Source organism: Equus asinus, unplaced genomic scaffold (genome assembly GCF_041296235.1).
Source record: "Equus asinus isolate D_3611 breed Donkey unplaced genomic scaffold, EquAss-T2T_v2 contig_803, whole genome shotgun sequence".
NCBI classification, from domain to species: Eukaryota; Metazoa; Chordata; class Mammalia; order Perissodactyla; family Equidae; genus Equus; species Equus asinus.
The window spans coordinates 1,789,552-1,861,640 of NW_027225520.1; the positions used below are offsets into that span (position 1 = coordinate 1,789,552).

The 72,089-nt window shown below is 41.0% G+C and overlaps 1 pseudogene; it reads right to left on the reverse strand.

The window, feature by feature from the left end:
• Positions 1-18,183: 18,183 nt before the first annotated feature.
• LOC139044370 (sodium/hydrogen exchanger 9B2-like) lies at positions 18,184-60,281 on the reverse strand (annotated as a pseudogene).
• Between the last annotated feature and the right edge of the window lie 11,808 nt (positions 60,282-72,089).

Here is a 72,089-nt window from a genome sequence, read left to right on the forward strand (position 1 = left end):
CTGGGGTGAAGGCAGCGGGGACAGGGCCTGTAGCTGGCACGGGGAGCAGCCTCTCCCAGTGGGTCCTTGAGCCAGTCACTGCCCCTCTGGGGGCCTCCGTCTCCTCCTCTGGGAAGTGGAGGGAACTGATCAGTGGTGCAGACCTCCCAGCGAGGTGCTACCATCCAAGGGAGGACAGGAACGCAAGGAGATTTGTGCCGGCTCCTCCTCGAGAGGTGAGGGGAGAGCAGTGATGACACACAGATGACTCTGAGTGCTCAGGAGACTCCTGGAAGCAGGTGACATTCTCCTCACACTTTTCAGCTGAGGAAAGAGGGCCAGGGAGGCCTGGGCAGGCCCAAGGTCACACAGGGCTGAGTCCTGGAGCTGGGACTGGTCTAGAATCAGAGCACCCTGGAGGTGGGAGCAGCAGAGGCAGCAGGGGACTGGAGCCGATGGCCAGGGTCTGAGATCAGGGGCCTTGGGGGACATGCGGAGGGGAGTATGGGCGCACTGACCCTGTCCTCGGCCCCGACAGGAGGCGACCTCCGTGTTAAAGACTGCAGAGAGGGCCCGCCAAGGAGCCCAGGAGAGGCAGCGGCAGCAGGTGAGGGTGACTGTGGGGGAGGGGCCTAGGAGTCAGAGGAGAGGGGGCTCCCCCTCCCAGCTAGAGACCTCCCTCAGGAGAGGGGCCTTCCTCCTCAGGCGAATCTGCTGTGGCTGCCAAGCATGACGGGCCTGCAGTGGCAGTGAGCAGGAGGAGGCCTGGAAGGGCTGGCAGCAGGGCAGATTTGGGGTGGGGAAGGGCAGGGGCCACTGCCCCTGGGAGGGGCCAACAGCCAGCCCTGGGACTTGACTGATGGAGTTTGGTGTTCCTGGCGGGGAGCGGGGGAGGGAATTGTGTGTGTTGGGGTGTCCCGAGGATCCTAGGCTGCTCTGTGTGGGAGCGTGGGGTGGGCAGGAGGCTGGGCTGAGGGGTTTCAGGGGAAGGTTCATGGGGGCACCTGAGAGCGGGAGCTCATCACCATGCCCATCCCGATGGCGGCACAGGGTGTCGTCCCCTCCCTGGTGACGTTCTTCCATTCCCTGGAGCTGCTGGACGTTACGATGGAGGATTATGTGGAGGTGAGTGAGCCCGGAGGTGGGTCCGGGGGCTCAGGCTCCTGAGGGTGGGGAGGAGAGAGTCCTGTCCTGAGCCCTGAGCTCTCTGCGTTTGGCAAAGGTCCTCTCAGCAGGGCCTCCAGCCTCGTGTGGGAGTTGGGGTGTCAGGCCCATCTCCCCAGTGGGTGATGCAGGCTCTGCATAAGCCACCGTCCAGGTTCCCTGGGCTGCTGAGGCTCAGAGCTGCCTGACTGTGTGGCCGCAGGAGGTGGTGTCTGAGCTGGATTCAGCGTCTCCCTCTGGCCCTGCCAGTGAGGGAAGAGAAGTCGGGCCCCTCCCAGTCAGGAAGCACATCAGACGCTGAGCTGTCCCTTCCTGCCTGAGGCCTGAGTCTCCCCACGTGTCATCAGAGAGGGTTGGGTCACAAGGTCTGTTGCCTCAGTTGCTCTGCGCCCCCTGCTCTGGAGCCCAGAGACTGGCCCAGGTCCAAGTCCGGGCTCTGGATGGGCCTGCCCACTGGCAGTAGTGCAACATTGCAAGAGGTGTGGACGGGGGCTAGTGCTGGCCCCAGGGGGCTGTTTCTGATGGACTGCGGCTGTCTGCTTTCCAGGGCAATGTGCTCAACTGTCGGAAATGGAATGAGGTAAGCGGCTGCGGCCTCCCGGTGGGGAGGGTGGGGGTTGGAAATCAGAGACCCCCCCCGCAGTGGGCAGGACCCCCTCTGGCCCAATCCCCAGGGTGGAACATTTATTTGCCCACTTCGATATACAGAGCTAGGGATCCTATGGCATTGGCGGGTGGGGGAAGGGCTGGCATCAAAGACTCCTTCCTGGAGGAGGAGCTATTTTGGGCCAAGTGTGAGAGCAGGCAAGCTCTGACTGGAATCGCAGGGAGGGAGGGCTCCCAAGTGGGCAAAGGCCCCAGACTGGCCCCTTGCCCCCTTCCTCACCCCCTCCACGAGCCCTGCAGGGTCCCCCACTCAGGCCCTGTGGGCATCCTGTGCTTGCTCTGTCCTAGCAATTCAAACTGATGGACGAGATCGAGCTGCTCCAGGAGGCTGCAAATCTGTACACCGTGCAGCCCGACGAGCACTTTGGGGCCTGGTTCCAGGCCGTGGAGCCCCTGAGCAAGGAGGAGAGGTGAGTCGGGTCAGGAGTTGGGGGAGGGCAGGGCAGCCTCTCTCTGCTGACCAGCTCCAGAGCCCATGGCCGTTGCTCCATGGTCAGCCCCTGATCTGACTGCATGGCGACCCCTGGGGCCCTTCGACCCCAGCTGCTGGCAGGCTCCAGGACGCACATGTGATGTGTGGCTCCTGAGAGCTCCCAGCTCCGCTCTGTCCCGTAGCTACAGCCTGTCCTGCCAGCTGGAGCCCCGATACCACTGGGTCAGAAAGATTCGACTCTTCTTCAAAGGCAAGAAGAACCGCTCAGTCCAGAGTGAGTGTCCAGACCGGCAGTGGCTGAAACCATGGGCTCAGGAAACATTCAGGCTGAGCGTGGGCCTGGGGAGGCAGACAGCTGGCCCTGGGTTCCAGCTCCACTGCTGAGCAGTCCCGTCCTGGGCGATTGCACTCACGTTTCTGGGACTGGTTTCCTCCTCTGTGAAGTGGGTGACGCTAAATATCAGCCCCTGTGTCAGGGACAGATGGGGTGCTGTTGGCTGACTGAGCACTGAGCACAGGGCTGGAGCACAGAGCGCAGTGGGGGCCGGGATGCGGTGTGCACTGTGGTTCCAGGGCAGGCCGCTCAGGAAATGCCTCTCTTTCTCCAGACACCAGACCCCCAACCAAGGGCCCAGTGGTGGTGGTCGATGACCCTCCTGAGACCAGCTGAGCTACAGCGGGGACACAGCGTTGATACTCAGGGTGCACAGGGCCACCTCCCCTGATTCTGATGAGGAGAACTTTGTGATCCATTTCTTGGGGTCCCCTGTTGGCCACGAGGGAAGGCACCAACCCCTCTTCCCCCTCCCCCCTTTTGCCCAGCACCTATTTCCCTATTTGGCGGGGCCATATTTTGTTGTCAATGGTAAATGCTCCGTTTGAGTATTATATTAAATTGTTGCTTCTTTCTAATCCTGGGAGTGGAGGTGTGAGTCTTTCGCTCGCAGCGCTCATGGAAACCAGATCCAGAAACTCACATTCCTCCTCGAATTTAGAAATCTCCCAGAGTGAGCGGCTCAGTTTATGTGGAGAAGGGAGAAGTGCCAGTCCCCTCCCTGGCTACTGAAGGACGTGCCCAAGTGCCCCTCCCGCCGAGAACAGGATCATTGCAGTGTGGTTCACCCTGTCCAGGAGCAGAGAGGGCCCCTCCGACCTCTTGGGACTAAGCGGTTGGAGGCGTTTTCTCAGGCAGAGCCACAACCACTAAGCTGGGCGTGTCTGTCAAACTAGCACGTGCCTGTCCCTAGCACACGTCCTGCCCAGGACAGTGGCTGCCTTTCGACACTCTGCCGGAAGAGGGAACATTTTCCCGGTTTCTCTTGCACACAGATTAGGACCTTGTTTTCTGATTCAGTCTCCGCAATGGCTTCAGCTCTAAGTGGGGAAAATACCGTCAAAAGCTCAAAACGTGCACATAGGGAGGACGAGGCCAGAGGAAGGTCCTGTGGACATGGACCATGGGCAGGCAGGACTCTTCCTTCTCGGGCCCACTAGGGGCTCCCTGTTCACCTCTGACCTAGACTGGATCCCCCTGGGCTTCTGGTCCCTGACTCCGAATACCATTTCCTGCTTGTTGCCTATCCAAGGGGAAAGCTGTGGGATGCAGCTTTTAGGGCCTCAGCCAGGTCTCCCTCCAGAAACCTAGTGCTCCCAACAATCTGTTCCAGAAAATATAACCAGAGACAACACTTTCCAACTCATCTTATGAGCCCAGCAGTACCCTAAAAGCAAAACTAGAGTTTAAAAGTAGGGAAAACTTGAGAACAGCAAGTCTCAGAAATGAGCAATTACTGTCTTCTACAAATATTAGAAAACTGAAGCCAACAATGTAAAACAATCATACACCAGGACAAAGAGGAAATTTATTCAGGTATGCAAGGTTGTATCAGCATTCCAAAATCAAATCAATGTGCATCAATTCTGTGTTTGTGAGGCTGTATTCCTTTGAAGTCTTTGGAACTGTTGCTGTCTTTCAGACAAGTCTGAGTTTACATCAAAGGTCATCAACTAAAAACAACTACAGTATAAATCTTTTAACAAATGAATTTGAGAGTCATACCCACAAACAGAATATTCTTTATAAAGAGCATTCAAACTAGATCTATTTTTTCTTTTTTAAGATAATGACTAGCTGGCATTATTGTTCAATCAGAAAAATACAACTCTGGGCAAAACTACTATTCCAATTCAAATAGACTTTGCTACTGTTAAAATTCCTATAGTATTTGGTGTTTGTTCTCAATAATCAGATATTATCTTGAATTTATATTCTTTTCAAGTGCCTAGATCTTGTTTCCACAATAAAATGGCATTCCACGGTTCAGAGTATGCTTTATATTATTCTCTTTCCCTTAGCACCAAACACATTGGTTTTTCTCACCTATAGAACAGTTGCCAACAACTTACCCAGAATCTGTTTTCCACAACATGGCACAAACTATCTTGTCAGCTTTCTCTTGAGTTCTCTGGACCCTGCATTTCAGTCAATTAAACTGTTACATGTTCTCCCACGCATTATTTGTTTTCTTTTATTTGCTCAGAATACCTTCCCACCGCATCTCTTCTTTGTAAATGATATCTGTCTATCGCTTGAGGGTCACTCCAAGGAAAGCTTCCTGCAGGTGTACCACCAAACTGGCAGTCGTCTTCCCCTTTGGAATTCTTATATCATTTTGTCACTTGCTCTGTCTTCCTTCTCCCTCTGCTTGTCCCTTCTTGGTCTTCTTTACAGGCTTCTTTTCCTCTGTCCATTCCTCAATGCGCACTGAAATGTTAGACTTCCTCGGCATTCTGCCCTATGCCGTCTTCTCTTCTTGCTCTCCATACATTTCTTAAGCAATGTATTTCACTCCTGTGGCTCTAATGGTGACCAGTATGCTAATGAGCCTGGCCTAGAGAAGCTCTCTTGAGATTCTGACTAGCATATTTAACTATTCATTGGATATCTCTACCTGATTGTCTTTACAAGTATCTTAAGCTCAACATACGCACAACTGAATTCAAGACCTTTCCCCACCAAACCTATTCCTTCTTCAGAGAATTTCCTGTCTTAGAGATTGGAGCCACCATCTACCTAGTTGCTCAAACTAGAAACCGAGGAGTCATTCCTTCTATGGACTACCCCTCCTTGCTGACATCCACTGAGTTACTCGATCATGTTAAATCAGGCTCCTAAATATTTAAAAACTTTGTCCATCTCTCTCCATATAAATTGCCGTTATTTCAGTCCAGGCCATAAGCACCTTTCCCCCAAAACACCATAAGGGCCTCCAGTCTTGGTCCTCCCCAGTGGAATTTCCACAATCCAGAGTAATCTTCTAAAATGTAGGGCAATTATGAGAACTTCCTGCTTAATATTCATCAATGGCTTCCCATAGAAGAAAAATGTCCAAATTCCTTAAACATAGCTTACAGAGCCCTCTGTAATAAGGGCTAACCTTGTCCCTGCCTATCTCTTCATTCTTCACTTGACATTCTAAACTTCAGGCATATGAAATTTCAGTTCTTCAAACTTGCCATGCATCACATCTCTGAGACTTTACATTCTGTATGCTGCCTTCTAACCCCACACCCCTGCTTTTTGCTCAGCAAACTCTATGTCAGTGTAAGAAGTCCTTCTTGTGGAAGCTCTCTTCACTTTGCATTCTTTTTTTTTTTTTTGGGGGGGTGAGGAAGATTGGCCCTGAGCCAATATCTGTTGCCAATCTTCCTCTTTTTGCTTGAAGAAGATTGCCACTGAGCTAACATCTGTGCCAGTCTTCCTGTATTTTGTATCTGGGATGCTGCCACACCATGGTTTGATGAGCAGTGTATAGGTCCATGCCTGGGATCCGAACTTGTGAACCCCAGGCCACCGAAGGGGAGTGTGCAAACTTAAGCATTATGCCACCTGGCCGGCCCCCAGGATGCATCCTTATCATAGCATCTACCCCTTCTCACAGCATCCACCTTACTACTGTAATTGCTTGTTTAACTATTATCATTCTTTTATTTGACAAATATTCACTGAGAGTCCGCTATGTCACTGGTACTGCATTCTCCTCTGCATATAGAATTTAGTCAATTCAGGGTATTGTGTAAGCACATAAGGTATGTGGGAGACGGTCCAAGAAATGTCTCTTAATGACTTGCATTTCCATCTATTTCCCTACCAGTTTAAATTTCATAATCATTTCCGAGTTCTTTGAATTACCTAACACAGTGGATGGTAGATAAATATCTAATCTCATTAACTGTTGGATTTTAAACATATACAAACAATTTTTGCATTGTAAGAGGACTGCACCCAGCCATTACTTTCTACCTAGCAGAGTTTTTCTTTGATATCACTTTGGATATAATGGAGTGTAAACACTTAGGCAAACTTCTGCAGTGAAAAACGTGAGCCTCAGTATCAGAACAGTGTAATAATGCTGCCGCTTACTAGGCTGTGCCCATGGCCAAGAGCCTTAACCCCTCTGAGCCTCAGTTTCCTCATCTGAAAAAGTTAGTTACAAAGTCAAATGAGATATGAGAAAATAAAAGCATAGCACAAAATGTAAAGGGCTATCCAAATGCCATTATTACGATTGTTATTAGAGTGAACACAGATCAGGCCTCCCTGTCACTGGTCATCCCAGCTCTACAGGCAACGAGATTTCCAAATCTCATCCTTCACCTTCCCTTTATCATTTAAGAGGTAGGCTTCTGTACTTTAATAAACACATATTGATGGAAATGGTTAAAAAAAAAACACCCCACAACACCAGGAAAACCAAGCCAAAAAATTTAACAAGTAAATATTAAAGGGACAAGAGAGACAGAAGCACCAGCCTATGAAGTCTAGAATTTGGATATATGGACCAAAAAAAATCAGGCCACAATTACTTTTTTATTTTTATATTAACTAGAAGGGTAAGTGGCACAAAAGAGTAATGATCTGAATCACTTCTCAGTAAAATGGTAACCCACTGAGCTGCAAAGTCAGGAGATTGGGTTCAAGAACTAGTTTAGCTACGAACCTAACCAGTAATCCCCAGGCAGTCTACCCACCCCACACTCTGGTCTTTCAGCTCCTGATCTCCTTGGCTCCTATCATCTTTTTTTCCACCCTATCTCAGCCACACACTCAGAAGGCCACAAATATCAAATGGCCACTCCATCGAGCCCAGCGATGCTACCATGCTCCTCTAGTATTACTATATACTGAATGTTTGTGTCTTCTCAAAATCCTTAGGCTGAAATCCTAACCCCCAACGTGATGGTGTTAGAAGGTGGGGCCTTTGGGAGGTGATTATGTGATGAGGGCAGAGCCCTCACGAATGGGATTAAGGCTCTTATTAAAAGAGACCCTGAGAGCTCCCTTGCCCCTTTTGGCCATCCATGGACCAGGAATTGGGCCCTCAGCAGACAGCAAATAGGCTGGCACCTTGATCTTGGACTTCCTAGCCTTTAGAACTGTGAGAAATAAATTTCTGTTGTTTAGGGGCCAGCCCCAGGGTTGAGTGGTTCGGTTCGTGTGCTCCACTTCAGTGGCCTGGGGTTTGCCAGTTTGGATCCGGGGTGTGGACCTATGATCAGGCCGTGCTGTGGCAGCATCCCACATAGAAGAACTAGAATGACCTACGACTAGCATATACAACTATGTCCTGGGGCTGTGGGGAGGAAAAAAGATAAAAGGAGGAAGACTGGCAACAGATGTTAGCTCAGGACCAATCTTCCTCACCAAAAAAGTATACTTAGAGAAAAAAAAATTCTTAAATTTCTGTTGTTTTATAAGCCTATGGTATTTTTATAACAGCGTCCCAGACTAAGACAAGTATGATTGCCTTCTGTCCTCCCAATGATTATTTTCTACTTTCCCTTTGCCCCTTAAACTGCCTACCCAAACATCCCTAGTCTCCTCTTACTGATCATGCTCATAATTCATTGAGAAAAAGTGAATCAATATCAGGCAGAAACTCTCTCACCTTCTAATCACTGAATCTACCCATCCACCTGCATCTCTACTTATACTCATTACCTTTCTTCCTATTACTGTAAATTTTATGTTCATATTTCTAAGCCAATACTTCATACAAGTTCTTTGGATCCTATTCCTTCTTGTTTCCTCAAAGACTTTACTCCTCTAATATACACATTCTCTGTTATACTATAATTTTTCCCCCTCTCTACTGGATCGTTCCCATCAGCCTTTTTATCCCCATCTTTAAGACCCTAATTTGACCCCACATATTCCTCTGTTACCTTCGTTTCTCAACTCTTCATAGTAAAGTATCTTGAGAAGTCTGTGCTATGTCCATTTCTTCACGTCACGTTTCGTCTTCATTGTGCTTGTCAGAGCACATCACCATATGTTGCCAAAATCCAATGGTCAGATCTCTTTATTTACGTGACTCTTCAGCATGTTTCAATACCATTGGCCATGCTTTGTTGTCTTGGCTTTTAAGTCATCATACTCTTCAGGTTTTCTTCACCAGATACTCCTTCTCCATCTCCTTTGGTTGCTTCTTTTCCTCGGCGTTACCTCTGATCATTGGAATACTCTACAAACACACTTTCTCTAGGTAGTTTTTCCTACATGCTGATGACTCTCAACTTTTATCTTTCGTCCCTTACACAGAACTCGACTCCCAAATTACTTTAGATTTCTAATAAGCACATCAAACTTAAGGTGAGCAAAACAAGAATATACCCCCCCCCCACACACACACACACACTATTTCTTCCCTAGTCTTTTCCATTTGGTAAAGGGCACAACCATCCACTCAAGCTCAAGATGAAAATCAGGAGCTCCCCTTTTTTTTCTCACCTCTATATTTAAAACATCATCAAGTCTGTAGGCTCTGCCTCCAAATCTATCTCACAGCCATCTACTTCCTACCACTTTAGCCCAAGCTACTGTCCTTCCTTCCCTCCTGGATTACTGCAAGTGTCTTCTGCTACTAATCTGCTCCCCATCCCTATCACCCATTCACATGACAGGTGGAACAAACCTTTTCATAAAGTAATCAGATTACTCCCTTCCGAAACACTCTGTACTAGTTTCTCATCACACTTTACATACATTCCAAATGTATACCATGGGTATATTGCCATGGCTGATTCAGAGCACTACCTGATTTCGCCCCTCCCTATCTCTTCATGCTTATCCTGTACCGCTGTCTCTACATTCCAGCTACAGCGGTCTTTATGATGTTCCTTGAAAGAGTCAAGCTCTTTCATACCTTACGGCTTTTGCAATTGAAGTTCCCTTTACCTGAAATCCTCTGGCCCCAAATATTTCTGTGGCTGGCTTTTTTTAAAGATTTTTTAATTTTTTCCTTTTTCTCCCCAAAGCCCCCCGGTACATAGTTGTGTATTCTTCGTTGTGGGTTCTTCTAGTTGTGGCATGTGGGACGCTGCCTCAGCGTGGTCTGATGAGCAGTGCCATGTCCACGCCCAGGATTCGAACTAACGAAACACTGGGCCGCCTGCTGCGGAGTGCGCGAACTTAACCACTCGGCCACGGGGCCAGCCCCTGTGGCTGGCTTTTTTATATCACTGAGGCCAGCACAAATGTCAGCTCCTCAGAGAGGCCTTCCCTAACCAATCAATCTAAAGTAACCCCTCCCCTAGTCTTTCTCACTTCACACGGTTTTACTTCTTCACTGCACTCACCATTATCAACACTTCCTTGTTCATATATTACCTGTTTATTTTCTATCTTTGTTCACCAGAATTTAACCTCCATGAGAACAGGAATCTTACCAGTCTTCCTTACCGTTGTATTCACAACGCTTGGCAAAGCAGTAGATTCCTTAAAAAGATGTGACATATGCCCATCTCTGAGCAAGTCACTCAACTTCTCTGACTCATATTTGTGGGGCTACTATTGCTAGACTTAGCTCTGGGTGTCGGGATTACAAAGGTGAATAAGGCATGGCTCCTTGAGAATCTTATCCATTTATCTCTTCAACAAATATATACTGAATGCATATTTTACTATGTTCCAGGTCCTGTTCAATGTCATTATGTAGTTCCCTCTTCAGTAAAATGGAGTTTTGTTAACTAACTCTATCTCACAGAGTGTATAAACAGGATGAGTATGAAAATTATGCACAAAAAGAGGACTGCTATCAAAATGTTACCTTATATATTACTATCCCTGCACCTGCCTCTTTCTTTTTGTCTGGTAATGGGCAGGAGCTTATGACAAGAGAGAATCAACTGACAGAAACACAAGTATAAATTCTGGTACTCATAGAAAGTAACAAATATGAATAGCATTTCATAGGTTTTCATAATGTGCCAAACGACTAAGACGTTTGGCGCATTAATGTTTTAGATGTGATAGTAATCTGTTAATTTTCTGCATTTGTATTGCACAAATAACAGTTCTATTTACCTCCCTGCGAAAAACCAGGGAGTAGGGTGTGGCCTCCCTCAGTGCCACCGGGCCAATCGCCCTCTCCATCACTGCGTCTGATCTGTCACAGACTACAGGGCACACTTGGAGGGCGTCAGGGGCCTGGCGTGGGCCTGCAGAGCTCTTGGGCGGCCTCCTAAATGATGCGCCTGACACACGGTGCATGTGCAACAGCTGTCCCATCCTCTAAACGCACTGAGCTACAGCGCGGTCCACTGTGAGAAAGCCAACACCGGGAGCGGGGCAGGGTGAAGGAGCACGGAGGAGCGCTCTCCCTGCATCAGCAGCCAATCCTGGGCCACGTCTCCAGTCACAGGCGCGCGTGAAGGCTCCTGTGCAGGTATTCACTATTTGTACAACAGGCTGCGCTGAATAAAATGGATTGTGCGGTCTGGACTGACAGACCCGCTTTTTTCTTACTTGTGAGTACCTGTAAGACGAGAGAGAGGAGGCAGCGAACAGGAGCAGCGATGCGAGGGACGCGAGGGCGTGAAGGACCGAGTCGGGGGAGAGGAGGGGTCCGCGGCTGTGCCCCGCGTCGTGGGGAGAAGACGGGCGCTCCCTCGAATGGAGGGGGAGCGGCGTTCCCGCGGCCGCCGGAAGGGACCAGCGCGGGGGACGAGGCGCTGGTGCCCCGGGGCCTGGAAAGGGGCAGTGTCGAGAAAAATGGACCCTACCTACAATTCCTTTAGCATCCCCCGCCGCCCCAGGAGCGGCCCTGGCACCCAGCAACCGCCGCGGAGACCGCGCGCCGCTCTGGCAGAAGCCGCCAGGAGCGGACCTCTGCGAGGGTCACGGGGCCAGGCTGAAGGCCGCGGGCGCGGCGGGGGCGGCGGGGCGGGGCGGGGCGGGTGGCGGCGGCGGGGCGGGGGCGGGGCCTGAGCGGGCGGGCCGGCCTGCGGGGCAGGGGGCAGGGGGCAGGGGTCGGGGGTCGGGGGTCGGGGGCGGGGCCTGAGGGTGCAGGCCGGTGGGGGCGGGGCGGGGCTGGCGGCGGCGGCGCCTTCCAGTGGCTTGGCGGCCACCTCGGCCTGCGGAGGCGTGGGTTCCAGGATCACCTGGGACCGCCTGATGTGTTTTCAGTCTTTTCTGACTATTGACCTACTGGGTTATACAAGTCCAGGGACAGAGTTGACGTCACAGAGCCCGTTAGCCAAAAAACAGCGCCAGGGGCTGCACGTGCCAGAAGTAATTTATCAAAACTCAGATCGTATTTCCCCTTAAATCAGCTTAAGTATAGTGCAATCGTAAAAGGGCATAGTCTGTGGGGTCATGACCGTCAGGGTTCAAAGTTCAGCGCTGCCACTTTTTAGCTATGGGACCACCGGCAATTACATGATCTCTTTGAGCTTCGGTTTTCTCACTGTAAAGGATGTGGTGGTGAGAATAAATGAATTGATACCTGGCAAGTGTCTGGAATAGGGCTTGGTACAAAGTAAACACAATATCCTGTTATCAGTATAGAACCTTTGGCTTTTCCCCCTCACAAAATAACCTTCATAGGAAACAAATGAAAGCAGAACTGCTCTGGTTGAAGGTGGGCCCAGAAGCCTTGATTTCTCAATCCCAAAGGTTGTCTATAAGGTTCCTCTAATGGAATCTCCAAGCTTCCTAAAATATAGACAAAAACAACTATTATGGGAGAATATCCAAACTTCTTAGAAGGACAAACTGCTCTTTTGTATCTAATTTTTCTTGTGATAATCCGAACTTTTCCTCCTGCAGACAGTACTCCTTTTTGCCTCTGTGTTTTTTCTAGTTTGTCTATCGGCAGTGTTCTCTTTCTCCTTTTCCTATTTATCACTTAAGATCTGATTCAGATTACAACTCTTTCTTGGGTGACAATGAGAAATTCTCTTTTCATTGTAACCCCCTCCCACCTTCAGCATGGTGTAGACATCTCAGCAAAGATGGAAAGTTATTTTCCTCCTTGTTTTAGAAGAGTAGACAAAGTCTTTTGTGCTTATAGGGTTAAACGCTTTGTTCTCATGGTAGGGAAAGGGAAAGCAGGTAGATCCCCAAGGATACTGGGAGGAAGGACCTTTGAGAGAAGTCCGATGACCTCCAGGGCACGGCTCTGTGCCTCAGATGCAGTGGACTGCTGGAGGTGAAGTGCTTCCGGGTCCATCTAAAGAAGAGAAGGGCACATCAACAAATGGCGTTTTGGAATTCTCACCAGGTCAGAGGGCTCAGGCCAGATTTGAGTTAGTCAACTAACACTTGTGATGTTACTTGCTCCCAAAATGGCATGAAGCAATTCCCACCTGCTACGGAGAACTACAGAAATTATTCATATAGAAATACGTTCAGAAATGTTTAAAAAATAATGTCCTTCATTTATTTAAGGACAATGTGATGAACATCTAATAATGGATTAAACAACATCTAAAGAAACATCTGATATTTTTTCTCGTAAAAAATTAACAGCAACTTAAAAATAATTAAATTGTTTATATTAGCATCAATGCCACTGAAAGCAAAAAACTTCTGAGGAACAAGGAGAACCTTATTCATGACAGCAGTTTTCAATAAATTTAATATGATGAAAATAGTTTTTTTTTTTAAAGATTGGCACCTGAGCTAACAACTGTTGCCGATCTTTTTTTTTTTTTTCCCCTGCTTTATCTCCCCAAATCCCCCCTGGTACATAGGTGTATATCTTAGTTGCAGGTCCTTCTAGTTGTGGAGTTTGAGACGCCGCCTCAATGTGGCCTGACGAGCAGTGCCATGTCTGCGCCCAGGATCCAAACCAGCGAAACCCTGGGCCACCGCAGCAGAGCACGCAAACTTAACCACTCAGCCACGGGGCCGGCCCCAAAAATAGTTTTTAAAATATCTTCTATATAAATGGTTCTGTACTTCTGAAAGCACTTCAATAAAAATAGAAATTTGGCTAATGATATATTTGGTATGAATTAAGTGCCAATCTTCTCTTCCAGTCTTACCTCTCACTAATTCTATCAACCTTAAGTGTCAATCATTTACTATATCCTAAGCTTTACTGTTTTTAAACTTTGCTAATATACTGGCCCTCCACCTACTTAATCCTTTCTTCACCTTACTCCCTAATATTAACCCACCAATGCAAACCATAGCCACCCTTGAAGGTCCAATTCAAGTGTCATCTCCTTTAAGAAGTTCCCCTCACTCAGACTCTGAATCCTTCCTTTGGATTACAGCTATTTGTACATATTTTATTTTCTTGTAAGGTTCTTGGAGGCAAGTATCATGTCTCATTCATATTTGTATTCCCCACAGGGTCAATCTCCCAACTAGAATACAAGTTCCACCAAACAGAGCCCTTGACTATCATGTTCATCACTGTATTCCCCAGCAACCATAATGCCTGGCACATAGTAGGCATGTTATGAGAATATTTCGAGTGAGTGAATGAATGGATTTTAAAACATAAGCTCCATGAAGGCAGGGATTTGTCTGTTTTATTCATTGCAAAGTGAATATTTGAATATTACCAGGTGAATAAATGATTTTTTTGGAAAGCTTAGCATTCATTATAGACAACAAAAATTCTTCAATCTATATATCTTCACGGAACTCAAATATAAAGTATTTATGTTACCTTTCACCCAACTAATTCAGTGGATGATATATCTTTCTGAAAATAAGACACCTCCCAAAACTGTAAGAGCAAAATTTAAAAAAATCATAAAATGGGTGTTTACATTAAGAGTAGTTTCAGTTTTCTTCTTTGCACTTTTCTGTGTTCTAAATTTTCTGCAATGGAAATATATTATTTTGTAATCAGAAAAAAATAATATTATTTTTAAAGAATGTAATGGATGAGATCATTTGCAAATCTATGGCTGAGGAAATTTTGAGGACACTCAAATCTCATCAGGGTTATTTGGAGTTAATACTTAAAGAGCTGAAACTTAGTCTGCTTAAAAAAAAAAAGAGCTTCTCAGAGGGAAGATGGATGACACCAGCCCTAGGAGAAAAGGGCACTGAAGAACAAGAATTTATTCTGTTTATCTAGCACCATCCTTGGAACTCTGACACCCCTGCTGTGGACTGAATTGTGTCGCAGCAAATTCTAACCTCCAGTGTGATGGTATTTAGAGGTAGGGCCTTTGGGAGGTGACTAGGTTTAGACGAGTCTTGAGGGTGGGGCTCTCATGATGGGATTAGTGTCTTATAAGAAGAGACCAGAGAGGCTGCACACTCTGCCCCAAACCCCTCTATTTCCCCACCATGTGAGGACACAGGGAGAGGAGGCTATCGGCAAGCCAGGAAGAGAGCCCTCATCAGAGCTTAATCGTGCTGGCACCCTCCTGTTGGACTTCAAGTGTCTAGAACTGTGAGAAAGTCAACGTCTGCTGTTTAAGCCCCTCCGTCTATGGTGTTTTGCTGTAGTAGCCCGCGCTGACTGAGACAGATGAAGCAGTCTAAGATCTGAACTCTTAAGTGGCAAGGAGTTTTCTGATACTGGAAGAGGATCTCCTGATTTGGTCAACAAACATTTATTAAATGCCTACTGTGTTCCATGCCCTGTGCAAAGTGCTGAGGATTCAAAGATGACCAAGGCAAGGCTCCCACCCCTAAGGGGCTGATTTAATAGGAGACAAACCTGTAAAAAAAAAAAAAAACTGAAAAAAGGTTCTAAGTCCTCTGACAGAAGTGTGTGTAGGGTACATACAGCCTTCTTTCAGGCACCCAGAGGTTAAAGTAACCCTTTCTATCTGTGGTTGGGGTGGAGTAAATTAGCTTGGTGGGAGTCAACACTCTGTATCAAGTTAACTCTGAGTTCACCAACCAAGTCAAGAGCTGTGACTTAGGATGTGGTGATGAACCTGAGACTTCACACGGTGAGCCCTGCAGAGGCCAGTACTGGACAGAGTCACAGAGATTTAGACAGTGGCCATCCACCGAGGAGAGGGAGGAAAGAGCTTGCTGCCTGCTGTGCAAAATGGAACACGCTATCGGCAGGGGCTTAGTGGGCTCTTCAACTATTTCTTCACACTGAAGTTCCATTTCTGATACTTCTTTGGGGACTTGGATATTTATAATAACATTCTCATTTACTTATACTAACTGTACTTTGTATAAGTTAGTAAGTATTCAAAGCCTGGTACTTAAACTACTGGTGAAGGTGGGAACGAGCGCTAACTGCTGCGCCCTTCGGTCTCACGTGCCCTTTGCTGTCCAGGTCCTCATCGTCCCCCATGTCCCAGCCGAGGCCACCCCCTGGATTAGCTGGGGGCTCCTGCTGCGAGCTCCCTAGCACTCCTGTACTTCTTGCCTCACAGCACTTATCACACCATTCTTCAATCTCTTGTTTAATTGTCTCTCTCTTCTATCAGACTGTCAGATCCTTAAGGACACGAACAATATTAGTCTTAATAATGTGCCTGGGTCACCAAAGCCCTTTAGTAAGTATTTGTTGAATGGATCTAGTTTCAGAGTCTGTGAAAGTGGAGGACCAGACGAGCATTCGGTTTATGGTACCACCAAGGGGCACCTAACCAACGAAGTGCAGTTTGAAACATCTGTCTGAACTTTGGCATGAATTAACCCAGTCCAAACTGACAGCACAAACACTAAGGGAATATATTACCATGGAGTAACCAGTGTCAGGCTGACATAAAAATTAAGCCTGTTAAGGCTTCATATTGTGTTAGCTTAATAAGAATTAAGCTAGTTTTGGACAGGGGTGAAAGTCATGGTGGCAGTGGCTGGAATGGTAGTCTAATGACGAGAGGAGTGGACAGGCTATATGCAGATCAGCTTGGTGGGATCAGAAGATTCTAATTCATTCATTTAATACGTATTTAATATCTCCTTCAAGATTAGCTTCAACTTCAAATTCTAGATTAAAGAGTTTAGATGGGAAGTGATAAGTAATAAACGCTTCAGGTATACAGCATGATAAAAGGTGTAAACTGTATTTAAACATGATTATTCTAGCAACTAGGCAGGAGTTGACCTAGACTAAAGAGAAACTTACGGGTGATACACAAAAGCCAAGATGGTCTGTTGAATAAGTGGGATAAAATATGACCTATGCAGATAAGCCTTTCTTCTAATATCATCTCTGTTGTCATGTCACAACGTCTGAAATTCCTGCCACAGAAGTCAGTTTTTTGGTCAAAGGTACTATCTTTAGAAAGCCCTTGTTAACATGCAAGAACATGCTACTAAGTGATGGTAACACCCAATACAATGGTACCTCTGACTCCCAAATCTGATCTTTCCATCTTCATAGGAATGTGAATGTTTATTGACAGACACTTCTCAGCTTCCTCATAGCTGGGTGTGGTTATCACCAATAGAAGGTAAGAGAAGAGATGTGTCTAACTTCCTCACAACTTTCTTAAAAATAAATTGCTTGCCTTGGACTTTCTTTTTTCCTTCTTCCTGAAGGCTAGAAAGGAGACATGGGAGAGATCTACTTCCAACCTGTGTCCTAAGCTAGGGCGTGGCGGAACATCAAGACAGAAGGACACAAATCGGGGCTGGCCTGGTGACGCAGCGGTTAAGTTCGCACATTCCACTTTGGCAGCCCCAGGGTTCGCTGGTTCGGATCCTGGGTGCGGACATGGCACCACTTGGCAAGCCATGCTGTGGCAGGCGTCCCACATATAAAGTAGAGGAAGATGGGCACAGATGTTAGCTCAGGGCCAGCCTTCCTCAGCAAAAAGAGTAGGATTGGCAGCAGATGTTAGCTAATCTTCCTCCGAAAAAAAAAAGGACACAAATCTCAGTAGACCTCATGAGCAGAGTAACCCTGTCAGCATCGACCAGGCAGCCAGTTTCATGAGAGGTAAATAAATTTCCATTTTCTTTTAAGTACTGTATTTCTTGTTTCTTCATTATAGCAGCTTAACTTACCCTGATTAATATGATATTCTTGAGAGTGGCATAGATTTGAAAATTGGCTCTCTGTCACCTAGAGAACAGGAAGAGCCTGAAGACGTGGGTCACAAGAAACAACTAAGAAAGGGCTAGACCAGGGCACGTCTTAGCGGGAGGCAAACTCAGAGGGGCCACTGAAGTGGGGGACTCTGTGGAGCCAGGCAGGAAGTTGAATGAGGGCTTTTGTCATCCAAATAGGTGCAAGAGGAAGAGCCAATGAAGATACTTTGTGTACATAAAAATTTTGGTGGGGCCAATCAGTTACAATACTTCACAGAAAGGTAGTAAGAGGGGCAGAAATGGAGAAGAGGCAGATTAACAGGGAAAGCGAGGGGAGAAACTGATGAGAGATTACAATGTATTTAAAAAGAAAAGAGGATCCAAAAACAACTCAAGGCATGAGAGGCTAGGTGGCCACGCATCATAAAACTGTGGCGGCAACAGTCACTCAGAGCGAGCTGTTGGCCAGCAGAACGCCACACCGAACTCGGTCTTTCCCCTGTTAATCTGATATCGTGGTAGTACATTAAAGAGTATTTCTCCCCACACAGATTAAGATAATGATGGAGTGTTTGAAGCAAAAAGAAGAAGATAGAGAAATCAGGCTAGAAATGTAGAACATTACCACCTACATGGAAAGGGTAATGGCTGAAAATGCTGTTTAAAGAAATAACCACACTTTAAGTTCTGTTACATTTTAAGCTTAAATATTATATATTTCAATATCTATCTTGATAAAAGCAGCCTCTGGTACAGCTTTCTAATCATATATTTAGCATTCTCTCTTTTCACCTCTAAACTTCTTCAGAGGGCTCTCCTCGAACTTCTCCATCATTATTTTGATGTGCAGCTTTCTGGAGAAGCCTGGGGCCCAGCAAACCAATGAGGAGACTTCCAATTGGGGCTGTGATGAGGATGGACAAAAATGCCACTGTCAACACATCCATTCCATATTCTTCTAATTGTTTCTCTCCATGTGACCTTGCTGTGTCCAAGGCCACGGATCCTATTGCAGCCTGTAAAAGTTTAATGGTAAAGTTGGACACAGGCATATAAGACAGGCACATAGAAAAAAGGTGAATTATTTTATCATTTGCAAAAACAAACTGCTTGTTCTTTTGTTCAACTAAGAAAGTTCTTTCTTTCAAAGTGTACTGCAATTGGTTTTGGTATTCTGAAAATTCTCCTGCCCTGGCATGGGGAAGGGATGGTGATTCATATGTACTTAGTTGCAGAAGGCAGGGTTACAAAAATATCAGGCAAATATATTTCAAAACACAAGGTAAATACAGCCTCATGATATAATTGACTATAAGACGATTCTGTATACTAAATTCCTTATGAGTAAAGAAAGTCACTGGTCATCTCACTCTTTTATCTTCAGGAATCTGGAATTAAAAAAGAACAAGATGAAAAAGTGCAGTGAGCCCTGTGGCCGAGTGGTTAAGTTTGCATATTCCACTTCAGCGGCTGAGAGTTTTGCTAGTTTGGGGGTGGACATGGTACCGCTCATCAGGCCATGCTGAGGCGGCGTCCCACATAGCGCAACCAGAGGCACTCACAACTAGAATGCACAACTGTGTACTGAGGGGCTTTGGGGAGAAGAAGAAGAAGAAAAAAGAAGATTGGCAGCAGATGTTAGCTCAGATACCAATCTTTTAAAAAAAGTTTAGTGATACTTACTGGAAGATGGCAAAGTTTTAAATGAAAAAACATAAGAATATGTATTGCTATAGAGCTAAACTAATTGTTAAACATAAAGAAACCTGAAAGTGGTAGGCACTGTCAAAACTTGAAGGTAATCTTATTAGGTATTTGGTGAACTCTTTGCCTTAGGTCTTGGTGAAATGTTTTATTTAAAATTTGTCTACTGGGAAGTATTATGAAAACCTTCATTTTCTTTTAGAGGCAAAATGCCATATTAGTGCACTTGGGAAAATAATATATTAATCAATCTGGTTATTCCCTTATTCCACAAAACACAACAATGTTGTCCTCTAGGACAATGAATCAGAAGAGAGAATGCTGGTGTGGATGAGACACAATGGCAGAGACTACTAATTGCCCACAAATATCTGAATGCCCCTTTTCCCTTCTAAACTAGAACTCCTGAGTGTTAGCTGGTCACATTGCTGTCCAAACCAAGACTTTTTTTCATCCTTCTTTGCAACTAGATGAAGCTATATATCTAAGTTCTGGCCACTGAGAGGTGAGCAGAAGTGATAAATGCTACTTTTGGATTGTTCCCTGAAGAGAAATGGACACTTGCACATCATTCTTTTTCCCCTTCCCCCTGATGAGAAATGGTGAACTGATGGAAGGCACATGCTGAGGACAGTGTCACCCTGCCAGCTCTGGAGTGTCCATGCTGGACTGCTGGTGGGAGAGAAGGAAAAATCTATCTCACTTAGTCCCTGTATGTGAGGGCTCTTTGTTATTTCAGGTTCCTTGTACCATAACTAATTCAACATTTCAAGAATTCTTGGCAAGAACTGCACTCATTACAATGTATATTTCTCTTTCAGTTCTCCGTTGTGTGTGTATGTTTTGAGGTTTGTAGGTATGCTGATTTAAAATATATTGTGATTTAAAATATATTTCTTACAGCAGGTCATGGACCAAAAAGTTTGAAGAACACTAATATGGAAAAAAACATACAAGAAAGTCTTGTTTCTTAGGCAGTGGCAAAAGAAGAAAAAAGAAAATTCCATACAATACTTGCTTCACAGTACATACATTATTCACCACATCCAAGATAATTTCTCCTTATTATAAATTTGCTTTGACAGCAGGAAAGTGCTGTCTTTCAAATTTTAACCTTTAGAAACAAATCTTTCAAACCAAAGCTACTAGAGTAATTATTTTGATAGTTACCTAATAAAGTTACCAGAAGTAGTGTAGAAGCTGGAGACACTGAGGGAGAAACTATTCCACTTATTGTACCATATAAACCTCACAGTATTCTTAGCCATTATGTCCCAGACATCTTTCAAAGTCTGATGAAAAAAAAACTTCTCTGGGATAATGCCCAAACCTATAGCCACACCAAATCTGGCATATAGTTACAGAGCATACACAACCCTCAAAGTTTCCTAAATTAAAAATATCTGATTTTCATCTCATGAAATAGAAATTTACATATTTAAATAATTGCAAAATAATCAAGGATGCAACAGTTAGATCTTGTTTGCTATAATTAGTCTGAAAATATACAATACAATCAGGGCTATTTGCAACAAATGATAATCTATACAGTTCTAATTTAATTAGCAATTATAGGTATTCTACCAAATGCATGGTCAATAATTTCAAGCACCTGTTAGTGCCTTGTTAGAGTGCACAAATTTTGGGTCATGTGATTGAGACAACTGACAGGAAGTACAGCTAGTTTGAAAAATTTAATATTAACTAATAATCTAGGAAATCAATAAAGCATTTTCTGAGTTGTTTCTCAATAAATCTTTCTCCATTATATATAAAGACCGAGGTTGAGCATAACTGATCATCAATCATATTGACAGTGAAGTATTTCCAAACACTAACATGGGCCGCGCTATTTCTGTTTCACTCTCTTCTTAGAAGACATCAAAACGAAAAATCTCTAGGTGATTCAGAGAGCTCTGACTGATGAAAATTCAAACTCTTCCCTCCCTCTACTACTGCTTTCTAGTAACATAGGGATTTATTGGATTTTCAGTTGTACCCTGGAGATCTAAAGAAATTTAAATGAGCCATCATATTAAAGGAATCAGCATACCAAAAATAAAACTTTTAGAGTAGATTAGTAAAAATTCTTTTCATAAATCAAACTTTAGTTACTTTTGTTCACCAAATTTGGACAAGCCCTCTTATTCAAAATTTTAAGGGATCATATTGAAATAGGAGTTAAGATCCATCATTACCTGGACTGTGGCCTTTGGAAGCCATGCAAATGAAATAAATATCTTTTCCTTTATGTTAAAACCAGCAAAACACACCATCAGAAATGTAGTCAAAATTCGTATCAGTACTGCAATACCCAGGGTGGCAACACAAAGGCCTGTAAGAAATACTCAATTTTTAGACATAACGAAATACTGGGGAAGAAATGGAATCTCCTGATTATTGATTCAAAATTCTATCAACAGAAATAATCTAAAAACATTAAAAAATTAAAAAGACAAAAATGATTAGGCATAATTTGTCAAAACATCAATATTAAGGATCAATCAGACCATTTGTTTAAAAGAAGGTATTTGCCCTAAATTAAAGCCAGAAATTAACTAAATATATTTGAATTTCCACAAAGGAGATTTGAATGTTATTTATCTTATGCTTTATAGCAAGAACCACACTTTTTCCCATGTGTTTATTTAACAAGAATTTATTAAACTATAACTACGCATAACAGAATTTGGACTAGGTTCTGATACCCAAACACGCATAACGTACAGACTTTGCCTCCATGAACTCCAAAGTCAGAGGAAGACAGAAACATAAAGAACCAAAAGGTGAGTGCAGTGTAAATATACCGGTAAGAGGGCGCAGAAGAGAAAAAACTTAATATTTTCATCAAAGTGGTTGAGAATTCTTTACAGAGGATAAGACCAGAGGTGATATTCAAAATATTTATCAGCAAGTATGGAGGCAATCAGGCAGTCAGAAGAGAGCTGGCTGGGCACTGACCAGTCAGAATAGACACTGGCTTCTACACCTGTTTCCCCATACTGGTGTGTGCACTGACTGCCCATCACCCTGGCTGATGTGTACAGCTACTTCGTTCAGTCCTTCAGAATCCTTTGCTGATAAAGGTAAGTTCATTCTGATTTGCAAAATAAGAGATTGTGACTAGGGCAAGGCAAGCTACCGGACCTGAGAAAGGCAAAGCTAAGGTGAGTACTAGGTAATAGGGTGGTTTTTGAAAAAGTAACATTTGTTGAGTGCTTGCTCTGTGCTAGGTTCTGTATTAAGCTTTAAATGCATCTCTTTACTTAGTCTTTACAACCTGTGGAGTAATTATTCTCACTTTACAGTTGAAAAAAAATGAAGATCAGAAAGGATAAATAACTTTCTCAAGTTCAAGAGGCTGGTAAAACACCAGACAGACATTGCTTGATGCTCTATTGTGAATCTGCAACATGGTTTCTTTATGAAAAGGTTCTGTGGCTCTTTATTGGAGGGTATTTTTCCCAGCGTGGTAGATTTTCAAAAGTATTTGTTGCCTTAAGTACAAGATACAAAAGGGACGATCCCATTCCCAGGAGGGAGCAGTCTGGGGAGGATGATGAGGAAGCCTTGGACACACTGAGCCTCAAGTTTTGTGGGATTTACAAGTGGTGATGTCCAAGCAGCAACTGGCTATGTTGAATTCGAGATAAAGATTTTGCAATTACATAGTTTATAATCGAAGCCACTGAGTGTAGCTGAGCTCAGAGAAATGATACCCAGCGTGAAGTGTAGAAATCTTTTGAAAGAACTTGGAGGAAGAGCAGCACTTAAGCCATATATAGTGTAAAGGAAGACTCAGAGGGCACTGGAAAATGTAAAAATTCAACGTAAAAAGTGTTGTAAAGAGGTCAATAGCGTCCAATGCTGCTGAGAGATCAAGTCAAGTCAAGACTAACACGTATTTCGTGTATCCAGCAATACGACCGTGGTGAGGGCGGGGCTGGTTGTGGAATGGGGCAGAAGCTGGGCTGAAATGTTCTGAGGGAGGGCATGAGAGTTGAAATGGAAAAGGGGGACACAGTTACCTCTTTAGAAAAGTTTGAAAAGAGGAAGAGAGAGAGAGAGTGGTAGGTGAGGGGGGAAGTGAAATGAAGAAGGGATATATATATATATATGTATATATATTTATTCAAATTTTGACTGTGGTAAAATACACGTAAAATTTACCATCTTAACAATTTTTAAGTGTACAGTTCAGCAGCATTAAGTTAAACACTCACATTTTTGTGCAACCAATCTCCAGAACATTTTCATCTTGCAAAGCTGAAACTCTACACCCATTAAACAGCAAGTCCCCATTTCCCCGCCTAAACCCTGGCAGCCACCGCTCTCCTTTCTGTCCTTATGAATTTGACTCCTCTGGATGCCTCACAGGAGTGGGATCATGCGGGATTTGTCTTTCTGTAACTGGCTTATCTTACCCAGTGTAATGTCCTCAGGTTCATCTATGTTGTCACATGCGTCAGAATAGAAAGATACTATTTTAAGATAGGAGAGATTAAAATCTGTTTCAATTCTGCAGAAGAGAAAGCTGTGACAAGGATATCTGAAGATGTGTCAGAAAAAGGGGAGACTCTGTGTGAGATCTAGAAGGAGGTGGCAGGGATGGGATCCCTAGTATGGACGGAATAATACTGTGATGCAAGAAAAGAAGGAAATAATGAGTACAGGTCTTTCTTGATGTACGATGGGGTTACATCCTGATAAACCAATCATAAGTTGAAAGTCAACTTTAAGTCAAAATATTGTAAGTCAAAAATACACTTTGGGCTGGCCTGGTGGCATAGTGGTTAAGTTCGCACCTGCCGCTTCAGCAGCCCAGGGTTCCCAGGCTTGGATCCCAGGTGTGGACCTAGCACCGCTCTCAAGTCATGCCGTGGCGGTATCCCACATACAAATTAGAAGAAGACTGGCACAGGTGTTAGCTCAGCGACAATCTTCCTCAAGCAAAAAGAGGAAGATTGGCAACAGATGTTAGCTCAGGGCCAATCTTCCTCACCAAAAGAAAGAAAGAAAGAAAGAAAAAGAAAAAAATGCATTTAATACACCTAACCTACCAAATATCATACCTTAGCCTAGCCTACCTTAAATGTACTAGGAACACTTACATTAGCCTACAGTTAGGCAATCATCCAATACAAAGCCTATTTGATAATAAAATGTTCACTATCTTATGTAATTTCTTGAATACTTACTGAAACTGAGAAACAGAAAGGGTAGAAGTGTATGGGTCGTTTGCCCTCATGATCCTGTGGTGACTAGAGCTGCAGCTCACTGGCGGCTGCCCAGCATCTCGAGAAAGGATCATATGGCATATCGCTAGCCGGGGAAAAGATCAAAATTCAAAATTCGAAGTATGGTTTCTAATGACTGCATATCACTTTCATACCATGGTAAAGTCAAAAAATCCTAAGTCAAACCATCGTCAGTCGGGGACCATCTGTATACGTGTACAAATTAATTTTTGAGTATGGTACTAAAAGTCAACAGTTTTAATATGATGGCTTTTGAATGTATGAATGAATAAAAGAATGAATGAACAAACATTTCTATCCCATGGATACATATTATAGAACTGCCTAATTATCTTTAAAATTCTGGCCCTTGATCAGGACAAGCCTAGATGAACATTCTTATCGTTGGAAAAAAATTTTAAGGCCTGCATTTTCTTGATAGTAGTTAAGAGCGACACTTTTCTTTACAAGCAACAATATTGAAGGCATAAAATTTACTGTCTTAGATTGACAAACATTCTTTTCTAACCAACTGCTTAAAAGATCAGTATTAACTTTTTATATAATTGTGACAATGGGAACCACCAAATATAAACCTACTACAGATACTACAACTGAATATAAAAAGTTGATTTTAGCAAAAACACTACTTTGAAATTCTCACCCACAGTTTCTGGTCTGAGAGATGCAATAGATACCTCTGCTCCAATCAGTCCAAAGAGAAGGGGCTGGAAGATATCCCAGGCCACTGCAGTAATCTTTTCAACCTCTGCCTAAAAGAAACACACATACACATACAGGGATTTTTATTATGTGAAGTTAGAAGATCTAAGAATTTTACTAATTTGAAATCTGAGTCAATTTGACCTGAGATAGGCTTTATCTATGTGGCATCTATAAATAAGAAGGTAGCTAGAATACAGCAAAAAATTGCATAAAGATACTTCTAACAGTTAAGGTATTACATAAGGTGCGTTGGTGTTGGTTTGCAAAAGGATGTTAACTATAAAGAATCTCATCAAGTCATCTCAGGAGGACTTCGACTTCTGAATACATGATGTGTGTGTCCATAATACTTAGTATTACTTTATAGTTAATTTTCACTCAACAATATGATTAAAAGATCTTGTAATATTTATACATATATCTAGAAATGCACCTTATTGCTGCATAATAATGTATGATATGGAAGTACCATAGTTTATTCAACCATTTCTTTATTAATAGACCTTTAAGTTGTTTCCAATTTTATTTTATTATAAAAGAATACTGTTTATGACTATCTCAAATCATGCACAAAAATAAAATTCCGGTATAGTGAAGTGCTGTGCCAGTTATTAACTTACTGCCCCTCGGCTCCAAATCCTCCTTTCAATTGTTGCTCTGCAGAAGATGGAGCCAGGGGCTGGCCCAGTGGCCGAGTAGTTAAGTTCGCGCGCTCTGCTTTGGCGGCCGCGGGTTTCGCCAGTTCGATTTCTGGATGTGGACGTGGCGCTGCTCAACAAGCCATGCTGGGGTGGCATCCCGCATGCCACAACTGGAAGGACCCACAACTAAAAACACACAACTATGTACCGGGGGGCTTGGGAAAAATAAAATCTCAAAAAAAAAAAAAAAAAGAAGATGGAGCTGGACCCTTTTAAGTCTTTCCCCTTTGCTAGCTGGACCATATTAAATTTTGCCACTAGAGGGCGCCCAAGAGCTACTCCAAGAGGAAGGCGCTCGTCTGGTTCGGTGGCTCCTCCTAGCAGGATGCTTCCGCACCGGGTCCTGCAGCCCGGGTGGCTTCTCCAGAGCCAGGCTCCTAGGGTGTATGGCGGCCAGCAGCACTCAGCGGTCAGCAGCTGCCCCCAGCCTCCTCCTCGGGTGATTTCATAGCCAACTGCCCTGGGCAACATACCACCCCATACACCTTTAGAGGGTAGATTTCCAGCAACTTCTGCAGGCAGGGTACCATGGTGACTTCTCTGCCATCCAGTGAACCAAGGCTCTAACAAGGCTTGGATTCTCAGCCCTGGGTGCCGAAGTAGGTGGGGTGGGGTGGGGAGGTGGAAGCGGATGCTGCATCTCAGCCCTAGGGGTTTATAGCTGCTATTCCTATATTCTTTAGGGGCCTCTTTACATCTTACAAGACAATCCCTAGTATGGTTAATAATAAGCTTTCCCTATTCCAGTTACTATATGGTTTCTCATTCCTTCTAAGACCCTAATTGATATAAGTACTAACTTTATGACACACAATACAAAAACCCTTGGAAAAGATTGACATAATTGACTAGAATAAAACGAAAATATTTTGTGGCAAAAGAAACCATAAAAAAGGATAGGTGACAAACCAGGGGAAAATATCTGTACCATGTGTAACAGAATAAGGAGCAATATCCAATCAATAAGAAAAAGACATAGAACCTAATCGAAAAATGGGCAAGGCATACACACAAGTAATTTGTACCAGAAGAAACACAAGGGCCAAAAAACATGAGATACTAAAACTCAGTAATCAGAGAAACACAAATTAAAATGATATACCATATATTTTTTTGGGGGGGGAGCCATCATATTGGAAAAAAACACTAAAAAGTTTTAATAATGTCTAGTATTTATAAGACTGTAAGGAAACTAAGCAATTGGTAGGAGAGCAAATTGATAATGCTTTTTTTGTAGGGCAATTTAGCAGTACCCTTAACAGTGTCTAAGAATTTACATTTAACAGATTTTTTCAATCAACTAATAAGAATCTATGTTTTTGAACGACATTTTAACATTTTTTTACCATTTTTACACATCTAAGGATCTATACTTTCATTTACGTACTCAGCAGTTTGACAAAGGAGGATTACCTCGTTTCCCTATTTTCTTAATTTTTGTTATTTCTGGTATGTTTATTAAGGTGAAGATTCTATTTCCTCTTAGTTTATAAATGTTTAAAGACACCGTATATGAGGGGTTGGTTGATTTATTTATATAGTTCTATTCCTATATCATTATAAAGTTATGTTTTCACATCGTAAGGAATCAGATCATGACTGAGGTTCAAATTCTGCCACACACCAACTGCAAGCCACTCGCCTCTCAGCACCTAATTTTCCTCATTTGTAAAATGAGAGGTTTACATTAGATAACGTCCAAGATCCTTTATCACTTAATGACAGTGAATCGTCTGCCAAACTAAGGTCCAGATGCCACCCTTCTACATATCTTTAAATTTTACTTTTTAATTTAGTTTTTAGAGTATATCATAGCTAAAGTTCAGACTTTAGCTGATATCCATAGTTGTAAAGAACAAAAATCAACTCTATTAATTTTAGGTTACTTAGCCTTCTGTTGCCATGACTAATGGCTTAACAGAAGTCCTCGAAAGTATTTCATGTACTGAGAACTCCAATGAAGGCAGAGGCATATTGAGTTTTCTCTATCAAATTGTTTTTATTTCTAAACTTGGACAAAGGCCACAATTTGGTTTTTTTTTTTTTTCTCGCTGAGGAAGATTCGCCCTGAGCCAACATCAGTTGCCAGTCTTCCTCTATTTTGTATGTGAGCTGCTGTCACAGCATGGCCACTGATAGACAAGTGGTGTACATCTGTGCCTGGGAACTGAACCCAGACCACCAAAGCGGAGCATGCTGAACTTAATCACTAGACCACCAGGGCTGGCCCCACGATTTGGTTTTTGATTGTAATACTGTAGACTAATTTAATATCAGACATGGCCCTATATATTGTAAAACTTAAAGATGAGAGAGGAGCCACAATGTACCTTCTTGTGGGTTTTTTTGTAACTTCAAAACTAAAATGAATCTGTTTATAAAGAAAATAGAGGGGCTGGCCCCGTGGTGTGGTAGTTAAGTTTGGCACACTCCACTTTGGTGGCCCAGGTTTGCAGGTTCAGATCCCAGGCGTGGACCTACACCATTCATCAGCCATGCTGTGGTGGTGACCCACATACAAAGTAGAGGAAGACTGGTGCAGATGTTAGCTCAGTGACAATCTTCCCCAAGCAAAAATAAAAAGAAGAAGATTGGCAATGGATATTAGCTCAGGGTGAATCTTCCTCAGGAAAAAAAAAAGAAAGAAAAAGGAGTCATCAAATAGGCTAAGTACAAAAGAAGACATGAGTTCAGAGGAATGAAGACTGTGGTGTCCACTGAAAGTTAAGGCCACTTTACCTATCTGTATGCACCATTAGTAAGAATCTTCAACAATGGAAATCACTTTCCATTATGGACAAAAAGAGAAAGTTAAGAGAAACAGAAGTTTCATCATGAGTTAAATATCTACTTAAGCTGACACTTCTCTTCTTAGAGAGAAGATTTCAAGATTCAGAAGATTGAAAATATATCAAGAAAAACATCCTGTAGCTGTTAAAGTCATCAGAAGAAGCACTGCATTTGAAAACAGATGAAAAATATAGATGAAAAAGGCCTTAAAAAAGTGAGTGCATTTGAATACAATAATGGCAAGATTATAAGGAAAACCAAGCAGGAAAGTATGAGATAATGTCAGAAAACTACAGGCGCAAACAAAATTTTATAAAATATTGTAGCTTGTCAAAGCATAATTCAACAACAATATAGCTACAGCACTGAGTTTACAAGTGTTTTATTTCCATTTTCCCACATAATAGCCACAATAATTCTTTAGTGATTATTATTATTTTTTTCAGTGTACAGTTGAGGAAACTGAGTATTAGAGAAGGTAAGTGACTTGCTTGGGATTACACATCTAGACAGTAGAATCTCTGGGACTGGAATCCCAATTTCCATAGATTAAATTTTATGCTCTTTTTATTACATTGTGCTGCTCAGAGATAGTCATAAAAATTATTAGTGTGTTCTGACTAAGCACTTTGCCTTATATAGATTATTTCACTTAATCCTCCACTCTATGAAGTTGTTGCTATTATCATTCCCCACTTGAGAGATATGGAAATCGAAGACTGAGAAGTCAGATACTTTGTACATGGGCATACAGCTACTCAGGTGTAGGGCTGAGCTTAATCCAGGAAGTCTGAGTGCTCAGACCCTATGCTACACCATGGAACAAGGAGGAAAAGCAGTCCAAAACCTGGACTCATTGATTTGGTGCCTCCAGAAGTAGGGACTTGCCTGAGTACTAAATTAGAAAAGATATGGAGAGTGTCTGCCATATAAGTGATTCAATGAAGGTTTTTTTACCCTGTCTTTAGGAAATCATTTTCATATACTCAAACAGTGTGTTTTCATCCTGGCTCTGCCACTTATTAGCTTGGTGACCTTAGGCACTCTATCTACTATCTCTAGGCCTTGGTATCCTCATTTGTAAAATGGGTCTCATATCTACCTCTCAAGGTTATTGCAAAGAATAAATGAGATAACATAGGTAAGATTTCACTAGGAAAGGAATCTTTAAGAAAAAATAAACTGAGGAAAGGTCATAATAAGAGATTGATAGATCGGACCACGTGAAACTATAAGATATTTGTGTGTTAAAAATGAACAATAAAAAAAGGCACAAAGGGCTAATATCGTATATATAATCAGTACATTCAACTTTAGGAGATAATGGACAAAAAACCTATCAAAGAAAAAGAAAAAATACAAATAGCTAAATATATGAAAAAGCATTCAATTTTATTGTTAAGCAAGGAGGCATAAAACAAAAAAAGATACCACTTTTGACTATCAGTAAGGATAAAAATTAAAAACAATAATATTCTAAGGCAGTGTTTCACAAAGTGTGGTCCCCAGGGAAGCAGCATCAGCATCACCTGGTAACTGATCAGAAGTACACATTCTCAGGCCCCACCGTAGTCTAACTAAATCAGAAATTCGGGAGTGGGGTCCACAAGTCCAATTTAACAAGACTTCCAGGTGGTGCTAAAGTTGGATAAACATTATTCTAAGCTGATGACGATGTAATGATATAGGTACCTCACATATTACTGGTGGAAAAGTAAATGGATACAACTCTAGAAAGCAACCAGTTTGGTAATACGTGTCAAAAACCTAAAAATGTTCATGTTATTTGACCCAAAAAATTTAGCATTAAGAATCTGCCCTAAGGAAACGATATTGGATTTCAGCATAATTTAAAATAGCAGAGACTGGTTTTAAAAAGCTTATGGTGCATCCACGTGTGTGTGTGTGTGTGTGTGTGTGTGTGTGTGTAAAGAGACATACATAGGAGATTAACCAGAGGTAAATATGAAAAAAAAAGCTGTCAGTTCTCTCTCCGGGTTTTGGGATTACATTGATCTTCTATGTAATCAGCCAGGCTGCTGGCAATTCAGGCAAAGTTATGGCAAATGCAGAAAAACAGATGATTTGTTTGGTTTATAACGGTCTTTTCTACATGACTCACATCCTCGTTTTCTGAAGAATCGTGTAACCGGAACTGGCCGGGCCCCCTCCCTTGTCTTCTGCGCGAGTGGCTCACGTCCACTTGCGGTGGGCACCCGTCTTCCCCTCGACGTCTGTTGCTAAAACTACTCTTTTATGTTCTATTCCAAATGATATGGTTCCTTTTCACTGTTTATTTTTTATCCTATCATTTATTAATTTACAAACAATCTGAAATTGCAAAGTTTGGAAGTATAATGTTTTTAATACACTTGCTATATGTTATTCGAATAGATGTCGAAACATAAAAACGTGCCCTGCACAATGATGGTATATTCTGGTCACTTTGGAGTCGATAAACCTGAGTTAAATCCCAGTGCCACTTTCTAATTTTGTGACCTTGGACATGTTATTTAAGTCCTTCTGACTTACAGTCTCTATAAAATGTAAATGGTAATATTTTTTCAAAGGTTTTTTTGATGAGAATAAATGAGAATATCCCCTCACTGGCTAGCACAGGGCCATACGGAGTGGCAATAAAAATTGATTAATTCTCTTCCCTCTTTTCACCCATGACAGTATAATATAATGAGTTGGTTGTAATTTTTGAAGACTTTTAAACAAGTGACAACAGAAAGCATTTACCTATAAAATTCAATTTGAAGAAACTTACTACAAGCATATTTGAGAATTTTCCTGTTGAATAAATGAAAGGAAATAAACCAAAATAGTTTACAGAGCTGTTGGCTTTAGGTGGAGAAATTACAAATCATTTTTTCTTTCCTTTTATCTGACTTTTAAAAAATTTTTCAAAGTTCTACAATAAGCATATACCGCTTTCATACTCAGAAATCAAATAAACTTTATTCTAAACAATATTCTCTTTGGTAATTTATTTTTTTAAATGCTAAAAAAGGTTACCATTCAAAAGTGAAGGGACAGTTTGTAAAATGCTAATGTCAGGCAAGCTCCCAGATGCTCGACAAGGGTCACAGTGCACACACAGTGGCATGCCTTCACGGAGTGAAGACTGCGAGCTCTGTCCCGGACAAGGGGGCCAGAGTGCTCCAAGAGCAGTGCGCTGGTCAGCAGCCCAGGCAGGATGGAAGGCACTCAGCAGTGAGCGCTCAGCGAGGAGCCAGGGAGCCGAGATCAGACCCGAGACTGAACAGCAATGTGTGATCACCTGCCTCGGCCTGCAAGGAAAGTGAAGCCACGGAAAAGCAAATTTTGACAAGAGCAAATGTTTACAAGAGATGAGGGATGATAAGAGGACCCAATTTATACTGGGAAGTTTATGTTTTAGCTTTCCTCTTGTCAGATGTTAAGTTACGTGAAATCACAAAGGAGAATTTAATAATACGGGTGCTGCTAAGGAAAAAAAAGTAGACCTGAAATAAGCCTTACAGCCAAGCCTCCCCAGGAGGACGCAGCAGCCCTGGGCCCATGCAGTGCCTGCAGCAGGGCTCTGCAGAGCCTTGCTCCTTGCCTGCAAAGCCCAATCCACTGCGGCCTGCTTTCCTGGGGCCTCAGTCCCTTATCTACACAAGGCTCCAGGCAGCCCCACCAATCCACCCTCCTCTACAGCAAAGGGATGCCCAACTGCACATGTCTTGCCTCCCGAGAGTGAAAGCCTCCAACGGAGTGCCATGTGCCCACAGTGAAGCCCTGCCTCTACAGACCTCTGCAGAGACCGCTCACCTGCAGGGCACTGCACACCCAACCTCAGGACTGATAATCAACATATATTTTTCATGTAGTATTATTTTAAGCTGAATTATTTTCAACAGTTGTCTTTGGTTTTCCCAAATGATATATGTGTATTTAGTTTAGGTCACCCACATCTAATTTCTTCATGAAGCAGAATAGTATATGATCCTCTCAAGTTCAAATCCATAAAAATGTACCTTGAAATTAAATAAATGGCAACCAGCTAATTTCCATAATACACATAAAGGAAATGAATAATTTTAATGATCTTGAAAGTCAGTAAGAAAAACAGACAATCATAAAAAATGGGCACAGGCTTTTGAATAAACTGGCTAGTAAATATATGACAAGATGATTAGCTCCACTTGTAAAGAAATACAAATCAGATCAATAATGAGAAACATTTTTCACCTGTCAGATTAGCAAAATATCTAAAGATTGAAAGTACACAGATCAGAAAAACAGATCCTTTCACAAACTGTTGGTGGGAATATAAATTGGTACTGCTGTTTAAGAGGGCAACTCAAGGGGCTGGCTGCATGGCTGAGTGGTTAAGTTCGTGCACTCTGCTTTGGCGGCCTGGGTTCACCAGTTTGGATCCTGGGCACAGACCTACTACACACCGCTTGTCAGGCCATGTTGTGGCGGCGTCCCACATAGAAGAACTAGAATGACCTACAACTAGGATATACAACTACGTACTGGGGCTTTGGGGAGGAAAAAAAGAGGAAGATTGGCAATAGCTGTTAGCTCAGGGCCAATCTTCCTCACCAAAAAATTTTTAAAAAGCATACGTTAAAAAAAGGGCAAATTGATACTATCAAAAGTATCAATGTGCATACTCTTTCATAGAGAAATCCTATTTCTAGAAATTAATCCTATAGATACACTCAAAGATATGCTATATTTTGTTGATTTTAAGAAACACACTTTTTCATTTCTGAAATTAGGAAGTGATGTCATAGTTTAATTGGCAGCATTCTTTTTCTCTCTTGGTGGCATGTAAAATAATGGTGCTTCTTAGACTTGATAGTGTCTTAGTGGTATATGCAAGGATATTTTATTGATGCACTTTTTGTCTTGGCAGAAAATTAGAAACAATTTAAATGTCTGTTAAATTAAATTTAGGCAGGAAACTGGTTAAATAAAGTACAGTACAGCTATACAATGCAATACTCTGCAACCCTTACAAAGAATAAGGGAGGCATCATGGAAATATGACCATGATACATTTTAAGTAAAAACATCAAGTTATAGATTGGTATGTAACAGGAAAAAAGGAAGTGTATGTGTGCATTTGGGCATACGTTTGTATATGTACAGAAAATAGCTCTTATGATTAATTTTATTAACTTGATATTATGAAAGTATCTGGAAAAAAACTAATCTAATCAGAAAGTAGTCATGAGAAGAAGAACTTAAAATGAAATTCACCTTTTCACTGCTCCATCCCATGCCTGCAAGGAAAGCCATGAGCAACGTACACAGTCCTCCTGACCCAGGGAAACCAAGATACACACTGCTGAACACCGACAGCACAGACAGCCCCAAAACAAGGCACGCCCGCTTCCATACAAGTTTGTCCTTGAGGAGAAAAAACGTGGATTAGCTCAATTATTTCATAGAACTGATTTTTAATTATTGATTTTTCCATATTCAGGACTTAGTAGAAAATAAAAATGTCTGTATCTGTGCACATAAATGCATGACATAACATTTACTTTCTTTTCCTTAACAAAAGTAGAGTTAGCATGTGTACAAACGCAGCTTCCCCGTTCAGGAACCTCAGTGAGCCTCCTCTGAAGTCATTGACGCAGAAGTCCGCAGGGCTGAACGGAGCAGCAGAAAAGAGTGTGTGGGCTTTGGAAGTGGACAAATTAGGGTTAAAATGCAAGCTCTTTCCCACCATTGGCTATGCAGTGGCCATATTACTTAGCCTCTCCAAGCTTTGTTTCCTCCTCCTTGAAAGCAGTTACATCATGGGGTTTTTGTGAAGCTTAAAGATATGATATCTCTATTATTTTTAGGTTCTCTATTTACTCTTTAATGTGATGCTCTCCAGTTCTTCTTTCTAAATCTTTGAATACCAAGAAACTCTAGGTGGCTGTAGACTGAGAGGAGTCTGTGGTGTTGATTTTTAAAATCTAAGCAATGTGCTCCTCTCTTTCGTTACTTGTCCCTGTTCAGCCTTTAAACTTCTTGATTGCTTTAGAAGGCAGCAGGTCCTTAGAAGGGTTCGACTGGAAGCGCACAGGCCCTGGCAGTGGATGAACTGAGTTCATACCCAGCTCTACGGCGTTCTAGCTACGTGACCTTGTTTAAGTCATCTCTCCCTGAGCCTCAGCAGTGAAATGGTCATATTAAAGGTATTCTCTTCATGGGTTATTGTGTGGATTGCACTAGATCAGCGCTTCCCAACAGAACGATCAGTGATGCTGGAAATTTCTATGTCTGTACTGTCTCTGGAAATGTCCTGTGTCTGCTGGAGCTGCATGTAGATAGTCGCTGCCCTGATGAGCACAGCGGGACTTTACTCAACTCACCTGTCATTTTATACACAGTAAGCAACAAAATGTAAGCCATCATTTTTCTTTGTACTTTGTTGCATAATTAGAAAATCCTTGAATTTTCTTTTATGCATTCATAAAATCTTTTACAGACTATTTTACTTGGAGTTTTTTTGCAGCACAATAAAAATTCAAATCAACATACATTCTGATAATGCAAACATTAATTTTCTTAATTAAAGTTTTACTTCAGTTAAGATTTGAATTCCATTCAAAATGCTCTGAAATCTCAAAATAACACCAATTCTTTTAGAAAAGAAAAGGTTTTTATATGTTTACCTATCAGAAGAGACTAAAGAGGGTAAAGGAAAACAAACAAGCCTTTGTTTCTCATTAAGAATCACTATGTACAGTAAAGAACTTCAATCTACTCGGTGAGAAAGAGACTATATTTTAATGAAATGTTAAGGTCTATCTATTTGATAGTATTAGAATCTAAGGTATTTTGACACTAAAACCGTGGGCCCAAAGAACCATTTTATATCTTGATTTAGTTGAGTATTATGAATAATAATAAAAATAAAAAATAAATTAATTAAAAAAATAAGACTTGCGGGGCTGGCTGGGTGGCGCAGTGGTTAAGCTCGCACGTTCCACTTCGGCGGCCCATGGTTGGCCAGTTCGGATCCCAGGTGCAACCTATGCACTGCTTGTCCAGCCATGCTGTGGCAGGCGTCCCACATATAAAGTAGAGGAAGATGGGTACGGATGTTAGCTCAGGGCCAGTGTTCCTCAGCAAAAAGAGGAGGATTGGCAGCAGATGTTAGCTCAGGGCTAATCTTTCCTCAAAAAAATGAAAATAAAAATAAGACTTGCATATCCTATTAGTTTGGAATTCATGTTATTTGTTTTACAGTGCAAGCTGAAGTGTACAGAATATAAATAGGAGAAGAAAATCCCAGGACTGCATTAACATCTTCAAGGTTTAGCTGTCTTCCTAAGCCTCACAGACAGCACTGACAGAGCAGCAAGCAGTTTTAAAATGGGGGTCATTTGCTAAATCACGTCCTTCACATGGCTCTGAGGGAGTGTTCCAGAATGTTTTCCCGTGACATTTTAGAGCACGACTTTCCCACAGATGGTTTCCTTTACCTGGTCACTGCTTGGGAAGTACTGAATAAAAAATCCAAGAAGAGCCCCAGCTGCCACACCAATTACTACCTCCAAAATGCCTCTGAGGACATTAAAAACCGTGGAACCTTAGACACACATAAAAAAAAATCTTCAGTCAGAACTCTAAATCCATAAATACAAAGACTTTACTTCAATCATCACACAAAGCATCTGATTACACAGAAGGAAAAGTTTACAGATATTTCCTGCTCTCCACAGTCTTAAATATATGTGACTTAAAGTGTCTAATAAAATGGGCCTATCTTATAAGAAAGGTATGCATTATTAGAGATAAACTTCAAAATAGGCATAAACTATGATTTGTGCACTTTTTTGTACATTTACTTCAAAAAACTTTACCTAAAGGGCCTAAGAAAATATGAAAGATAAAATTCATGATTCAGAGCTAATTGGTATGATATGCATAGGCTGGGTGAGTAGACTGATCTAGTTTTCAAACAGCCATTTAATAGCCTGATTTTTTTTTGTGTGAGGAAGGTTGACCCTGACCTAACATCCGTTGCCAATCTTCCTCTTTTTACTTGAGGAAGATTGTCACCGAGCTAACATCTGTGCCAGTCTTCCTCTATTTTATGTGGGACACCGCCACAGCATGGCTTGAAGAGCAGCGCTATGTCCGTGCCTGGGATCTGAACCCACGAATCCTGGGCCACTAAGGCAGAGCACACGAACTTAAACCATTACCCCACAGGGCTGGCCCTACGAGCCTGATTTTAAAATAACAAATGTACACTGATTTTAGTAGGTTTGATATGTATAGAATACAGGAACTTAATTTGAGAATTAAAATCAAGAATCTTTTCTTACTATGATGAGTGTAAAGGACTCATTCCTTCTTGAATGTTTATTCTAAAAGCAAACTGAAAACAAATTATTTTTGAAATTGCTCTTAGAAGAATCTTTATTTCTTACTCAGCTTCTTTGAAATAATAGAGAGGTAAGTAGAACCAATATTTTCCCCCATATCATACAGAACTTAGGAAACTTTAATTAAAAAAACTTTGTGAACACATTGTGCAGAAAATTATATTAAAGTTGCTCAAAGGGGCCGGCCCAGTGGTGCAATGGTTAAGTTCACACATTACGCTTTGGCGGCTAGGGTTTGGCAGTTTGGATCCCGGGTGCAGACATGGCACCACTTGGCAAGCCATGCTGTGGTAGGCGTCCCACATATAAAGTAGAGGAAGATGGGCAAGGATGTTAGCTCAGGGCCAGCCTTCCTCAGCAAAAAAGGGGATTGGCAGCAGATGTTAGCTCAGGGCTAATCTTCCTCAAAAAAAAAAAAAAAGTTGTTCAACACATAAAGCCCTTCTTCACACACTATTCTAAGAAAAAATGTACTAACTAGTTATTGTGGGTTTTTGTCATTGTGGTTTAGAGTACGCAATATGTCACCCCAAATATGCCACTGGGGCATAAGGATTATTCTGAGTTGAAGGCAATTGAGAAGAAGCAGATATAAGAAAAGCTCTCTGCCCTCTCACTATTTGCCCAAAAGCAGGACATACATTCATAAAGGTGTCCCCTCTCCTTTTTACCAGGAAGGACAGAAGTTAATCACTGAGACAACTTGGGACACTTATGGGCCCTTATCAGCCCCAAGACAGCACCAGAGGAATTCACATCACAAACTTTGCTAAAACAAGCCCTTATCTACCGTTAGGTCCCCATATGTTTCTTTTCCCACAATTTGCTGCCTCTAGAAGCTCAAAGCTCCTTTATCTTGTGCTTCTCCACATAATTATTGTTCTTTGCTAAAATGCTGAACAAGCCCAAATTCTGACCGCTCCTTTGACTTACTCATCTTTGAGGTCTTGTGTAAGCACAATGCACACGTTAATAAACTGTTTTTCTCTTGTTAGTCTGTCTCTTGTCAGTCTGATTACAGGGCCCCAGTCAACGAACCTGGTGTGGGAAACGGTTTTTCCTCCCCTACAGTTTCAATTATCTCTTGTATTTAAAAAAATGATTACCTCTGTAGTAGTTTTATTTAGCTAGGACAGCTCTCTATTAGGTAATAGTGTGACTGTCAAAAACATTTATCTGTGATAATAGTATACGTTGCAAGATATTACAGTAAATAATTTACTATAAATGTGTAGAAAGTAACTAACCACTTTCAGTCTCCCGTATAGTAAGATTGTTTAAAAGAAAAAAAGACTTCTTGGGCCCCACCTCTGAAAATTCTGATGCAGTAAGTCTGGCCGGGCCTGGGATCCACATTTTAAAGAGGCTCCAGGTAGCTCCTATCCAGATGGTCTAAGGACTGCATTTAGTAGGGCAGGGCAGAGGGTACAGAGTATTGTCAAGTAGGAAGGTTCTTCAGGCTAGCCCCACCCCCACCCCCACCCCTCAGATTATGAAAACCCCAGCAGCCGCTCCCCACGGCCCTCCCTACCCTGCTCCTGTGTGATTTTAATGCAAACTCTGTTGCTCTAAAGCTGTGGTTTCCATTCCCAAAGATTATGATTTAAGTGGCCTAAGGTAGGGCCCACATATGAGTATTTTTAAAAAGTTCCCAGGTAATTATAGTGTGCAGCTGAGGCTGAGAACTATTGTTTTAAAGGTGTATACCAGGAAGCAGGGAGAATGTACGATTGGACAGGTACAGTAGAGTTAAAATAGAGACAAGGGTGTAGATTCGACCTAATTGGTAATAGAGAATCCTTGCTGGTGCTTGAACAAGAAAGTAAGACTATCAAAACAATGCTTTGAGAAGATTAATTCACCAGTGATACACGGTGGGGACTAGACGTAAGGCAACTTCAGGGTGTGGGAAGAGGTGAAGTACTAGGTAATTGGCATACGTCAAATATAGTCATAAAATGGGAGGATAACCATGGGGCAGAGAGACTGAGAACACAAGACTTTCTAAGGTGTGTTCCCACTAAATAATCTGAAGCTAAACTTAGCCCACAATTACATTTTGTCAATAATATGAAATTGCAAATCTTATCTTCCAGTCTTGGAAACAGATTAAAAAGTGAACTTAAATGTGTGCTGTCCCAAAGGATAATAAAGGTGTTGAATAACAGTAGGGAAAAAATGCCTTAAGTTCCTGTTTTATTACTACTTAAAACAAAATATGTCTGTATCAGACAGTTATTAAGTATTAATAAGATACACATTAAAATAATTATTTCCCCTAAAATGTTAAAGACGAGAGAACAGAAACTGTCCCTCCCACTTGGACTACTTTGTCCTTTGTGCTCACTGAAACACCTGCTCACCCTCTGTGCGCAGTCTCGAAGGCTGACCCTCCCGGGTGGCTGCATGCAGAAGCTGTTCTCCTTCTTTCGACTTTGCTCTTTTGAAGCCCCCTCACGCACCTACCACAGTACTTGAGCATTTTATATTTAGAGGGTGAAGGGAGTAAAGACAAGAAGCCACTGGTTTCTCCTTAGGTATAGAACTAACTCTTGGAGTTGCTTTTTCTATTTTAATTTGCCTTAATCAATTATCAAGGAAATATGCCACACTCACAACATCATATCTATGTCGCTAGAGCATAAGAGAACAGCACACATGAACTGATCAGTTTACCTGTGGAAAAGGCCATGCCCAAGCACGTGTTGAAGCCAGTGATGGCCAGAATGTCATCAAAGCTGCCAGCAGCCATGAGTAAGGTCGGGACACCTTTTTCAACACCATAGCCCCCTTCCTGCAAAAGGAGCATTGAAGGCACCACCACAACTGGAGACACAGCACCTAAGACAAAACTAAGCAGGCAGCACTTTAAATATTTATGATAGCATCTTCTTCATTATTACTATTATTAGTGAAATTATAATAACCTCCACTCTTTCAGAGGTTACACTTTAGACAATTACAGTCTTTCAAAGGCAGTGAAGTCCCAAACAGAAACACACGCACAGCTACAAGTTCTACAGAACACTTCTTCTGAGCGTGGCCATGGACAACTTGCGTTGGGACTACGCAGCCTGTCTGAAATCTGTATTTACGGCTGGTCTGGAAGACCTAATGGGGTGAGGCCCCAGGAATCTGCCTTCTATCTAAACAAAACATCCACGGCATGAGGTTTGAAAAACACGGCCATGGACTTTTTGGATTGGAATCCAGTGATGCGAGGCCTTCTATCAGGACCTGGCATGTAAAAATCAGACAACAGATTAGAAGAGGAAGGCCATAGTGACAGTAACAGTGACACTGATAACGGCAGCAGTAGGATAGCAGAAAGCATTTATGAAGCTCACTATGTACCTAACACCATTTTAAGCACTTCACATATATTAACTAATTTAATCCTCACAACCACCCTATGAGGTAGCTACAATCATTATCTTTGTTTTGCAAATGAGGAAATGGAGGCACAAAGAGATTAGGTAATTTGCCGAAGATCACATACTGGAAAGTCAGAGCCGAGATTTGAATCTAGGCAGTATAGCTCGAGAGTGTTAACCGTGAGAAGTAAGTAGTTCTTACTTCTTGCCTACTTATCAGCACCAAATTATTATTATTTTTTTTAAAGATTGGCACCTGTGCTAACATCTGTTGCCAATCTTTTCTTTTTTCTCCCCAAAGCCCCCCAGTACATAGTTGTAGACTGTAGTTGTGAGTGCCTCAGGCTGTGCTATATGGGACGCCAATGCCACCTCAACATGAGCCGTGGGGCTGGCCCCAACACCAAATTCTTACCAAGTACTTTCATATTTATTTACTTCTTATGGCTCTTAAATCTTAGAAGTAGGAACCGGGGGCTGTCCCAGTGGCATAGTGGTTAAGTTCATGTGCTCTGCTTCGGCGGCCCAGAGTTTGCTGGTTCAGATCCTGGTGTGGACCTATATACTGCTCATCAAGCCATGCTGTGGTGGCATCCCACATAGAAGAACTAGAAGGATTTACAACTAGGATATACAACTATATACTGGGCCTTTGGGGAGAAAAAAAAAGAAAAGAGGAAGCTTGGGAACAGATGTTAGCTCAGGGCCAATCTTCCTCACCAAAAAAAAAAAGAAGAAGAAGAAGAAGAAGAAGAAAGAACTAACAGCAGGAGGAAAATACAGCAGAACAGATAATCATAAGAGCCTGGTGAAAGGAGGAGGAGGCCTGTGCTAGGTGTGGATCACCGTTGAGCATTCGTTATCCTTTGTATGGACTTTGAGGAGAGATCTGGCATCTCTCACTGGCATGGAATCAGGCATAATAAAAGTCTATTACTTCCTCAATAGTTTAAATTATTATAAAACTGTCAAAGTTAGCACCTACAAAGACATACACTATATTTTGAAGTTATAATGTTTATATGCTGGTATATTAATAGTCATAATATTATGCTGGAATATCTGTATTGTATTTTCTGATGTCCTTACGAAAATATTATGCATTCACTTATATAGCGTCAGAGAAAGTCCTAAATGTCCGTGTGTATTTTCATACGACAAAGAAAAATCATTACCCCAGTATAAATCCCCATTGCCACGGCAAACCCATTAGGAAGTGGGCAAGAAGAGCAGATGAGCATGCCTCCACAAGACAGGGACCCATGGCTAATCTTACACAGACACCCTTCAGCTTCCTCAGGGCCTGAAATATAAAAATAGACATACGAAATAACCCTCTAAAGACACACAGAGAGAATGACATTAAATGCTTTTTCTTCAGTGTTCAGACTGTCTGGATCATCCATCATGAATTTTCCAGGTAATGAGTTTTATTTAACAAACATTTCAGTGTTCTAAGTGTTTTAGAGTTGGCTTATTAGTCCTCATAGCAACCTATGACACAGGGGATAATATTATCATCATTGTTTAGATTTTCTCATCCAAAAAGGCACAAGTTAAAGCTGTTCTCCAAGATCATGAAATTAGTGAGTGGTGGAGCTTGGTTTGAGCTCGGCCAGGCTGCTTTCAGAGTCTGTGCTCATAACCTCCACACTAGCTGATCTAACCGTCTCGGTGTTGGCCATATGTATAATTTGTGGCCCCAGAATGAACGGGATGTAAAGGCAATCCTCAAGAACATTCATTCCTGCTTTCAAAAGCAAACACGAAAAAAGCACACTTTGAGACTCATTCTGTATGCTAGGCAGTTTTCTGAGCCAGCATAGTTAGTCCTAAACACTCGTATAGGGCTTTCCACACCAAAAATATGATGTCTTCTCTCTCACAACCCTTATTTATAACTACGGCCTGTATCTCTGTCAGAGAAAAGGGGAGCCTTTATTCTTGGTGCTGTCCCTAGATAGACAGTAACTCCACCTTTCTCCAAGAGAGAGTATGGGAACATCTTTTGGGGACAGTCCTGTATGAAATAAATTTCATTCTGTCGTTCTGAATGCTGTGCAAAGTGTCCACATCCATTTCCTAAAGCTCAGTCATTCTAAATACTTGCAATATTGGAAGAACAAAATTCCAAGTCAATAATTAGAAATTTATACTTCAATACCTGTGGATCAAGCCCAAGGCCAGCACGAACCAATATGACAGATAGTGCTATGCTTCTCAAAGCGGAAGACCACTTCTGCTTGATCTGTACGTTATCATTGATGACAGGGATATTTCTGATGAGAAACCCAGCAAGCAGCATGCCTGGGATGGAGAAATCAAACAAATCTTTAGTTTTCAAATACAGAAAATATTTTCAGTACTTTAGATGTAGAAGAGACTATCCCAGGATTATAATCCCAGGAACCACTTCTTTTATGCTTAGTCCTTAGATGAAATTATGTCAAACTTTTAATGAAAAAAAAAATTACAGGAGCTAAGAAAAGGCTTTAATATGCAGATAAAAATGAAAGATTAGAATAATTAATAATTCATTAATAATTGAACCTGAAAGAGAGAAACAGGATGTAGTATTTGGGTAGAAAGTATGATCAAATTCTGAATATAAAATGTTTTAATACAAGGCCCAATTCAGTCATCTCTTTGTATGCAAACAGCAGAAAGATTCTAAAATTATTTACCATGCCAGATTACTTGAAATATCAATACCTATATGGGCTCTATTTTACCTATTTTCAAACCAGATAATTTAATAAAAAACATATAACCTGCTTTGCAAAGGCTTAGAAGTGAGTTATCATGAAATAGACATTGTTCTGTCATGTCAGCTGGTGACTCTTCTTTCCTTCAGCCATTCAACATTTATCAAATGCCTTCGGTACTTTCGACACTATAGTAGGTATTAGAGATATTGCAATGAACAAAGGCTCAGTACTATCCCTCAACAAGCTTTCAGTCTATGGGGGCAACCTCAATTTTATGGAAGCATGAGGAGGCCTTATACAAGCTGAGACAAGGAAGGGTGAGTCAGCAGGGGCCAAAGAAGGGGAAGGGGAATGAAGAAGGGGCTGGAGAAGTTGAGAAGTTTCTGGGAGAAATAACAGTTTCTTCCAAGGTATGAAGGGAAAGTGTGACACATTCTGGGAACTGCAAGTAGTTGAGTGTGCCTGAGGAAGCCGGGTAGTTTGTCAGAGAATCCTGCCCTCCCTGATACCACATGCCCAGATAGGGGAAGGATTTCTCCTCAGAGACTGCAAGCCGTCCACACTCTGTTCTTCTCCAGCAGGACTCTTTTCTTACCACGTCCTTATATGGACCACACTTCAAAGGACTAAATAAATTTACTAACTTTGGGTTGTTTTATATGTAAGCTTATGAGAATAGAGATGAATTACAAGTATAGCTTTTTGTGACTTGTTCCAGACACCATTAGGCAAGGAAGCATCTCTTCCAGGCATTTCTCATTGCTGCCATTTAATCTAGAAGAAGTTATGAATTCTGCAGTCATGATCTTTCTAGAATTTTTGAAAGTAAGAACCAGCCTACAATAGCTGTTTTTAAAAGAATAATAATATATTTGCTCATGATAAAATTAAACCATGACAGACAATGTAAAGTGACCAGTACATGTCCTACCCCAAGTGCAACTTTCCAGCTTCATTCCCCAAAGGTTTCCACTGTCCAGAGTTTTCTGTGCCCTTCCAGAAAGTTTCTCTACCTATTAAAGCATGCTTCTCTGTGTGTGTGTACGTGTGCTCTTTTGCACTGGACACAAATGAGAGCATGTTTAAATACCATTGTATAATCTGTTTCTTTTCCACTTAACAATATATCGTGGACATATTCCCAATGATGCACATATATATTTGCCTTGTTTTTTTTAATAGTTGGAATAGTTTCTCGTTGTGTGGAAGTACCATAATTTTTGGACTAAGTAAGGGACTTGAAGGAACTTTCCAGACTTTTCATTACAAACAGTGCTGAAATGAGCACAGTATTTATTAACTGCATGCCAGACCCTTACTCTACCCTGGTAATGCAGAGGCGAGCTACACCAACATGGGCCTTGTCCACATAGAGCTTACATATTTGTAGGTTTGTGCAAGTATATCCATAGGATAATTCTTAGCAGTGGAAATGTTAGGCTCCAGGGTACAGTGTATATCATTTTTATAGATATTAATGAATTACCAGCCAAAAATGCTGCACTAACCTTACATTTCATTAATTTGTCAACAGTTCTTTACTGAAACTTAAAATGTGAATCTAAACCAGCCCTAAATTGATTATAGCATACAACTACCTGAAATCAAAAGGAATAATAGTCTAATAAGAACTCACAAATATGTAGGAGTTTCTTTTGGAGTTTTGGAGGGGATGAAGGAGCATTTTTCATTTCTGAGATGAATGTACAAACAATTTCCCTGAGACAGTTCTGTTTGCCGATGGCCTCCGTTGATGTGGCCACCTGACTGTGATTAGGAAGGCGCCCCCTCTGGCCTCTGAGCCCCTGGGGGGGGCCTTTCCCTTGGGTGTGGAGAAAAGAATACCTTCTTTGATAAGGAGTATTCTTCTTTCCTCCTTAATTTCTATTACGGAAATTTTTTAAAACATGCAAAAATTATCAATACATGGCCAATCTTATTTCATCTACTCTCAAGTTATTTTGAAGCAAATCATTATTGAAAAAAATTTCCAGCAACCCAGACCATCAGCAAAGGAAACAGTGTCCTAGGAAAGTTGTTTTCACATTCATTTTTGGAATAAAAAATGCTCCTTCATCCTCCATCTCTGGCAATTATTTCAATGAATTTTTAAAAATATGGAATAGGAGATCACCACACATGTCTGTCTTAACAAGTCTTCTTTATGGATTCAGATAATGTTTCAGTTTTAGATACTGGCCCTAATACGCTAAGAGCCAGTAAACTTCTGTCACAAGCGTACCACTATAGAAAGGGATGGTAAGACACATTACGTACGTGACTTTTAAGAATGATTTCAGTGACCTCAGGAGATTTCATGTAATCACAAAGCCCAAGGATTTATCATTTTGCAACATGTGTATTTTGATTGTTGCAATAACAGGCATGGAGTGGAAAAGAGAAGGATGAGGTGTAAAGGGCCTTTTCATGGCGTCTAGAACAGTAGTCCTCAACTTAGGTTGCATATTAGAATCACCTGGGGAGCTTTTAAAAATTCTGATACCCAGGGCTACTCCATTCAATTAGTTCAGAATCTCTGGGGTGGGTCCCAGGCATCAGCTTTTTAAAAAATTTCCCAGATGATTCCTACGTGCAGCCAGGTTTGAAAACTTATGATTTTTCTGTGGAAAGTGTGGTCTTTGAGCTTATTAGAAAGGCAGAATCTCAGGCCTCACCCCAGACCTACTGAATTAGAGTCTGCATTTTAACAAGATCCAAGGTCATTCTCTGGATAATAAAGTGTGAGAAGCTCTGACTTAGATGCAGGGGTTAGTAAACATTTTCTGTAAAGGGCCATACAAGAAACACTGCAGGCTTTGTGGGCCACATGGTGTCTGTTATAAGTTCTCAGCCCTGCCACTGTAGTATAAAAGCAGCCACAGACAATATGTAAATGAATGAGCATGAGTGTGTTCCAATAAGATCTTATTTACAAGAAGAGATGGTTTGCCAACCCTTTATCATAGCACACAGGCATATTTAGAAACAGCCCCCCTTTTGTTTTTTGGTGAGGAAGATTTGCCCTGAGCTAACATCTGTGCCAAGCTTCCCCTATTTTGTATGTGGGACGCCACCACAGCATAGCTGACAAGGGTGTAGTCCACAGCCAGGACCGGAACCCACGAACCTGGGCCACTGAAGCAGAGTGCACGGAACTCAACCACTACACCACCGGGCTGGCCTAGAAACAACCCATTGTCATAATAATTCAATTAAAAACTTTAACAAAAAGCACCCATGATAAACAATATGAATTAAGTGAAATAACTTGAATTTTACCTAAATTGAAAAATATATTGAGAAACAGTGTAGAGTAAGATGTAAATAATTCTACTTCTTTTTACATTTAGTTTCAATTGCTCACCACAAATTCACAAGAAAATAATTTTGGTCTATGTTAAGCAATCCTGAGGTCCTCACTAATAGAAAAAAATTTTTACTTAGGAAATGTGTGTGTGTGGGGGGGTCTGGCCCTGTGGCTGAGTGGTTAAGTTCATGCACTCTGCTTTGGCAGCCCAGGGTCTCACTGGTTCGCATCCTGTGCACTGACCTAGCACCGCTCATCAGGCCATGCTGAGGTGGTGTCCCACATAGAGGAACTGGAAGAACCGACAACTGGAATATACAACTATGTACTGGGGGGCCTTGAGGAGAAGAAGAAAAAAAAAAAAGAAGATTGGCAACAGATGTTAGCCGAGGGCCAATCTTTTGAAATAAAAAAAGGAGATGTGTGCAAATATGCATGTGTAAAAGGTACATGGTTTTTAAATAAAACTTAATGATTTATAAATCTGTGAGAAAGGGACACAAAATGTCTTTTGTGGTATACTGAAAGTAGTACACTGAAATTTTGTAATATGGAATTTTTAAAAGAAACATTAAAGATATAATACCTAGTTTTAAGACTAATTTTTACGTGTCGTATCTGCACAGTTCTCATGGCCTCTGGAAGAATAGTTTTGTAATACATGTTGGAACTTCACTCGTTTGTCAATGATGTGAGTGACTGACAACATATTAAGCCCTGGGCTGCAGCATTTGCTGATTTCTGTATTACAGATACTTCTACCAGGGCTGATGTTAACCTACCAACCTGACGTCATTGAACGTGGAGCTGGGAACAGATGGGCAGTGACACACCGTGATATAGTATTTCCATAATCTCAAGAGGAGAGATAAGAGGAAAATGTAGTAAAATAATTAAGAAGTGATTGGTTTTGAGTATTGCTCTTGTGTTTAATGCAAGTTATTTAATTGTAAGTATATATAATTTAATTTTCAAATTGCTGTTTACCAACTGGCTCATAAAACTCATCACAATTTAACAATCAGCTTTAAGGGCCAGCACAGCAAATACAGAAATAGTTTATTCCTTTATTTCCCAAACTACTATTTTAAAAATATGATTTACTCTGAAGGACACAGGAAGTGTTTGGTACTTACCAAGAAGAGGAGGCAGTGGAGGCAATGTAGGTAACTTAATGAGCCCCAAAAGTTTCCCTCCAAAGATGGCACAATAGAACAGGATTATAATTCCAAATAGGTTTCCTCCAGGAAGACATTCACTGCCAGTAATTGACCACACTACAGCCCACAGAAGAACAAGGATGGTAACTGAAATAAACCAGGAAAACTTCTATCAATAAGTTGTCATATGTCGGTTTTGATATAATCTAAAAGTTTTTAAAAATAAATACTGAATACACATACAAATATTTACAACCATGTGTAAGTTTTGAAGAACACCAGTGATATGAACAACTGGGTAATTACCAACCATCTGAAGAAATAGGATACTACCAGTGCCTTGAAGGCACCTCTGTGTTCCTCTTAATCCCATCCCCCATCGCCTTCCACACTGCTACAACTACTACCTTGAACTTTTTTCTTTTTACCATTCCCTTATTATTCTTTTTAATTTTACTATAAATATATCAGTAGTTAATAAAAAGAGAAACAATCACTATCTTTAACCTCTTCACAGGAGCATGAGAATACTTGAACAACCACACTCCCCTATTTTAGCTCTGCCTTGAATTAAACATTATCATTGTTTCTCTTCTATGTTGACGTTTGTTTAGAATTACTCAGATACTTACCTTTTTGGGGGGGACATCATTCATTGTGGCACCTCAAACCTTTCCTCTGGGACAATCATCTGGTTACCTGAAGTATTTGCTTTAGTAGAGGCATTTCTGTTAGAATGCAAAATATGTTTCCCTGTTTCAAAAACCTTGTGTTCTACAAAATCAGACACTGAAAACAAAAAGACTTATGGGAAAAACAGAGTTGGAGCAGACGACCCAAAACTCAAAACTCAAAACTTGTGACCAAAGCACTAAAAAACAGTAACAATTCTAATACAGTATCAGCACAGTTAAATCTCTACTGACATCGCATCTAAAGTCAGTCTCTTCTTTGCAGACTTAAACCCTGGAACCACACTTCCTTTTTCCCGAGATGTAGAATCTTGAGGGCATTTGCTTTAAATAGAGAGCAGCTCCATCAAAATCTTATGCAGATTGTAGCTTATTCATCAAACAAAGGTTTGTTTGTTTTTAACTGAGGGAAAAGTGTTGGCAGCTTCTTCACCTGTACTGTCAGCTTCTTCATCCACGTGTGGTTTCATTAGATAGCTTAACATTGTGGGAAGTTTCAAAAGTCTTTGAAGCCCCTAAACCAGCAACTAACTGCCCAAAAAGAACGCACTTTCACAGAGATTTCAGCTTTTTAAAAGGTCCTCAAGTTGATAAGGCTTTATCTTTAATTGTAAGAAAACATCTATCTGATTTTTGTTTTCAATTCACTTTGTATTCACTTGCTATTGCTTGATGATGAAAAATACTAAGGTGACAGGAAAAATTATGTACAAAAATGCAAATTCCATCTGGCACTCACACAATTCCCTATTTACCATCGCATAAGAGCTAATTGATGGTACAGAAACTCTCTGTAGCAAAGCATGTTATGTTTCTCATAAGGCTCTGTTGGTAGTAAAGTCTTAGTTTTGTCTGAAATTATCTTCATTTTCATTCTTAAGACAGAGTTTTTCTGCATATACAATTCTAGGTTGAGAGTTACTTTCTCTCAGGTCCTTGAAAATATTACTCTTTGGCTTTCTGGCTTTCATTGCTGCTTTTACGTCTAATTTCTGCTTTTTTAGGGAATTCTTTTTCTTTGGCTGTTTTTAAGATTTTTTCCTTTTCTTTGGTTTTCTGCAATTTCAGTTTGATGTATTTAGGTATGACTTCCTTTCGGTTTGCTTGGGATTTAAGTTTTTCACTAATTCTGGAAAATTCTCAGTCTTCATTTCTTCAAATATTTCCTCTTCTCCATTCTCTATTCTCTTTTTCTGGAACTAAGATCAGACCGTCATACTCTTCTCCATGTTGCTATCCCTCATTTTCACATTTTCCATCTTTGTGTGAACTGCATTCTAGATAATCTCTTCAGATCTCTTACTAGTTCACCAATTCTCTTGTCACTTAACCCACTGCTTCATCTATCCACTGAGTTTTACATTTCAATTACTGTACTATATCTTTCATTTCTAGAAATTCGACTTGGTCGTTAGCAAAATGTTTATTTTTTAAAAATAGTTCCTTGTTTTGTACTTATATTTGCTATCTCCTCTTTAATTTCTTTACAGATACCAAAAATATTTTCTATTCTATTTTCTGATAATGCAAATTTTTGAAATCTCTGTTTCCTTGTGCATGTTGTGATCTTTTAAAATTTGTTGTGACAGTGACCTCTTCCTTGGAACTTTACCTTTGGGGATTGTTGGAACCTTAGGTTGAATGTGAGTTTTCCTGGATCGGATCTGCATTTGCTTCTACCATGTGCTTAGAAGCTTCCAATCTGGGATCACTTTTAGATATATTTTCAGCTTGTGTTTTTTATGTGAATTTGGAGCACAGATCAGCATGGAGTTACACATTTTTAGTGGGACGCTCCTCTCCCCCAGCCAGCACCATAGTTGAGATAGGTGTGGGTGCAGGCCCCATCTGCAGCTGCCACGCTGGGCTCCAGCTTTGTGTGGGTGAGGGAGGATGAATGCTCCTGAGACTTCTGCCCACCTGGACCAGCTCCAGCGCAGCCCCCTATGCTCTCAGGGCCTCAGAATGACTCTCAAGCTCACAGGTGTTTTGCAGAAGCCTCCAGGGTGAAGGCCAGCTTGAGTGCATATTTATCTCCTCTGCTCAGTTTGGTTTTGGTGTCCAATGACTTCCTGTTTTCTTCACAGAAAAAAGGTACATTTAAAAAGACTTAAAATACTGTTTTCATCTTGGCATAAGTGAGAGAATTGTTCACTGAATCTTGTCTACCATACTGCTAGAGACTGAATCTAATGCCCCAGTTTTTACATCCTCACAGAATTCTTCCTGATTTTCTAGGCTTATGATGATGTTATAATGAAATAAATAACTTAAGGCCTTCAGTATTTTCCAGTTGGCTATAGGGGCTGAAATTTCTATACAGTATTGAAGGTATAATGGGAAAGTAGGAATTACCAGCTACTAAATTTTACTGTATCACAGCATGAACCTGATTTTATACTAAATTCAGCAAGGTAGTTTTCTACTTCAAGACCACTTTTAAAAAAAATCTCTAATTTTCCTTTCCTCTCCCATACTCAAAATTCAGTTCTAAATACACAGTAAATATATGTGTATAAGGTTTCTCTAAATCATCTTTAATTTAGTTAATAATTTACTTCTCATTTATGATTTTGGAAAATCATTTTTTCACATGTAAGATTGACTTCTTAAGACAAATACTTATGTATTCTAAATGGGCACAGGAAGGAGTACAGGAGAAAGCCCTCTTGTGAGCCTCAGGAACAGAAGTACAGAAAACAAGAGAAGAGGCGCTCACACACGTGAGTCCACTTCTCAGGCAGCTGATGGACAACGATTACAGAACTCAAAACAGTGAGTCTCCAGACCACATCGTTCATTTACACCTTTCCTATGTCAATCTGTATCAGTTTTCCTGTAAATGTTTTAACTAGAAATGTGCCATAATTTGAAGGGTAAAAGTTTAAAAAAATAATAAAAAGGACAGAAAAGGTATTAAATTATCTGTTGCCTTATGAACTAGTGTACATTTTGGAACCTGGTTTTCTCCATGTGTTTTAAATAAAGTTTGAGATTTTTTTCTCATGCTAGTTTAGAAAATTAACTAATTTCAGTAAAAACATATTCAGAGTCTAAAGTATAACATACCATTGTTCCAGTTGAGAATGGTAAAATGTCTTTCATTTTCATTTCGTGAGCTTCAGAGCGTACATACACACACAGGTACATTCACACACTTCTTTTTTGAACAAAAAACAGCATTACTGAATCTGAACATCCATTTATTAATCAAATTGATATCAGCTTAATGTTTGGCTGCCTCCAAAGACCAAATCCATTCCTAAAAGACAAATATACCCCAACTCTAACAATATCCAAAATTGTGCTGAGATAAATTCTCAAGGAAAAATCTTCCAAATATTTTGTTTTTTTAAAATTGAGATTCATAATAGTTTGCATCATTGTGAAATTTCAGTTGTACATTATTTCTTGTCTGTCACCACATAAGTGCTTCCCTTCATCTCGTGCCCACCCTCCAGCCCCCTTCCCCTGGTAACCACTGAACTATTTTCTTTGTCCGTGTGTTTGTTTATGTTCTGCATATAAGTGAAATCATATGGTGTTTGTCTTTCTTAGTCTGGCTTATTTCGCTTAGCAAATAATACCCTGCAGGTCCATCCATGTTGTTGCAAATGGGAAGATTTTGTCTTTTTATGGCTTAGTAGTATTCCATTGTATATATGTACCACATCTTCTTTATCCAGTCATTGGTCGTTGGGCACTTGGATTGTTTCCATGTTTGGCTATTGTGCATAGCGCTGCAATGAACACAGGGGTGCATATGTTACTTTGGATTGTTGATTTCAAGTTGTTTGGGTAGATACCCAGTAGTGGCATAGCTGGGTCACATGGTAGTTCTATTTTTAGTTTTTTGAGGAATCTCCATACTGTCTTGCATAGTGGCTGCACCAGTTTGCATTCCCGCCAGCAGTGGATGAGGGTTCCCTTTTCTCTACATCCTGTCCAACATTTGTTGTTTTTGGTCTTGGCAATTACAGCCATTCTGACTGGTGTAAGGAGATATCTCATTGTAGTTTTGATTTGTATTTCCCTAACAATTAGTGATGTTGAGCGTCTTTTCACGTGCCTGTTGGCCATCTGTATATCTACCTTTGAAAATGTCTGTTCATATCCTCTGCCCACTTTTTGATCGGGTTGTTTGTTTTTGTTGAGGTGTGTGAGTTCTTTATGTACTTTGGATATCAACCCCTTGTTTGATAAATGATTTGCAAATATTTTCTCCTAGTTGGTGGGTTGTCTTTTCATTTTGTTGATGGTTTCCTTTGCTTTGTAGAAGCTTTTTAGTCTGATGTAGTCCCATTTGTTACCTTTTTCTTTTGTTCCCCTTACCCGAGTAGACACGGTATTCAAAAAGATGTGGCTAAGACCAAAGTCAAAGAGTGTACTGCCTGTTTTTTCTTGTAGGGGTTTTACGGTTTCAGTTCTTACATTCAAATCTTTAATCCATTTGGAGTTAATTTTTGTGTGTGGTGAAAGATAATGGTCTACTTTCATTCTCTTGCATGTAGCTGTCCAGTTTTCCCAACACCATTTATTGAAGAGACTTTCCTTTCTCCATTCTTTGCTCCTTTGTCAAAGATTAACTGTCCATAGATGTGTGGTTTTATTTCTGGGCTTTCAATTTTGATCCATTGATCTGTTTGTTTTGGTGCCACTACCACGCTGTTTTGATTACTGTAGCTTTGTAGTATGTTTTAAAGTCAGGGTTGTGATACCTCCAGCTTTGTTCTTTTTTCTCAGGATTGCTTTGGCTATTTGGGGTCTTTTGTTGTTTCATATAAATTTTTGAATTCTTTGTTCTATTTTTGTGAAGAATGTCATTGGGATTCTGATTGGGATTCCACTGAATCTGTAGATTGCTTTAGGTAGTATGGACATTTTGACTATGTTTCTTCTTCCAACCCATGTGCATGGAAAATCTTTCCATTTCTTTACATCTTCCTCAATTTCTTTCAGTAATGACTTATAGTTTTCAGTGTACACATCTTTCACCTACTTGGTTAAGTTTATTTCTAGGTATTTTATTCTTTTTCTTGCAGCTGTAAATGGGATTGTATTCTTGATTTCTTTTCCTGCTAGTTCATTGTTAGCGTATAGGAATGCAACTGATTTTTTAAAATTGATTTTGTACCCTGCAACTTTGCTGTAGTTGTTGATTATTTCTAGGAGTTTTCTGGTGGATTCTTTAGGGTTTTCTATATATAGAATCACATCATCTACAAATAGTGAAAGTTTCACTTCTTCCTTTCCAATTTGGATTCCTTTTCTTTTTCTTGCCTAACTGCTCTGGCCAAAACCTCCAGTAATATGTGGAATAAGAGTGGTGAGAGTGGGCACCATTGTCTCGTTCCTGTTCTCAGAGGAATGTCTTTCAGTTTTTCCCCATTGAGTATGATGTTGGCTGTGGGTTTGTCATATATGGCCTTTATTATGTTGAGGTACTTTCCTTTAATACCCATTTTATTGAGAGTTTTTATCATAAATGGATGTTGGCTCTTGTGAAATGCTTTCTCTGCATCTATTGAGATGATCATGTGATTTTTATTCCTCATTTTGTTAATGTGGTGTATCACACTGATTGATTCATGGATGTTGAAGCATCCCTGCGTCCCTGGAATGAATCCCACTTGATCATGGTGTATGATTCTTTTAATGTATTGCTGTATTCAGTTTGCCAATATTTTGTTGAGGATTTTTGCATCTAAGTTCATCAGTGATATTGGCATGTAGTTTTCCTTCTTCGTGTTGTCTTTGTCTGGTTTTGGTATCAGGGTAATGTTGGCCTCACAGAATGTGTTAGGAAATGTTCCCTCTTCTTCAATTTTTCAGAATAGTTTGAGGAGAATAGGTACTAAATCTTCTTTGAATGTTTGGTACAATTCTCCAGAGAAGCCATCTGGTCTTGGACTTTTGTTTTTTGGGAAGTTTATGATTACTCTTTCAAGCTCTGTACTTGTGATTGGTCTGTTCAGATTCTGTTTCTTATTGATTCAGTTTTGGGAGGTTATATGAGTATAGGAATCCATCCATTTCTTCTAGGTTATCAAATTTGTGGGCATACAGTTTTTCACAATAGTCTCTTATAATCCTTTGTATTTCTGCCGTATCTGTTGTAATTTCTCTTTCATTTCTAATTTTATTTATTTGAGCCTTCTCTCTTTTTTTCTTGTTGAGTCTGGCTAAGGTTCTGTCAATTTTGTTTATCTGCTCAAAGAACCAGCTGTTAGATTCATCAATCCTTTTTACTGCTTTTTTAGTCTATATTTCATTTATTTCTGCTTTGATGTTTATTATTTCCCTCCTTCTGCCGACTTTGGGCTTTATCTGTTCTTCTTTTTCTAGCTCTGTTAGCTGTATGTTAAGATTACTTATTTGAGATTTTTCTTGCTTGTTGAAGTGGGCCTGTGTTGCTATGAATTTCCCTCTCATGACTGCTTTTGCTGCATCCCATAAGAATTGGTATGTTGTATTTTCATTTTCATTTGTCTCCAGTTATTTTTTAATTTCCTCTTTGATTTCTTCAATGATCCAATGGTTGTTCAATAGCATGTCCACATATTTCCGACTTTCCCAGTTTTGTTCTTGTGGTTGATTTCTAGCTTCCTAGCATTGTGGTCAGAAAAGATGGTTGGGATGATTTCAATCTTCTTGAATTTATTGAGGCTGCCTTGCTATCCAACATATGGTCTATCTTTGAGAATGTTCCATGGGCACTTGAGAAGAACGTATATTCCGCTGTTTTTGGATGGAATGCTCTATATATGTCCATTAACTCCATCTGGTCAAGTGTTTCATTTAAATCTGCAATTTCCTTGTTGAATTTCTGTCTGGATGATCTGTCCCTTGAAGTAAGTGTGGTGCTGCGGTCCCCTACTGTGATTGTGTTGCTCTTAATTTCTCCCTGTAGGTCTGTTAATAATCGCTTTATGTACTTTGGTGACCCTGTGCTAGGTGCATATATATTAATAAGTGTTATGTCCTCTCGATGGAATTTCCCTTTTATCGTTAAATACTGCCCCTCCTTGTCTCTCATTGTCTTTTTTAACTTGAAGTCTGCCTTGTCTGATAAAAAGTATGGCAACCCCTGCTTTCTTTTGTTGGCCATTAGCTTGAAGTATTGTCTTCCATCCCTTCACTCTAAGCCTATGTTTGTCTTTGTAGCTGAGGTGCGTTTCCTGGAGGCAGCATATTGTTGGGTCTTGTTTTTTAATCCATCCAGCTACTCTATGTCTTTTGATTGGAGAGTTCAGTCTATTTACATTTAGAGAGATTATTGTTATATGAGGGCTTAATGCTGCCATTTTATCTCGTTTTCTAGTTGTTCTATGATTCCACTGTTTCTCTTCCTTTCCATTTCTGACTGCCATTTCATTTTGTTGGTTTTCCAAGAGGGATTTCTCAGTTCTCTCTCTTTGTGAATTGTGGTTTTGCTCTGATTTTTTTGTTTAGTGGTTACCGTGAGGATTGTATGAAAGATATTGGAGATGAGACAGTCCATTTTCTCATAGCCTCTTATCGCCATTAACCTAAGCAAGTTCCTTCCATTTCCTCTCCCCTTCTGGGTAATTGCTGTTACACAATGTTCTGTTTTTAATTTCCTGAGTTTGTGGCTAAGTTGAAGTGTTTATCATTGCTTCTGATGCTTTCTTTCCCTTTCTCTTTTAAGTTGTAATTGAGTCTTTACCTTCCTATTCTGGTAGAGAGCTGCAGGTTTCTGATCATGTCTGTCTATTTACCTTCTTGCTCAGAGCTTTGTAGACCTTCGCCTTTTTGTTGCCAGTGTGAGGGCATCTTTAATTATTTCTTGTAGGGGAGGTCTGGTGGCAGTGAACTCCCTCAGCTTTTGTTCATCCAGGAAAGCTTTCACTTCTCTATTGTATCTGAGGAAAAGTTTTGCTGGATAGAGTATTCTTGGCTGAAAGTTTTTGTCTTTCAGTATTTTGAATATATTATTCCATTCTCTCCTAGCCTGTGAGGTTTCTGCTGAGAAATCTGCTGAAAGCCTGACGGGGCTTCCTCTGTAGGTTATCTTCTTGTACCTTGCTGCTCCTAATATTCTTTGTTTATCCCAAACTTTTGCCGTTTTTACTATTATATGCCTTGGAGAGGGTCTTTTCACATTGATAAAGTTGCGCATACGATTAACTTCATTTATCTGTAAATCTGAAACCATCCCCATGTTTGGGAAGTTCTCAGCAATTATTTCTTTGAATAAGCTCTCTGCTTCTTTCTCCCTCCCTTCTCCCTCTGGGATACCTATAATCCTTATGTTGCTTTTCCTAATTGAGTCAGATATTTCTTGAAGAATTCCTTCATTTTGAAAAAATCTTAGTTCTGTCTCCTCCTCCACCTGTAGAATTTTTACATTTTTATCCTCAAGAAGACTAATTCTTTCCTCCATAAGATCAATTCTATTTCTTAATGATTCTAGATTATTATTTGTGTTTTTCATATCCAGAATTTCTGCTTGATTTTTTTTATAGTTTTAATCTCTTTGGTGAAGAGATCCATTTTGTTGCTGGGCTCCTTGAACTGTCTTTCTGTGTTTTCTTGTAAATCGTTGAGTTTCCTTATGATGGCTATTTTGAATTCTCGGTCATTTAGCTTGTATATTTCTGTATCTTCCATGTTGGTTTCTGGAGAATTGTCATTTTCCTCCTGGTCTGAATTGTTGCTGCAGTTTCTCATGGTGTTTGATGAACTAATCTTTTGTTGTGGCATTTGTGGTATTCTTAGGATGCAGATTCCCCCTGTTACCGCTAGCGGGGAGCAGGAGTAGTGTTTCTGGCCGTACCCCATCTGCTGGAAGCTGTGGGGGTATTATGGGTGCTTGCCCCAGCCTGGGATGCATTCAGGCACTTGTGTGGACTGTCCTTGTCAGGCGGGGCTTCCTCACTAGGCTAGGGCCACTCTTTGGTGCCTCAGGGGCACTCTGAGCTCCCCCTCTCCACCGGAAAGTGATCACCAGTGGGCTCAAAGCTACCTCACCTATTCCCACAGCTGCCTGGGACATGTTCCCTCTTTGGGAGCACTCATGTGTGCCTGGAAGTGTTTGTCCCAGCACAAAAATCTGCTGAGGTCCCTTATGATCCACAGTCCGTGGTGCTACTGAGCTTGGTGGGCAGGGCTTCCAGGCAGAGACCTGAGCTATGGCTGCTCCTTGACAGCCCTGGGGCATGGTGGGCTCCCCCTCCCCACCAGGAAAGTAAGTGCATGTGGGTTCAAAGCTGCCACACCTATTCCCACAGTTGCCTGGACTGGTTACCTCTTTGGGAGCACAGCTGCACTGTGAGCATTCATGCACACCTGCGAAGTATTTGCCCCAGCTTGGAAATCTGCTGAGGTCCCTGTTTACGATCTGCAGTCCGTGGGGCTGCTGAGCTTGGTGGGCAGGGCTTCCCTGCTGGGACCTGGGCTATGGCTGCTCCTTTACCGCACAGGGGTGTGGTGGGCTCCCTCTCTCCACTGGGAGATCAACCACGAGTGCAGGCTAAGGGTTACCGCCGCCTCCTCTTATGGTTGCCCTGCTGCGTGTTCCCACTTTCCAGGTGCTTGCACCAGGTTGGAGTGTTCGTGTTGCATGCACAGGGTTAGCGGGGAGAACAGGGTGTGCTCACCTGTCTCCATCACTTCCTGGGGGGCCAGTCCACCCACCCTCAGATTTATAGCTGCGTGTGTCTCTCAGGCATCCTGTTGTGCTGTGTGGGTTTCCTCTGTTGGTCAGTAAGTGTCCATTTAGTTATAACTCAAAAGGGAGAGCGAGGAAGGGACTAGCTCACTCAGCCATATTGCTGACGTCACTCCTCCCAAATGTTTTAAGTAATAGCAGCTCTATGGGAATAAATTGAATTGCAAACGAGGATTCTTCCTTATAAAATGATGTGACATTTGGAAGTGTAGCTGTGTTGGCTTAAACCTTAGTTGCATTACTTAACAGTAATAACAACCAACATTTATGTAATGCTTTTCTGTTTACAACTGATTTCTCAATCACTTTTCTCATTGGAGGTCTAACATAATCCTGTGAGATTACTCTGACGCAGAAGAGGAAAAGGTCCTTGATCTCTGCTCTTTTCCTCTTTCTGACAGCTGGAATGGTGGTGACCACAGTGCTCTTGGAAGCCCTCCATGTTGAAGATGGTGGAGCTTTTCAGCCTGGGCCCCTAGTGACTGTGTGGAATAAAGACACATACCATTGTGAATTGTTCACCCAGTAACTTTTTTTTTTCTTTTCAGAAGGGAAGCCCACCCGTTTCTACTCTCCCCTTTTTTTCTTTAAGATTTTATTTTTCCTTTTTCTCCCCAAAGCCTCCTGGTACATAGTTGTGTATTTTTAGTTGTAGGTCCTTCTAATTGTGGCATGTGGGACGCCGCTCAGTGTGGCTTGATGAGTGGTGCCATGTCTGCGCCCAGGATCTGAACTGGTGAAACCCTGGGCCACCAAAGTGGGGCTTGCCAACTTAACCTCTCGGCCATGGGGCCGACCCCTCTTTTTTTTTTAAATATGGTTTTAAGGTATCCTTTTTTTGGTGAGAAAGATTGGCCCTGAGCTACCATCTGTTGCCAATCTTCCTCTTTTTTCTTGTTTTTTTCCTCCTCAAAGCCCCAGTACGTAGTTGTATATCCTAGTTGAAGATCTTTCTAGTTCTGCTGTGTGGGACGCTGCCTCAGCATGGCTGGATGAGGGGTGCTACGTCTGCACCCACGATCCGAATGGTGAAACCCTGGGCTGCTGAAAGGGAGCATGTGAACTTAACCAGTACACCACCTGGCTGACCCCACCTAGTAGTTTTTATGTGTGAGAGAAATAAACTTCTTTTTGTCCTTTAAACCATATTATTTGAAATCTTTCATTATATGACAACTTCATCTTTTACCATCTTTCTGAATTCACCCGTACCATTTACATACCATTTGTTATCACTCTATCCAGTAAACCATGTGGAGGCAAGCAAATGTTTGTCTCAGTCTTTGCAAATGAGTTGATTCAGTTGGTGTTTCCTGCAGCCTTTTTTCACTGCTACTCAATAGGTTACTTCCTTCTGTTGGTTCATTTCCCTCTGTACCTTTGAGGTTCATAACTGTCTCCTCCTGTGTTTAAAGCAATTAAAAAAATACTTAAAACTGTACATTTGCTGTCCATTTTTATACTCACTGAGCCACCACATCACGAATAAAATTTCCATTATTAGAATTAAGGGTAACAGTTCATAGGGGAAATATACAGCTTCATTTCTAGCTAATCAGCTACTGCTTGGAACAAGAACTCTCTTAGGGGTGTTTACCACTGAGTCACTATTGTAGCATTATAAATGCCTGAGTCACATACAATGTCATTACATTTGCAATACTGTTTAAAAATTAGCCTATTTAAGATATGATTCAAAGCAATAGTTGGTAAATATATCAAAGTGGTTCAGAAAAAAAATAACTATCTGTGATGAAAAACAATTCACATTCATTCATCTACTTAAATTTAAGCAATAAAAACAGAGAGGGAAGAAACCAGAAGCATTCTAGGGTTTAGGCTGCGAACACAAAGCATTTCACAGGCTCTCTATTTCTGCAGTTTTATGTAGGGCTAGCTGCTAAAATGACTGGGAAAATTGGTAGTCACACCTACTGTACAAGCTTGGGGATTAAGAATGGGAGAATTGTTAACTGAGTGACAGAGAACGAAGAGGACACGTTGCTATCATAGATTTGGAAGTCCCTTCCTTAAGGAAATGGTTGAGACGGTCTACACTTGATCACAGATTTACCTGGGTTTCTTGATCCGTAGAGGCTATGTTATTCATCTCTGTGGATGGTGCCAAATCTTCATGTTCAATTGTCTTATCTTCATTCTCCATGATTGATAATTAAGAGTAAGATGATAGAGGGAAAAGGAACAAGATCTGTTCTGAAGGAGAAACAGTATAGATATAGAATAGCAATTTGGGATTTAAATAAATGAATCAGACAGCAATTTGAGCCATTTAAAGGAATGAATTGTACTTATTTTTCCCCTTAGAACTCTGAATGGCTAAGATATTTTAGATTATTCTTAACTTTCAATTGCTAATCTTTTCTTTGATTACAATATATTATCCTATTGCTTATCTACCTTTTTATCTCTCTTAAAAAAGCCCTTGTTGACCATCATATGTTCATGATTTCTCTCCCATCCTGTTTTTTGAGTTATACTTTACACATTCCAGGCAATATTACTGTTAAATTGTCCTCTGTAATGGGCCAACTTGATGAAGCAGGAAAGCTCCAGGTAATTTTCCAATGTTGATAGAGGAAATGAGTCACCAAAGAGAAATCTATGGACTCCATCATTTTCAGAGAAACCAGAGTCACTAATTCCTGCCCGGCTCTTATTTCTGAATTAAAGTAAAAAAATACAACATTGATTGAGTAGCCACAATGTCTTAGACACTATAAGTGCTATGGTAGTCTCCTGCTGGTTATTATGGGTAACTCAAAGATTGCCAAAACACATTCTTTGTTTTCCATAGGCTTATGGTATGCCAGGAAACATAAACTTATACCAAGTAACTAAAAACTTGTAGGGCAGACCTACAAGGTTGGCTTCGTAAACACCCACTTCAACCTTTTCTCCCCTGGCTGCCCAGGCTATAGAGGCTGAAAAGCCACATAATCCAATTCTTAGCCATGTTTGCAGCTAGAGGTAGCCATGTGTCCCAGCTCTATGTAATGAGACATAAGTGGGAGTCCCTGGGAAGGGCTTTCATTCCCAAATAATAAGGGAAGGACTTTTGAGAATCATACTGTTTACTTTTCACCTCTAACATTTCCCTTTCTCCTTCCTTGGATGTAGATACACTACCTGGGGGACAGCAGCCCTCTTTCCACCAAGAGAATAAAAAGCCTTATACCAAAGAGAGTACAGAAGTGGAGTGGGTTCCCTGATGACATCCTTGAGTTGCTGCATCAGTCTTGGGCTGCCAAGCTTTGAGGTAATGGTTTAAACCACTATTAGTCAAGTTTTCTTTTTACTAGTAACCAAAGTTATTCCTAATGCAACATGTATGATGAATATTATAGTAGAGGTACAAACTACAAACCTAGGTAGGACCAAAGGAAAAATTATGTAAGATAAGGGAAAATCTAATTCAACACATATTTAAGTGCCTAATATGTGCCAGGCACTATGCTAGGCCATAAAGACAAAGATTAATTAGACAGGACTCCTGCCTCAAGGAATCATTTTCTGTTTAACAAAGTGCCAAGATGTTTGAATTTAAAATTTCAAAGAAAATTATATCCTTTCCACCACGACCACCATCACCACCACCATTTTTCTTCCTTACAAAACACAGTGTTAGCCAGAAAGGCATCTCAAAGAACCTTCAGCTTGATTTTTATTATGTATAATAAACATATGCATATATGATGACATATTATATATATGTATATATAATTTTTTGAATTAAAAAACTTACTCCAAAATTTAGACTCATAATGAGAAAGAACAGCATTTTGACAGGAAAATGTTGGGCTCAGAAAACCCTTGTCTTAAGGGCATAGAAGCATGAAAGCCAGTGGGGTGTGAGGGAAACTTTGCTGCTCCCACTTTGCATGTAGGAGGAGGCTGAGAGTAACGGGGGAGGAGGGTAGAGATTTGGAATATCACGTCCAAAACCATGGGGCTTGGCCTTTACCCTCTGTAGAGAATGACCCTTCATCTCAGAGTAAGTGACCAGGTCTGCTGGCTCTGGAGTTGGACAAACCTGGGTCTGAAGTTCAGCTCCATCATATACCAAATCGCTTAGCCTCTTTCTAACTAATTCCTTATCTACAAAATGGAGACGAGTAGTTCCAACCATGCACACGATAAGCATCCAACAGTGTTGGTTATAAGCCACTCATATTCCTTCTCTCTAATTATCATAAATCTCTAAGAATCCTTCTGCTTTTCCTATTAACCTTGAAGAATTTATTACTTAAGCCCATTGATTTTCTTTGACCATATTTTTTACTTCTTTCTGTCAAGGCCAGCTTCTTGATTAGGTGGATGTAACACTCACCACTGTCATTTCTTCACCTTTTTCTTTAGTAGAATTACATAGAAACTCTTGGGCAGCGCCACTAGAACTACCTCCACCAAATTCTCAAAATCAGCCAATTATGCTACTTACGAAGAGTATTTTTAAACAGCCAACAAGTACAACTGATTATTTCTAGTAGAGATAAACTATTAACTAAAATGAAGCCTTTGAGAATTTATTTTATTAATGTTATTCTGGTCCTTTTTAACATAAATGATCAAAACTTGGTGTGTTGCACAGTATATGATATTTGTGGAAATACATAGTTTTGTGTTTCAAAAAAATTTCCCTATTCTCCCCTAAACTCCACCATGAATGCTAAACTACTTATCTGCAATCAGAGCAGTATTACAAAGAGGAAAGGTAAAATAAAATGCCAGTCTTTTAGTAAGTCCAGTAAAGCAACTTACAGCTGCTCAGCTTTGTTTATTCTCTGCTGTTTTCATTTCCAAAAGAACACGTAAGCTATCGTCAGAAACCCACTTAAATTTAGAAAAATCACAAAAATGTAACTTTTACTTAAAGCAACTGTGTTCATGGCATTTACTGTTCATAGTCATTGGATCTTAAAATTACAATAGTATATCACCTATTAAGAAAGCAGTTTTGGCAAAGAAATCAGAAAATATGCAGAAATGACTTTTTTTTAAAGACTGGCACCTGAGCTACCAACTGTTGCCAATCTTTTTTTTTTTTCTGCTTTTTAACTCCCCAGATTCCCCCCAGTATACAGTTGTATATTTTAGTTGTGGGTCCTTCTAGTTGCAGCATGTGGGACGCTGCCTCAGCGTGGCCTGATGAGCGGTGCCATGTCTGCACCCAGGATCTGAACCAGCGAAACCCTGGGCCGCCGAAGCAGAGCGTGTGAACTTAACCACTTGGCCACAGGGCTGGCCCCCAGAAATGACTTTTGAAGGGCCAAAAGAAATGTGATGAAATCCATTAAAAAGTAGAAAGTTTATACCCCTTACTCAGAGAGAGGCTCTCCAGTCCTCATTCAGAGCCCATTAACTCTTATTTTGAAAACAACTCTAATGACTCTGCTCATCTGGTTTCCAAACCCTCAGAAGATAAGACGTTATAAATTAAAACAAACGAATGAAGAGATTGTAAAGAAGCAAACTGACAACAGCACGAGTGACAGCTGACAGTGAAAGAGATGGAAAAGAGCAATCTAGGTGTACAAAACGTGGGGATAAATGTCTTTTCCACAGGAGTATTTACAGTTTTGTCCTGCCAAGTGTCTCTTCCCCTCCTTTTTTGGCAACAGCACACTAATTTTCTCTTGTGGAATCCACAGCTCCCCTAGTCTCCATCCATGGTTCATGTGAGGCTCACGTCATCCTCACCTCCCCAACCCCCTACTGCACCAATGTTCCAGAGAGGGGGACAGGCCTAGACAATGAGGAGCTCCTTCCCTGGTCACACTGACTGTTCTAGGCATGAGCAAGTGACTCATACCTGGCTAATGAGAGTCAGCTTTATGGTGTTTCCTGGAATCACTGGGAAAGAGCTTGCTTTCTTTTAGAGTTGCTAAGCCCAGACTTGCTGTTGACAATCTTTGTGACATATAAGAAAAGCCTTCCAAAGAATGATCATAGAGCAAAGCAGATTCTGAATATGCAAAGAGAGAGAGAGAGAGAGAGCTCCAGATTAATACTCATATTGTTGGTACACCTAGAAGCAGCTCCTTTCAGTTAGGTGAGCCAATTAATTCCTCACCAGTTCGAGCTGGGTTCCTGTCACTTGCCACCAAATGCATCCTTCATAAGAACCTTCATACCTGAACTGCCCTGAAAGATCCCCAGTATTATAAGAGATGTTTAGAAAGGTGATTCTACATCTCCAAGAAAAAGAAAAGAAAAGAAAAGAAAATGATGTGGAGATATTTTCTGTTATTAAAGGCATTAAAATATATAATACAATTTAGAGATTTTCTTTAAAGAGAATGTTAAAATAAGCAAAAATCTGGTATTCAATAAAATAGGTGTCAGTTATCCAAAAAATAAATTTAAGTGAAATGCTCTTTCTTTAAACAATGTTGGTTAAATAAAATACTCTAGTTAATGGACCTTAATTATTTTTTCATTGTGTTCACGGAAGACTTTTGAAGTCCTCAGTCCCAGGGAAGTTTTAAGAGCTGTTAAGCATCTGAGATGCTGAGTATCTGGGATGGAAAAATGAAAAAGTGGGGAAATTCAGAGAAACTAGGTGGTTTCCAAGAAATTAAGAATCACAGGGTAATGGAATAAAAAAAGTTGGAAAGGTCTTTAGAAATATCCTAGTCTAATCTCTTTAACATTCAAATGAGAAAACTACTGCCTAGAGAAGCTAAGTAACTTTTTCAACTAATAGCCAATGTCAGCCAAGCCTCACAGTAAAACCGTGTAAAAACTTGTGAAATGAGTTGGTTCTTTAATCTGTATCATTGACTTCATGCATCGCTACCAAATCACTATATTATATTTTTACATTTTTGCTATAATATTTTATTTAAAATCCCACTCATATATACTCATAGTTAATTCTAAGTTTGAAAACACATTCCACAAGAAGTTTGAAAACATCTTCTACAAGCAAATACAAATATTTTTATTTTCTACCTTGTATTATGTTCAGCTTTACTCTTTCCCATTGTTAGAAATGTTAATAGAGTTTATTATGAATAAAAAATTGTACTAACCTAAATGGTTGTACAACATTGGTGACAAAATGAATGGAACAAGAACTTTTGTCCTATTCTCATGACAAATATTATTTACATATTCTCAATTAATAGTTAACTGGCTGACACCTTGCCACTTAACCATGTCTTAAGATTCTAAGAATTAAGGAGGTTTTCTTTTAAAAAAATCCAGTTAAGCTGAGAGGCTTTGAGAGATTTTTGTTTATCAGAAAATTACACTGAGAACTCGGAAGATATTTTAGATAAAAGCGCCTATACACAGAAACAAGTTTTTTTCTGCTTCTCCATCAAGGTAGTGCCTTATTCAGACTGATATCACAACCTGTACACTATATTAGGAAAAAAAACCTATCCTGCGTCAAATGGTGAAATTTTATAGATTTCATAAATTCAGTAAATAACATGAATTTAATCAAATTCTGTGACTCAAATACAGATTTCAATAGAAGAAGGAGGTTTGACCTGAGCCCAGGGACGTGGCTGCTAAGACCATCTGCCTGTCCACTTGCATGTAGGTCAGTAGGTCAGGTGTCACCTGCATACACACGCCAACGGCTGCTGACTCTCTAGCATTCTTAATATACAGAATTTCCTACAGGACTGACCCAAACACTTAGAAACAATCTTGGCTCAATTTGAGCTTTGCTTTCCAGTATTATGGATATATGCCACCAAAATCATAGAGCTGTGGACCTGAACAGTTTCCTTAGTCTTTCCTCCAAACCTGAGAGAAAACTGCACATCAAGAAGATGAGCAGTTCTGTATATGAGTATGGATGTAAATAGAGAAAAAAGGTCTGTTAATAGTAGTTGCCTTTGGGGTGGAAAATGGAATTGAAGAGGTTGAAATTTCATTTTCATTCTCTATATTTCTGTACTGTTAGGATTTTTACAAGAAGACTTTCTTACGCAATTTAAAATACATTGAAAAAATTTATGCAATTCTTAAAGCTTTAGAGAAAAGGAATACAGCTTTCCTTGGTAACACTATTTTTCAGAGATAGAATCTCGTCATTTGACTTTAGGTAACTTAATCCCACCCGCTACAATTTAAGGTCATTTTTGTTTTTGTGGTTAAGAAAATGGAGAACTGCCTAGAATCTTCTACAGCAGTTTTCAAATATTTCTTAAGCCAAAAATCTTTCACCAAATGAAACCTTTTCCTGAAACCCAACAAATGGGACAGAGAAAAGGTGGAGCTGAAGGAGCCTATCACTTGCCCTGCTCCTTCTGGCAAGTGAAGCACAATTAAAACCCTTTTGTAAACACGCTTTCACATAGAGGAGATGTTTGTTAAATCAGCCTTCTCTTTTTCAGGTTATCTTATTAATCTAAATGTTTAAAGGTGCTTTCTGCGGGCTGGCCTGGTGGCACAGTGGTTAAGTTCACACGTTCCACTTCGGTGGCCTAAAGTTCCCCAGTTCGGATCCCAGGTGCGGACCGACATGCCACTTGTCAAGCCATGCTGTGGCAGGCGTCCCACATATAAAGTAGAGGAAGATGGGCATGGATGTTAGCTCAGGGCCAGCCTTCCTCAGCAAAAAGAGGAGGACTGGAGGCAGATGTTAGCTCAGGGCTGATCTTCCTTAAAAAAAAAAAAGTGCTTTCAGTAATATTTCAGAGGAAATAAAAGAACTATGATTTGCAAATGTCCAAAGGCTTACTGCTATCGACTGAATTACTGCTAAAAGATCATTACATGGATAAAGGCTGATTATTCCTGTTGTTTGTTGTCTGTGATATGGACTGTCCAACATTTACTGGGATGTTCTTATTGAGAATTTACATATATTGCTGGAGTACAATATGTGCTGTATTCGTACATTTGAAGGAGCATCTCCAGGACTGTTCATGAAGCCTTCTATAATGATTACAATGATAAACATCACCTACCTTCGGGGTTTATCCATTCACGTGTTGAAAGGGGGGGTTCTCAGTCTCACGCAGTACTTCTATATAGAACATACAGAAACCTTCCAGTTCCTGGGTCCTGCTAACCAACTCTGATCTAAGGCTCATTTTCCAAAAGGAGCACTGCCCAGCCGTGACGAATTCAGATCAAGTGAAGAGTAGGGCTTAAAATGTCCTTGATAAATAAGTACTGAAACGACTGAGAATGTTTTCCTGAACAAGAACGACCTCATCTGAAAGTGTTAGCGTGCCAACCACATGGGACCAAGTTATCAGAGAAAAACAACTGCTCTGCTGTTTGGTTAACTGATACAGACACGTAAAGTAAAACACTGTATAATGAGATATGAATGAAAGGAAATTATCCCTAGGTAAGAAAGGACCCAGTACTTGCTTTTCTCCTTTGTAATCTCTCTCCTCACCTAGGAAAAAAGCATTTAATTGAAAGTTTAAAATATTATTTCTAGGCCTACTACAATCAGAATCTCCAGAGACTGAACCCCCCAAGTGTGGCAGACAGGACTTACTAACTACCTAAAACCACTGCTCAGGCATGCCGGTGGGGCCCTCCTCCACCCCAAGGGGTAAATCACAACTGGGCTAAATCAATCTCTCTAACACCATTCCTCTCTGCCGGCTGGTGGTTCAGAGCTGAGCGTAATTCACTCTGTCCAATGAAGTTTGTGAGCAAGGCTATTGGAGGCCACTGGGTAAGACTCCTAATAAAAAGACAGGGAAGCAAGAGAACCCTCTCCTCTTTGTGCCTTTAAATTGTGTGTGTGTGTGTGTGTGTGTGTGGAAATGGAGCTGTGGAGGGGCACTATGTTTCTTGGAACTCTAGCAGCCATCATTCACCCATGAAGAAAAAGGCAAGATTGGCTCATAGAAAGTGACCTAGAGCCTGATATCACTGGGGACCGAACAAACCCTGGACGCGCTTACCTTCAGACATCTTGTTGTGTGGGAAAAATTAAACCTGTATTTTTGAAAGTAATTTTGGCCAAATATCCTGTTACTTGCAGCCAAAAGCACCCTAACCAATCCAACAGGTGATTCTGACGCAGAGCCAGCTCTGAGAAGTTCTGATGAGGAGCAGTGATGAGGGACCTTTGGCTCACACATATCTATCTCCCTAGCTTCTTGACATGGTGCAAAATCTTCAGAGGACACACAACCAGAACACTGCCTTTGTATTGATATATCTCAACAAATAAACCGAAAATAACAATTTTAGTAGCTAAAGACCAATACCAAGGTTTTTAGGACCACCCTTTTAGTCAATAGAGATCATATACATTGTAAAGTTGTATATTTTCCCTCCCCATCCCTGAAGTTCATTTGTAATATTTGAATATCGAATTAAAAAAAATTGGGCTTATAAACATGTGATTGTTTTCTAAATTTCTACCCATGAAACAAACAAAACAGTAACACAACACCACTACCATCCCTGCCTGCACTTCCTTTTTGCTCTCTCTACTTGGTAAAATTCTATCAGTCATTCAACATTTAACTTACAAGTCACCTTGTCAATTAGTATTTCCTAACTCCACATAGACTAGCTCTGTCCCTCTTTCTTCTCTCTGAGGACTCACTCACTTATTTGACAAACATCTATTAAGCTCTTGCTATGTTCTAGTCCTTGTGCTGGGGATTCAAAAGTAAACAGTCTGACATAGTTCCTCTACTCAGAGGTTAAAACCTAATCAGAGAATGACAGATCATTCCTTAAGCAACCATAATAGAATGTAGTAAGTTTCAATTTGGGGCACATAAGACAGCAACCCCATCACTTCAAAATCAGTGACGTTCATCAGACTTTCACTGGATAAGATACCAAGATGACTGAGATGCAGTCTCTATTCTTTAAGGGAGGCACAGAGACTGATATGTGTTCATCAAACCAGTTTCCCCTGCTGCCTGCGCACACAGGTATTTGACATTTCCTAGCCTCTCTTGCAAGTCAGTGTGGCATGTTACTGAGCTCTGGCCACAGGACGTGGGCATGAACAATGTCTGCTACTTCTACTCTTCACTTGTAAGAAACCTCTCATGCAGTCTTCCACATACCCTCTCTTTTCCTGTCCATTGCCTGGAAACTAAGGACTCGACGGTCTTAGGGGATGGCACAGCCATAATATAAAAAGAGTGTGGGTTCCTGAATCACTGAGTAGAAGGCCACTAGCTGAACACCTGATTGAACTTTCCATGAGGGAGAAATAAGCTGCCTCTGTGTTGTTACTGAGATTTTGAGTTTATCTGTTATAGCAGCTAGTGTTACCTCAAGGTAATTTAATTGTGATGTGAGAAGTACAGTCACATAGTTAAATGGAGAAAGGAGGTATTGCCTACTTGGCTGGGGTCAAGCCTTGAAAGAGGACCCACTCTTGTGAAGAAAATAAAGACCAGTACAGGCAGAGAAACCACAGGATTAAAGGATGAGAGGTGAAAGAGAATGTGTCTGTAGGGAACTCTGTGTATATCTGCATCAACTACACCATAAACGGCAAGATGCGGAGTGGTTAGAGGACAATGGGATTAATCCTTACTGTAAATCCTGTGTCACTGCCTCCTAGTTGGGCCATTTGGGGCAAGTTACTTAACCAGTACAGATAAGTTTCTTCATCAGTAAAATGGTGAAAATGCCTATGTCACAGAAAATCTTAAAAAAGTACTAAGTACATCATGCAGTCCCAAAATAGTCCCCTCAATGCTTTCTCCTCCTTTTATAGGATTTTCCCTGAGAAGAAAGCATACATGTGCTGAAGGGACACTGGTAAATTCAAACCTTTCAGTCCTTCATGTAAAGCACAGAAAAATAAAGGAATGGATTTCGAAAAAGGCAAAGAGCTTTTATGATATCTACAAGATATCTTTAATAACTTTATAAAGCTGTTAAAAACTCTTTAGAACTTATCATAATTGTGCTTTCTTTAACATGCAGGATACATGACTCTAAAAACACTGAGAACACCACCGCCTCACACAAGTGTATATACAGGCAGCTCCATTCCCCACATACTGTGTTCCTAGGCTTTGTGTGCAAAAGATGTAAATCCTTTCCCCTAGAGGAAACATCTGTTCTATCATTGGGGTCTGTGAGCAGCCTATCAATTATCAATAGGACTAGGAAACAGTTGGGCATGAACCAGATACTCAACAATTTCTTGTTACAGAATACATTCTGTAAATGTTTTAAATGAAGAAGGCGTTTACATTATATTTGTACAGCAAGAGATGTCAGAGATAATCTAGTCTATGCGTAACAAACTCAAATACCTTCAGGGATAAACTCAATGTGGGGTCTGCAGCACCCGGTGAGGGCACAGCCCAGCTGAAGGCATCAGATCACTGCAGACCCCTGGGCCTCATCTCATGTCTTCACTTCCCATCAAAAGAAACTGAAGAGATTAGGTTTAGATGACTCTTGGAGGCTACAGAGCAAACATATTAATGAGTCAGCGCAGAAAATAGAAACCACTCCAGGTATTTTAAGCAGAAAGAGATTCTACAGGGAATTGAGTGAACTGTTGAAAGGGCTAGAGAGCAGGGTCTACGCTGGGCCTCCAGGAAGGACTTCTAGAACACTAGTAACTGAACCACTGGGGAATGTACTATTTTTGCCTCAATCAGGAGACCCCACAGGGACTACAGCGTTCAAGAACAACACTGTAGCTGAGACCCAGAGAGGCTGGGATCTGGAAGCTGCCTGGACAGAGAACACAGAAGATGTTTCCCACCTCCCTCAACCACCTCCGGACAGCCAGAGAGCTGGTGCTTCAACACGACAACGCTGACCTGGCTGTCCCTGCTGCTGTAAGGCCCTCCCAACACCCACAGTTCTGGAGACTGGACACTCGCATCTCCTGCACCGTCCTTGTCAACAGAAATTCGCCAAAAATAGCAGGGAGATGCCTCTGCCTCATCCCTGCCTTCGAAATCTCAGGCAAGTCATCTACTTGCCAGACGCTAATTTTACATCCAGAACTCTACCTGCGAGGGAGTCTAGGAAATACTTTAGCTTTCCAGTTTCGCCTGTACAAAGAGGCATACAAGAAGCAAGCAGGAATGGATGTGAGGGCCAAACTTCCACATCCAGGATAGCAACTTTTGGTGTAGGCCCCAGGGCTCAGACCTACATCATCGACCTTTTCCCACTTATTCTACAATGCCTTCTAGGGAAATCCTAAAAAAAGGAAAAAATTAAAAAATAAAAATACAGGCAAAATATGCTGGAAAATATATTATGCGATTCAGTCACTTTGCTCACATCATTAGCATACCATGAATCCACTACCTAATTTTTTGTTAGGTATATTCTGATCCATTGGATTTTGAGTTACTGAATGGCAGAAACTTTATTTAATTCATATTTGTATCTCCTGTCCCCATGCCTGCGTGGCCCAGAGAAGACACACGGGTACTTGCTGAATTGAAACGTTACATTCTTGACTTGGAGAGAAACAGTAAACTAGAATTTCACGAGAGCACTTTGTAGCAGCAATAACTTCAGGCGGAGGCCCCATTAGAGAGATGGAGTGGGGTTGAAAAGGGCTTTTAGTCTTTCAGTGGAAACAGAGGTTGACTTGTCTCAGTAGGGTATCTGCCTCTCTCTATCCACTCATGTTATCCATTTCTTGACCGGAGGCTAAAGGAAATGTGGCTTCCTGCTGTTAATCTTCTAGGGCAACAAGTACACCAGCTTCTAGGGTGAGATAACAGGCTGCTGCCTGGGAAGTACAGTCACTTGACATGTTGATAGTTCTGAGAAATGCGTTCTCGGGCAATTTTGTTGTGCAAGCATCAGAGTGTACTGAAGCGGAACAAAATGTGTGACCCCAAAATGTGTTCTTTCAACATGAACATTATTTTAGGATTATTTGTAAGAAAAAAAAGACTCAGAGGTTTTTCTTGTTACCTTCACTTTAAGCGCCTAAAAGTGATACAAAAACCTGTCTCAGGAAGCGAGCTATGTCACCTTGGTGTGACAAGAACGAGGCAGTAGAGCGGGAGGAGCCTAGAAAAGCCTGTTTGCTGGGCTCCCCTCTGTCTTCTGTTTCTGCGTGGCCAAACACTTGTTTTCCAAATGTTTGCTCCTTTTCTCCTACCTGTGAACTGCCTTCCTACCCTCTGAAGCCCCTGGCTCTCCCCACCCCC